General features: G+C 38.3%; 2 protein-coding genes and 1 long non-coding RNA gene across 3 annotated transcripts; 2 read left to right on the plus strand and 1 right to left on the minus strand.

The window, feature by feature from the left end:
* The first annotated feature begins 26112 nt into the window (after positions 1–26112).
* On the plus strand, positions 26113–27820 carry LOC149197665 (UDP-glycosyltransferase 86A2-like). Its single transcript, XM_089403958.1, has 2 exons — positions 26113–26644; positions 26736–27820. The coding sequence occupies exons 1-2, from the start codon at positions 26140–26142 to the stop codon at positions 27359–27361; spliced, it is 1131 nt and encodes a 376-aa protein (XP_089260084.1). The 5' UTR covers positions 26113–26139; the 3' UTR covers positions 27362–27820.
* LOC149197666 (phloretin 4'-O-glucosyltransferase-like) lies at positions 27365–27697 on the plus strand. Its single transcript, XM_089408764.1, has one exon. It carries the CDS (start codon positions 27365–27367, stop codon positions 27695–27697), a length of 333 nt encoding a protein of 110 aa, XP_089264890.1.
* Positions 27821–38271: 10451 nt separating the features above from the next.
* On the minus strand, positions 38272–39410 carry LOC149197667 (uncharacterized). Its single transcript, XR_016254222.1, has 4 exons — positions 39286–39410; positions 38954–39185; positions 38610–38823; positions 38272–38501 (listed from the first exon to the last, which is right to left on the minus strand). It is a non-coding gene; the product is annotated as an uncharacterized LOC149197667 (long non-coding RNA).
* Between the last annotated feature and the right edge of the window lie 32679 nt (positions 39411–72089).

A 72089-nucleotide genomic window follows, 5' to 3' on the forward strand; every position in this document is an offset into this window, starting at 1 on the left:
ACTTAAGGGAGGAGACCTCTACCTTGTACTGTCCAATCTCTTCTACAAGCTTATTCACTCTCTTGTGCCTTTGTTCAAGTTGACTTGTCAAGACATCTTCCTGTTTCTTTGCTTTATTCAGCTGATTTGTCATGGAGATGACTTCTTCATGATGCTTCATCTTGCTTTCATCAAGTTCCTTCTTAAGCTTGGCGAGCTCTTCATCCCTTTCTTTTACTTGAAGTTTGATGAGGTCAACCTTCTCACATTCAGCTTCTATGATGGGTTCAAAATTTTCTTCTTCACTAATGGTCATGGTCAGTGCTCCCTTTGCATGAAGGTCATGAAGTCTGTCCCATATCTCCTTTGCTGATGAATAATTTCCTAGATTCTTCTTTATAGAATCAGGGAGTCCATCCAAGATAGTCTTTGCTGCCTTTGCATTGTATTCCTTGGATTCTTTATCCTTCTTGCTATCATCCATCACTGATTCCCAAATTTCAATCCCTTCACACTTTAAGAAAGTCCTCATTTTTATATCCCATATATCAAAGTTCCCATCGAACCTTGGAGCCCCAAATAGAAAGATTTTAAATAGATTGTTTTCTATTTTAACAGAAGAGGGAGAAACAACCTTAGGTGGATTGGAGGCTTTCTTCCTTGACCTTGCCATTCTTAACTATTTTTAAATACCTTACTGTGTTTTTAAATGACTCACTGTTTCTTCAACAGCAACATAGAAAATTAATCTGAGAAATACGTGAATCCTTTTGCTGAGTCTTCACACTGCTGGAGAAGCTTTTACTGCTGCAACAAGAGTCTTTCCTTCAGCTTATTTGATGCCTTCAAAGAGCCTGAACCTGCTCTGATACCATTGTTGGGGATTTTTCTGGTAAAATCCCCAAAGCAGACAAACTGAACACACAGAGACAATGCTCTGTTTCTCTGCCACAAGATCTTTTGCACAGGGAAGCTTTAAAAAAATGACTGAGAAAAGAGTATTACATCACCATAAAAAAAAAATCTATTCATTAAAATATACGCCTGATACATATTCATCCTCTTTGCTGACAGGGATTTACCAAAAATTACATTCAACAAAACTCTGTCTCCACCTGATAATTTACACTGCTGGGTAAAATTCTCTTTTTCTTTTACTGCTGTAAAACCCATTTTTACATTACTGTTGTAAAACTATTTTTACATATTCAGTAAAATTTTCATTACATTTACAAAAAACTTTACTCACACCATATGATTCTTCATTCGCTCGCTTGCTTCCCCTTTGTTTGGACAACACCAAAAATACATTTCAACCTCTGTTCTTTTGTTTCGCACTGCTGTGCATTTTTACAACATACATAAAAAAAATTACAGAAGCTCTCCCCGTTTTTTTCATATGCACTGCTGTGCATTCATATCTTTTCTTACCACAGGAAACCAACACTTCTTTCACTGTCGCGAGCTTCACCACCAGTCAACAACAACATACCATTACATTTGCGCTCCCTTGTTCTTCTCTTTTATGCACTGCTGTGCAAAATTAATTCTACGTTTTTCGTTGCTCCTTCATTCTTTTTCAATGTTCAACACACATTATTTTTTTTAAACATATTACAACCACCCACGAGCACTTTTCATTTTTGGCTCGTTATATAAAAAAAACTTAAACAAAAAACATATGTCAGAACTAAAATGAACACACTTAATTACATTACGTGCCGTAAAATAAAAAATAAAATGTTTACCAACTTTCTATGACAAGGTTTAACTTCAGTTTAATTCTTTTGCAGACGGAAATCGTGGTCAAACAAATGTTTGAGTTTACTCCACGCAAGGGATTTAATTGCTGGCTTGTATGCAGGTTTGAATGATGGACGGCGGAGGACCAAGAAGCAAATCAGACGACGGTGGAGGATTTCGGAAGGCCTCTTTATGCTGAACTTTACGTCCCGAAATGTCAGACTTCCTGACGTATAGAGAGGACCACATGCCTGAGGATAATTGGATCGGGCTCGATCATACGGAAACTGCTTGCTGGTCGAAGGCGGTCCGATATGCTGGTGGTTTTTGCTGAGTGGTTTTGTGTTGCCGTCGTTGTCCACGTCCGCATGCAGTTGTAATTAATATTCCAACACTCCCCTTTAATTTCAACTGCTGGGCATTCAATCATACCCAAACACTTCCTCACATAGAGAGATTCACCAACACTGCTGTTACAAGAACATCTTCCTCACATAGAGGGATTCACCAATACTGCTGTTACAAGAACATCTTCCTCACATAGAGGGATTCACCAATACTGATTCACATGTAGTTCCACAAACAACCAAAATAGTCTCCCTCTTAACAGAGGGATTTACCTGAGACTGTGCTGAAGAGCACCTTCCTCATCACAGAGGGATTCACCTGTGACTGTGCTGAAGAGCACCTTCCTCATGACAGAGGGTTTCACCAAATGACTGTGCTGAAAAGAACCATCCTCTTTAACAGAGGGATTAACCAAGAACTTCACTTCCTCTCACAGAGGGATTATAACCAGACACTGCTTTAGATGCAGTTCCAAAGCAACCGAAAATATTAATCTGTTTTCTTCCTGAGATTTTACACTGATGTGTGTAGAAATCTCATTTACATTTACTACTGTAAAAACAGAGTATTACATATAATTCTGTAATAAAAAAAATTACTTACATTTACTGCTCTAAATGTAATTCCTTACACACAAAAAAAATCTCCTTCACTGTCGCGTTGTTGCACCTCTCTTGCTCTTCATGATTGCCCTTTTCACTGTTGTGTAAAAACACATTTCTTCATTCTCTCTTAGCTCTGGTTTCATTTTCTTCGCATTGTTGTGCTTCTCCTTCTTGCCGTCACGCTGCTGCCCTTTTCTTATGCACTGTTGTCCATACCCATAACCATAGACTTTGTCTCCCCTGGGGTTTTATTCGCTGCTGCGTTGCCTCTGCAATTTGCACTTTTGTGCGAAAAAATTTCTCACACTGCTGTGTCTGTTACCCTCACTGCACTTCTATGCATCTCATTCTATTTTCTTCATTCGCTGCCCTTTTCGTTTCACTCATTACATTGCGTTACTTGCATATAAAAGGAATCATCCTCACGCTGCTGCGCTTGATTTGCCACAAAAAAAAATTAACACGCGCTGCCCCTGTTCCTTTTTACACCATTGCTTCATACAATCTTCCTCTTCATTTTTTTTTATTTACACAATGCACTGCTGTGTGTAAATATTTCTTACATTCACTGCTGTTGCATATATTGCATTTCAGTTCAATGAACAACACACTCACTGCACCTACATTTACTGCTTTAAAGAAAAATTTCTTTTACATGTGTTGTTGCCCATTACATTTCGTTTTTTCAACAAAAAAAAAATCTTCATGCTGCTGCATTTTTCATATTCAATGCTGCCCCTTTTTCTTCTCCGCACTTCTTGTTGGCATTATGATGCATATGTTGTACTTGATGGCAACACTCTCATAGAAGATCATCTCACTTATATACATTCAGATGAATCTACAGAAGAGATATCAGATGTGACATATTACAGGATAGCTCAAAGGAATCAAATGGCAAGCTCTTTGTAAGCAGAGGTTCAAATATTGTTGAAATTATGAAGGACGCAGGTACACCTTACAGAAAGTGCGTCCCCGCAGGTAATCCATGCAGAACCCGCGTCCAGAGACGCAGGCCAGCCGTTCAGGGGGTGCGTCCACCCAGTGCACACATTTCAAGGCAGAGAAAAGCACGTGGGGGTTTCTTGTGTGGTATCTAGCCGACGGTTTTGTGTTTCTATGGTGTCGGCTCGTGGTATTGTTCCATGTTTTGGGGAGAAGCTTGCCTATATAAAGCAAAGGAGTTCATTTGGATTATGCACCATCTTTGTTGAATATCTTTTGGTGAGATCTAGTCCAGATCTATGAAGGCGAATCTTCTAATGGACTATGATCGCTATGGCACACGATCAGATCTGTAGATCTGACTGTTTGGGTTAGTCTTGAAGTCTTTATATCTTTCATATCTAAAGAGACGCAGGTGCAGTAAGGGTTCAGGTGCGTCCGGGACGCAGGAGCGAACCAGTTTAGGTGCGCCGGACGCAGGCGCAGAAGGGTTCAGGTGCGCCGAGACGCAGGCAGTTCAAAAGACTCAGAGCGAGGGACGCAGGCTAGCAGTGGAGCAGAGTGCGTCCGGGACGCGGGCTAGCAGTTGAACAGGGTGCGTCCAGGGACTCAGGCCAGCAGTTGAGCAGGGTGAGTCCGGGACTCAGGCTAGCAGTTGAGCAGGGTGAGTCCGGACTCAGGCTAGCAGTTGAGCAGGGTGCTTCCTTCTCTTAAAATCTTTGTTTATCATTGTTGCATCCTGGGTTTGGTCCTATTATTGTTGATCTAGTTACTACAGTTGATTGGGTGTTTCAGAAGGTTGTTTGAGCTTCAATGTTGTTGTTGGGTCCAGTATGAAAATTAGATGAAATGTGGCCTTTCAGTTTATGGGTTGTGCTTCAGTGTATCCAGTATGAAAATTGATGAAACGTGGTACTTGAAGGAGAGAAGATTGTAGGCCGGCACCTACGTACTAGTATCTAAGCTAGTACAAGAGCTAAAGGAAATGTTTGGAGCATTGTAGCAGGTAGTAGCCTGCGTACTAGTAAATGGATCGGCTAGTACAAGAGCAAAGGGGGTTGTAGCTCCCGTACTGGTATAAGGTTGCACCAGTACAAATATTGTAAAAGAATTTTCTTATTAAGAAGAAGATTGAGATGACTTGCAGCAGGTGGTTTTCTCCCGCATTGGGTTTCCACCTTACATCATTGTGTTCATGTGTGTGCCTTATGTGTGATGATCTACTTTATGTTACTGCATCTGTTAACTGATAATATGGTTGATAATGTTCTAATGCACTCATTGAAGATCGATTAACTTAATCATAAGAAGTTGTGGAAGTAGCATATATGAATCTGATTATGGAAATGAAAAAGTTTTATTAATATGATAATACTGATTCACCCCCCCCTCTCAGTATTATTTCCAACAATTGGTATCAGAGCAGGTCCTTTGATAGAAGCTTGATCGCTTGAAGGAGATCCGTGGAAGAATGGGAAAGAAGCTTAAGAAGAAAGCTAATAAGAAAAAGAAGTCATCTCAGAAGAACTATGACAGTGGAAGAATCGATTGGGGATTAGGCATAAGAAGCTCTTCAGATTCAGAATCAGATTCAGAGTCATTATCAGGTATGAATGTGTTATCCTCTGATGTTCCAGCTATATTTCCTTGTGAAAGAGATGAAAGTGATAGCGAAACTACTGAATTTGCTCTTATGGGTGAACAAGAAAGATATCAAATAGAGGCAGAATTTAAAAGGCTGACAGACAAAATTAGAGATCAACAAGATCTATTAAACAAAAGGGAATGTGATTTCAAAGAAGAAGCTACCAAACTAAGGGCACAACTAGAAGAAGGAAACAAGGTAAGAAAGCTACTCAAGGACAAGGAAGACCAATGTCAAAAATTGCAGCATGAAGTGACATCATTAAGAAAAGAAGTCAACGAAAGAAGCACAACCATCAAGAAACTCAAAGATAGATCCAGCTACTATGAAAATCTTGAAGCTACAATCCTCTCACTAAAAGGAGATCTTGAAGAATCAAAGAAGCAGAATACAGATCTACTCCAAGCTATTGCAAAACAAGAAAACGAAGTCACCAGCTTAAAATCTCAACTGGAATGTGCCTTCCGAGTTCGTCAAATGCAGCAGGATCTGTATGAAGAACAAGAAAAAGAAATTCTCAAACTAAGGGAACAAATGGAAGAAGGAAGGAAAGCTGAAGAAGTTTTGAAAAAGAAATCTCTTGAAAAGGAAGAACAGCTTCAGGTTGAGGTAAATATCTTGAAAGGTAAACTAGAAGAAAAGGATAAGCTTTTACGATTTCAAGATAGCTCTAAAGTATTGGATGATATTCTTAGTAGTCAAAGGTCCCCTGCTATAAAGACTGGTCTTGGTTTCCATGAATCTGTTGAAGGTGAATCTAGTTCACAAGGTGAGGCAAGAAACTCTAAAAGGAAATCTAAAGTGATCAACGAAGAAGTGAAAGATCAATCTCATCATCAACCAAGGAAAGAGATTCCTCAAAGAAAATCCTTTGCTCCTCCTATGAATAATGTTGAATGTTATGTATGTCATAATCTTGGACATGTTGCAGCTAGATGTAGAAGAAGAAGAGTTCAAGACCATTATGCAGAAAGGTCATCTCAATCAAGGTACTTTTATGGATATTGCTTTGCTTGCAATATGTTTGGTCACAAAGCTACTGATTGTTACAGGAGGAATATGAAACATGTAAGATGTTATGCATGTAACAAGCTTGGACATATAGCCAAGGAATGCAGGAACAAAGGTTGGGCATCATATCAAAAGGAGAAAATGTCATCATCACGCTTGAAGATATGGAGGAAAAAGGAAGTACAGTCAGAAAAGGATGGCACAGTACAATGTACAGACATACTAGAATCAGAGGAAGCTGAAAGTACAGGACGCAGTGCTGTAACAGGAGACCCGCGTGCGGACGCAGGACAGACCAAGTCCAGGTGCGTCCAGGACGCAGTTCAGTAACTGAAAATCTGCGTGGGGACGCAGAGCGACTGAGGATCAGGTGCGTCCCTGCAGCAACAGGACGCAGTGCAGCAGAAGATGAAGTGCGTACCTGTCTCAAAGCATTTATTGGCTGATTCTTCTTGATATGCATGATTAGATTTAACAGATGGCACTGGTTCAGGGGGAGCATATGTCCTAAATGCATTGTTGGCATTATGGTCCTTGGTGACAAGCTTATTATTCATCTTGCTATTATGAGTTGGTCACATGATCAGATGTATGGTTGATTCTCTAATGATACTTGCATGAAGTCTTTATTATCCTTGGCACATATATGGATGAGGTTGGCTGATTTCGTGGATGATTATTCAAAGTCGCATTGTTGAAGACATGATGATGATGAGTTACTCATATGCATTTCATGATGATGTTGACATGAGCAAGATGCATGATTTCTTTCTTGGCACAAATGGATGAGGATTGTTGGTTGGATACAGGGATGATTCATACATATGTTGATTGATGCTGATGCTTTCATTTGATGGCTCTTGATTCATGTAGATCTGGATGGTTATGAGTTTATGTTGACAGATACTATGGAGCAGATTATACAGTGTTGTTGATGATATTTGTCATTTGAAAGGTCATAGCAAAACTCATGTTGTAATGGTCTATTGTAGTCATCTTTTCAGGTCATGTAACGGCCTTTGTCCCCCCCTCTATGCATGGGATGAAGATGTAATGTATTTGGTTTTCATATTTCTGATGTATTCCCACTTGGTTGGATGGATGATCCTTATTGTGATGGGTGATGGATGTATGTATTGAGTCTTTTGGTGATAGGAAGGTCATTTATGATATATAGAGTCATGTTCTTCTTGTAGAACATCTTTTTGCAGACCTTGCTTATAGTCAGGGGGAGTTTGAGCATGAACAAGCACTATACAGCAGAGCAGACATCTCAGCTTGTTCTCAGAAAGACCATTATCAGATTGGAGCACCATGACATATACAAAGGGGGAGCTCATTCAGAGACTTCAGCAGATCTGGTTCATAGTCAAAGGGAGCATGTTCTTAGGGGGAGCATACCCCTTTGCCCTTGATGTCAAAGGGGGAGAGTGATTCGGTGTTGTTGCCATCAAGTCCAAAGGGGAGATTGTTGGCATTATGATGCATATGTTGTACTTGATGGCAACACTCTCATAGAAGATCATCTCACTTATATACATTCAGATGAATCTACAGAAGAGATATCAGATGTGACATATTACAGGATAGCTCAAAGGAATCAAATGGCAAGCTCTTTGTAAGCAGAGGTTCAAATATTGTTGAAATTATGAAGGACGCAGGTACACCTTACAGAAAGTGCGTCCCCGCAGGTAATCCATGCAGAACCCGCGTCCAGAGACGCAGGCCAGCCGTTCAGGGGGTGCGTCCACCTAGTGCACACATTTCAAGGCAGAGAAAAGCACGTGGGGGTTTCTTGTGTGGTATCTAGCCGACGGTTTTGTGTTTCTATGGTGTCAGCTCGTGGTATTGTTCCATGTTTTGGGGAGAAGCTTGCCTATATAAAGCAAAGGAGTTCATTTGGATTATGCACCATCTTTGTTGAATATCTTTTGGTGAGATCTAGTCCAGATCTATGAAGGCGAATCTTCTAATGGACTATGATCGCTATGGCACACGATCCGATCTGTAGATCTGACTGTTTGGGTTAGTCTTGAAGTCTTTATATCTTTCATATCTAAAGAGACGCAGGTGCAGTAAGGGTTCAGGTGCGTCCGGGACGCAGGAGCGAACCGGTTCAGGTGCGCCGGACGCAGGCGCAGAAGGGTTCAGGTGCGCCGAGACGCAGGCAGTTCAAAAGACTCAGAGCGAGGGACGCAGGCTAGCAGTGGAGCAGAGTGCGTCCGGGACGCGGGCTAGCAGTTGAACAGGGTGCGTCCAGGGACTCAGGCCAGCAGTTGAGCAGGGTGAGTCCGGGACTCAGGCTAGCAGTTGAGAAGGGTGAGTCCGGACTCAGGCTAGCAGTTGAGCAGGGTGCTTCCTTCTCTTAAAATCTTTGTTTATCATTGTTTCATCCTGGGTTTGGTCCTATTATTGTTGATCTAGTTACTACAGTTGATTGGGTGTTTCAGAAGGTTGTTTGAGCTTCAATGTTGTTGTTGGGTCCAGTATGAAAATTAGATGAAATGTGGCCTTTCAGTTTATGGGTTGTGCTTCAGTGTATCCAGTATGAAAATTGATGAAACGTGGTACTTGAAGGAGAGAAGATTGTAGGCCGGCGCCTACGTACTAGTATCTAAGCTAGTACAAGAGCTAAAGGAAATGTTTGGAGCATTGTAGCAGGTAGTAGCCTGCGTACTAGTAAATGGATCGGCTAGTACAAGAGCAAAGGGGGTTGTAGCTCCCGTACTGGTATAAGGCTGCACCAGTACAAATATTGTAAAAGAATTTTCTTATTAAGAAGAAGATTGAGATGACTTGCAGCAGGTGGTTTTCTCCCGCATTGGGTTTCCACCTTACATCATTGTGTTCATGTGTGTGCCTTATGTGTGATGATCTACTTTATGTTACTGCATCTGTTAACTGATAATATGGTTGATAATGTTCTAATGCACTCATTGAAGATCGATTAACTTAATCATAAGAAGTTGTGGAAGTAGCATATATGAATCTGATTATGGAAATGAAAAAGTTTTATTAATATGATAATACTGATTCACCCCCCCCTCTCAGTATTATTTCCAACACTTCTGTGCATATTGCATTGCATATGTGATAAAAAAAATTACATTTTTCAATACCGCTGCGTATTACATTTCAGAAGGATTAACAAAATAAATTTCATTTGCGCTCTGCTGCGCTGCAATACATCCTCCACGCAATCTCCATGCCCTGCAGATTTTTCTTCTCTGCTTTTACGGTAGATTTAATTCCATATCTCTCCCCTATAAGAAGATCTTCATCAAAGAATGACTGTTAAAACAGTTCAGCAATAATGATTAATAATTACAGGCTCCCCCTTAATGTATGCATTGTTTTTCTTTAGCAAAGTTTTCTCAAAAGAAACTTAGATCAGCTTGAGAGCTCAAGGGACTTTCAGACTGTATTTCCTTCCTTCTCCATACTTGTGTAACTTTCTTCTTTTGCATGGGTGTAGCTTGGGTAGGAGCCCATGTTAAGTTACAATCACGTGCCATATGCCCAATGTTATGACACTTGAAACATTCTACATTGTTCATGAATAAGAATTCATGATTTCTCCTTGTAAAATTATTTTTTGGAGATTGTCGGAGACTACAACATCTATCTCTATGAAATGCTCTACAGTCTTTTTCCATATGACCAAAGTTTGAGCAAGCATAACAATAACCAAAAAATGAACTTTGGTACCTGGGAGATGGAGGTTTCCTTGATGTACTTCTGAAGCTTTGCTGCCTTGAGATCCTTTGATGATAACCATTGCATATTGCCTCTTTGACATTAGCTACATTTCTTCTTCGAGCTTGTTTTCTACTTGGAGTAGGATTTCTTCTATTGTAGCCTTGATCTTTCTCCTTGCCTTTGCTGGAACTAGGAGCATCACCATTTCTTTCTGGCTTCTTCACATCTCCTTTGCTTAAAGCATATTCATTCTTGTTTGAAGTTTCACCTACATACCCGAGTCCTGATTTATCAGATGGATATCTGTGATAGCTGAACATGTCATCCAAGGCTTGAGAGCTCTTCATGATTTTGTTCATCCCTTCAACCCTTTTTCTGAGGAGGACAATCTCTTCTTCCAATATTTCACACTCATTATTCTTCTTTGCAAGTTGTTCCTCAGTTTCTTCCTTGCTACGAGTAGCTTCAGCTGCTACTATTTTAAGAGAGATAATATCTGACTTCATTTTGGAGATTTCTGCTTGACTGCTCTCCATTTTCTTTTCAGCTTCTTGTTCTTGCTTCCTGGCTTCTTGTAATTCAGACTTAAGGGAGGAGACCTCTACCTTGTACTGTCCAATCTCTTCTACAAGCTTATTCACTCTCTTGTGCCTTTGTTCAAGTTGACTTGTCAAGACATCTTCCTGCTTCTTTGCTTTATTCAGCTGATTTGTCATGGAGATGACTTCTTCATGATGCTTCATCTTGCTTTCATCAAGTTCCTTCTTAAGCTTGGCGAGCTCTTCATCCCTTTCTTTTACTTGAAGTTTGATGAGGTCAACCTTCTCACATTCAGCTTCTATGATGGGTTCAAAATTTTCTTCTTCACTGATGGTCATGGTCAGTGCTCCCTTCGCATGAGGGTCATGAAGTCTGTCCCATATCTCCTTTGCTGATGAATAATTTCCTAGATTCTTCTTTATAGAATCAGGGAGTCCATCCAAGATAGTCTTTGCTGCATTTGCATTGTATTCCTTGGATTCGTTATCCTTCCTGCTATCATCCATCACTGATTCCCAAATTTCAATCGCTTCACACTTTAAGAAAGTCCTCATTTTTATTTCCCATATATCAAAGTTCCCATCGAACCTTGGAGCCCCAAATAGAAAGCTTTTAAATAGATTGTTTTCTATTTTAATAGAAGAGGGAGAAACAACTTTAGGGGGATTGGAGGCTTTCTTCCTTGACCTTGCCATTCTTAACTATTTTTAAATACCTTACTGTGTTTTTAAATGACTCACTGTTTCTTCAACAGCAACACAGAAAATTAATCTGAGAAATACCTGAATCCTTTTGCTGAGTCTTCACACTGCTGGAGAAGCTTTTACCGCGGCAACACGAGTCTTTCCTTCAGCTTATTTGACGCCTTCAAAGAGCCTGAATCTGCTCTGATACCATTGTTGGGGATTTTTCTGGTAAAATCCCCAAAACAGACAAACTGAACACACAGAGACAATGCTCTGTTTCTCTGCCACAAGATCTTTTGCACAGGGAAGCTTTAAAAAAATGACGGAGAAAAGAGTATTACATCACCATAAAAAAAATTCTATTCATTAAAATATATGCCTGATACATATTCATCCTCTTTGCTGAGAGGGATTTACCAAAAATTACATTCAACAAAACTCTGTCTCCACCTGATAATTTACACTGCTGGGTAAAATTCTCTTTTTCTTTTACTGTTGTAAAACCCCTTTTTACATTACTGCTGTAAAACTATTTTTACATATTCAGTAAAATTTTCATTACATTTACAAAAAACTTTACTCACACCATATGATTCTTCATTTGCTCGCTTGCTTCCCCTTTGTTTGGACAACACCCAAAATACATTTCAACCTCTGTTCTTTTGTTTCGCACTGCTGTGCATTTTTACAACATACATAAAAAAAATTACAGAAGCTCTCCCCGTTTTTTTTATATGCACTGCTGTGCATTCATATCTTTTCTTACCAAAGGGAACCAACACTTCTTTCACTGCCGCGAGCTTCACCACCAGTCAACAACAGCATACCATTACATTTGCGCTCCCTTGTTCTTCTCTTTTATGCACTGCTGTGCAAAATTAATTCTACGTTTTTCGCTGCTCCTTCATTCTTTTTCAATGGTCAACGCACATTCTTTTTTTTAAACATATTACAACCACCCACGAGCACTTTTCATTTTTGGCTCGTTATATAAAAAAAAATTAAACAAAAAACATATGTCAGAACTAAAATGAACACACTTAATTACATTACGTGCCGTAAAATAAAAAATTAAATGTTTACCAACTTTCTACGACAAGGTTTAACTTCAGTTTAATTCTTTTGCAGACGGAACTAGTGGTCAAACAAATGTTTGAGTTTACTCCACACAAGGGATTTAATTGCTGGCTCGTATGGAGGTTTGAATGATGGACGAAGGAGGACCAAGAAGAAAATCGGACGACGGTGGAGGATTTCGGAAGGCCTCTTTATGCTGAGCTTTACGTCCCGAAATGTCAGACTTGCTGACGTATAGAGAGGACCACGTGCCTGAGGATAATTGGATCAGGCTCGATCATACGGAAACTGCTTGCTGGTCGAAGGCGGTCCGATATGCTGGTGGTTTTTGCTGAGCGGTTTTGTGCTACCGTCGTTGTCCATGTCTGCCTGCAATTGTAATTAATATTCCAACAGTCCCCTTTAATTTCAACTGCTGGGCATTCAATCATACCCAAACACTTCCTCACATAGAGAGATTCACCAACACTGTTGTTACAAGAACATCTTCCTCACATAGATGGATTCACCAATACTGTTGCTACAAGAACATCTTCCTCACATAGAGGGATTCACCAATACTGCTTCACATGTAGTTCCACAAACAAACAAAATAGTCTTCCTCTTAACAGAGGGATTTACCTGAGACAGTGCTGAAGAGCACCTTCCTCATGACAGAGGGATTCACCTGTGACTGTGCTGAAGAGCACATTCCTCATGACAGAGGGTTTCACCAAATGACTGTGCTGAAAAGAACCATCCTCTTTAACAGAGGGATTCACCAAGAACTTCAATTCCTCTCACAGAGGGATTACAACCAGACACTGATTTAGATGCAGTTCCAAAGCAACCGAAAATATTACTATGTTTTCTTCCTGAGATTTTACACTGATGTGTGTAGAAATCTCATTTACATTTACTACTGTAAAAACAGAGTATTACATATACTTCTGTAATAAAAAAAATTACTTACATTTACTACTGTAAATGTAATTCCTTACACACAAAAAAAATCTCCTTCACTGTCGCGCTGCTGCACCTCTCTTACTCTTCATGATTGCCCTTTTCACTGCTGTGTAAAAACACATTTCTTCATTCTCTCTTAGCTCTGGTTTCATTTTCTTCGCACTGTTGTGCTTGTCCTTCTTGCCATCATGCCGCTGCCTTTTTCTTATGCACTGCTATCCATACCCATAACCATAGACTCTGTCTCCCCTGGGTTTTTATTCGCTGCTGCGTTTCCTCTGCAATTTGCACTTTTGTGCAAAAAAATTTCTCACACTGCTGTGTCTATTACCCTCACTGCACTTCTATGCATCTCATTCTATTTTCTTCATTCGCTGCCCTTTTCGTTTCACTCAATACACTGCGTTACTTGCATATAAAAGGAATCATCCTCACGCTGCTGCGCTTCATTTTCCACAAAAAAATTAACACAGGTTGCCCCTGTTCCTTTTTACACCATTGCTTCATACAATCTTCATCTTCATTTTTTTTATTTACACAATGCACTGTTGTGTGTAAATATTTCTTACATTCACTGCTGTTGCATATATTGCATTTCAGTTCAATGAACAACACACTCACTGCACTTACATTTACTGCTGTAAAGAAAAATTTCTTTTACATGTGCTGCTGCCCATTACATTTCGTTTTTTCAACAAAAAAAAATCTTCATGCTGCTGCATTTTTCATATTCAACGCTGCCCCTTTTTCTTCTCCGCACTTCTGTGCATATTGCATTGCATATGTGATAAAAAAATTACATTTTTCAACACCGCTGCGTATTACATTTCAGAAGGATTAACAAAATAAATTTCATTTGCGCTCTGCTGCGTTGCAATACATCCTCCACGCAATCTCCATGCCCAGCAGATTTTTCTTCTCTGCTTTTATGGTAGATTTAATTCCATATCTCTCCCCTATAAGAAGATCTTCATCAAAGAATGACTGTTAAAAAAGTTCAGCAATAATGATTAATAATTACAGGATCCCCCTTAATGTATGCATTGTTTTTCTTCAGCAAAGTTTTCTCAAAAGAAACTTAGATCAGCTTGAGATCTCAAGGGACTTTCAGACTGTATTTCCTTCCTTCTCCATACTTGTGTAACTTTCTTCTTTTGCATGGGTCTAGCTTGTGTAGGAGCCCATGTTAAGTTACAATCACGTGCCATATGCCCAATGTTATGACACTTGAAACATTCTACATTGTTCATGAATAAGAATTCATGATTTCTTCTTGTAAAATTATTTCTTGGAGATTGTCGCAAACTACAACATCTATCTCTATGAAATGCTCTACAGTTTTTTTCCATATGACCAAAGTTTGAGCAAGCATAACAATAGCCAAAATATGAACTTTGGTACCTGGAAGATGGAGGCTTCCTTGATGTACTTCTGAAGCTTTGCTGCCTTGAGATCCTTTGATCATAACCATTGCATATTGCCTCTTTGACATCAGCTACATTTCTTCTTGGAGATGGTTTTCTACTTGGAGTAGGATTTCTTCTATTGTAGCCTTGATCTTTCTCCTTGCCTTTGCTGGAACTAGGAGCATCACCATTTCTTTCTGGCTTCTTCACATCTCCTTTGCTTAAAGCATATTCATTCTTGTTTGAAGGTTCACCTACATACCCGAGTCCTGATTTATCAGATGGAGATCTGTGATAGCTGAGCATGTCATCGAAGGCTTGAGAGCTCTTCATGATTTTGTTCATCCCTTCAACCTTTCTTCTGAGGAGGAAAATCTCTTCTTCCAATCTTTCACACTCATTATTCTTCTTTGCAATTTGTTCCTCAGTTTCTTCCTTGCTACGAGTAGTTTCAGCTGCTACAATTTTAAGAGAGATAATATCTGACTTCATTTTGGAGATTTCTTCTTGACTGCTCTCTATTTTCTTTTCAGCTTCTTGTGCCTGCTTCCTAGCTTCTTGTAATTCAGACTTAAGGGAGGATACCTCTACCTTGTACTGTCCAATCTCTTCTACAAGCTTATTCACTCTCTTGTGCCTTTGTTCAAGTTGACTTGTCAAGACATCTTCCTGCTTCTTTGCTTTATTCAGCTGATTTGTCATGGAGATGACTTCTTCATGATGCTTCATCTTGCTTTCATCAAGTTCCTTCTTAAGCTTGGCAAGCTCTTCATCCCTTTCTTTTACTTGAAGTTTGATGAGGTCAACCTTCTCACATTCAGCTTCTATGATGGGTTCAGAATTTTCTTCTTCACTGATGGTCATGGTCAGTGCTCCCTTTGCATGAAGGTCATGAAGTCTGTCCCATATCTCCTTTGCTGATGAATATTTTCCTAGATTCTTCTTTATAGAATCAGGGAGTCCATCCAAGATAGTCTTTGCTGCCTTTGCATTGTATTCCTTGGATTCTTTATCCTTCTTGCTATCATCCATCACTGATTCCCAAATTTCAATCCCTTTAGACTTTAGGAAAGTCCTCATTTTTATTTCCCATATATCAAAGTTCCCATCGAACCTTGGAGCCTCAAATAGAAAGCTTTTAAATAGATTGTTTTCTATTTCAATAGAAGAGGGAGAAACAACCTTAGGGGGATTGGAGGCTTTCTTCCTTGCCCTTGCCATTCTTTACTATTTTTAAATACCTGACTGTGTTTTTAAATGACTCACTGTTTCCTCAACAGCAACACAGAAAATTAATCTGAGAAATACCTGAATCCTTTTGTTGAGTCTTCACACTGCTGGAGAAGCTTTTACTGTTGCAACAAGAGTCTTTCCTTCATCTCCTTTAATGCCTTCAAAGAGCCTCAACCTGCTCTGATACCACTGTTGGGGATTTTTCTGGTAAAATCCCAAAAATAGACAAACTCAACACACAGAGACAATGCTCTGTTTCTCTGCCACAGGATCTTTTGCACAGGGAAGCTTTAAAAAAATGAATGAGAACAGAGTATTACATCACCATAAAAAGAATTTCTATTCATTAAAAGATATTCCTTATACATATTCATCCTCTTTGTTGAGAGGGATTTACCAAAAATTACATTCAACAAAACTCTGTCTCCACCTGAGAATTTACACTGCTGGGTAAAATTCTCTTTTTCTTTTACTGCTGTAAAACCCCTTTTTACATTACTGCTGTAAAACTATTTTTACATATGCAGTAAAATTTTCATTACATTTACAAAAAACTTTACTCACACCATATGATTCTTCATTCGCTCACTTGCTTCCCTTTTGTTTGGACAACACCCAAAATACATTTCACACCATATGATTCTTCATTCGCTCACTTGCTTCCCCTTTGTTTGGACAACACCCAAAATACATTTCAACCTCTGTTCTTTTGTTTCGCACTGTTGTGCGTTTTTACAACATACATAAAAAAAATTACAGAAGCTCTCCCCGTTTTTTTCATATGCACTACTGTGCATTCATATCTTTTTTTACCACAGAAAACCAACACTTCTTTCACTGCCGCGAGCTTCACCACCAGTCAACAACAACATACCATTACATTTGCGCTCCCTTGTTCTTCTCTTTTATGCACTGCTGGGCAAAATTAATTCTACGTTTTTCCGTGCTCCTTCATTCTTTTTCATTTTTTTAAAACATATTACAACCACCCACGAGCACTTTTCATTTTTGGCTCGTTATATAAAAAAAACTTAAACAAAAAACATATGTTAGAACTAAAATGAACACACTTAATTACATTACGTGTCGTAAAATAAAAAATTAAATGTTTACCAACTTTCTACGACAAGGTTTAACTTCAGTTTAATTCTTTTGCAGACGGAACTGGTGGTCAAACAAATGTTTGAGTTTACTCCACGTAAGGGATTTAATTGCTGGCTCGTATGCAGGTTTGAATGATGGACGGCGGAGGACGAAGAAGCAAATTGGACGGCGGTGGAGGATTTCGGAAGATCTCTTTATGCTGAAATTTACGTCCCGAAATGTCAGACTTGCTTAAGTATAGAGAGGACCACGTGCCTGATGATAATTGGATGAGGCTCGATCATACAGAAACTGCTTGCTGGTTGAAGGCGGTACTATATGCTCGTGGTTTTTGCTGAGCGGTTTTGTGCTGCCCTCGTTGTCCACGTCCGCCTTCAGTTGGAATTGATATTCCAACATATAATTCAATAATACAATAAAATTCCATAATTGTTTTTTCATAAATCCATCATTTCTGAACCATGGGTTTAAAACGACAATTTCAAGCAAATCATTAGGAGACGAGTGATAGTTAGTTCCACTCATCCAATAATGAATTTGAACAGAGTCGTATCACGACGGCTATCTTGGATGTAGCCATATTATTGTCGGGAATTTCTGGTTATTCCAAACAAAATACAGTGGAAAAATCCTCTGTTTCCACTGTTGAGAATTTTCTGATAAATTCCGAAACAACAAAAATATGAACAGAGAGCAATACTCTGTTTTCTGATAATTCAAAAACACAAGAACAGAGCGTAAAATAATACTCTACTTTTCCTCAGGATCAAAAACTGATCAAAATAATACTTTGTCTTTGACACAGAAAAATACTATGTTTTTAACTCAGAAAAACAGAAAAATTCGTTCTCTGGAAACGGTGTTGCAGCAACACAGTTTTTTTTAGTTGTTGTTCATAGTGTTGCAACAACGTTGTTCGTGGTGTTGCAGCAACGTAAATTTTTTTCAGTTGTTTTTCGTGGTGTTGCAACAACGGGGATTTTTGACGTCAAGTATTTTTCGACTTACGAGAATTTTTTTTTTGACAAAATAACTTTTGGTGAAACAGCAACGCACAGAAAGAAATTTCTATTTATGAAAATAAACTAACTGATAAAATAAGTCTTCCTCACGTAGAGGGATCTTCACAAAAGATTATGCTTAAGAGAATCTTCCTCTTGACAGAGGGATTACTATAGGAACGCTTCAGTTCCACAAAACAACTATCTCAGAAAATTTCAGCACTGCTGTGCAATACAAAAAAAACTCTCTTCTTCTACACTGCTGTGTGCTCCCCTTTGCTCTCTGTCTCTCTATTTTCTACTTCTGTTTCTGTTTCTATTTATAGTGCGGGAAAGGGTCATCACCGCTTTAACTTGCTGATAAAGTTTATGCTGTTCATGATTAACAGATTTGATCTTTTGTTGTATTTCTTGAGTCGGTTGTGCTGAAACCCAAGACTGATAAATGCTGCGTCGGCTCGAGAATGGTTCTTTTTCTGTTTCAGCCGTTCTGCTCATTAATATAGTTGCTGAAAAGTAACGGTGTGGCGCTGGATCTGATCTTCATCCTTCTGGAAACACAAAAATAATTAAAGAGTGAAAAGATGGTAATGGCGGTGACATAAAAGATCGGGAGAAAATGTGGGGCGCCGGATCACGACAAATGAATAAAGTAGTTACTGCTGCTGCACAGCAGTTGGAATTAATATTCCAACACTCCCCTTTTAATTTCAACTGCTGGGTTATCAGTCATACCCAGAAGTTTCCTTAAAAACTCAAAACTTTTCTGATCTAATGGCTTTGTCAGAATATCTGCAACCTGTTCCTGAGTCCTGCAATGTTGTAAAATGATTTCTCCATTGTTCACCAATTCTCTGATGTAGTGAAACTTTGTGTCTATGTGTTTTGTTCTCTTGTGGAATACAGAGTTCTTGGATAATGCAATAGCTGAGCTATTGTCACAAAAAATAACTGTTGTTGTTGCCTGCTCCTGACATAAACTTCTCAACATTCTCCTCATCCAAACCGCTTGACATGCTGCTGCTGTAGCTGCCACATACTCTGCTTCTGCTGTAGACAATGCCACAATTGGTTGTTTCTTGGAAGCCCATGAAATGGCTCCTGAACCTATGTGAAAAATGTAACCAGATGTGCTTTTCCGGTCATCTACACTTCCAGCCCAATCACTATCTGTGTATCCAACTAAATCTGAACATTCTGAAACAGTATAAAATATGCCATACCTTTTTGTACCTTTAACATACCTCAAAATTCTCTTTGTTGCCTGCCAATGTGTTTCTTTTGGCTTCTCCATGAATCTGGAGATTAAACTAACAGCATACATTATGTCTGGCCTAGTTGCAGTCAAATACATGAGGCTGCCAACTATGCTCTTGTACACACTAGGGTCAAAATCTTTGCTGCTGTCCTCTTTGCTGAGTTTTAATCCCATCACTGTGGGAGTGATTGCTGCCTTGCTGTCCTGCATGTTAAATCTGCTCAACACTTCATTTACATATTTTGCCTGTGAAATAAAAATTCCATTTTTATTTTGATCTACTTCTATTTCTAAGAAGTATCTTAGCAAATCCATGTCAGTCATCTCAAATTCTTCTTTCATGACTGATTTGAAATTTTCAATGAGGTAGTCATCATTACCTATAAAGATCACATCATCAACATATAACACAACAATTAAAATTTTACAGTCCTTTTCTTTGATGTAAACAGTGGGTTCTCCCTCACACTTCTCAAATCCGTTTTCCAGTAGATAGGAATCTATCCTACTGTACCACGCTCTTGGTGCTTGCTTCAGCCCATAAAGAGCTTTCTTCAATCTGCAGACTTTGTGCTCTTGGCCTTTCTTCTCATAGCCTAGAGGTTGCTCGATGTAAACCTCTTCCATTAATACTCCATTCAAGAATGCTGACTTCACGTCCATTTGGTAAACTTTCCATTTGTTTTATGCTGCTATGGACAGCACTGCTCTCACGGTTTCCATTCTTGCAACTGGTGCGAAAGTCTCCTCATAATCTCTTCCATACTGCTGCTTGTATCCCTTGACAACAAGTCTTGCCTTATGCCTTTCTATCTTGCCTTCAGCATTACTCTTGGTCTTGTAGACCCATTTAACTCCAATGACTTCTTTACCTTTTGGTAGATCAACTAAATCCCATGTCTTATTTCTTTCTATGGCATTCATCTCCTCATCCATAGCTTATATCCATTTCTTATCTTTAATTGCATCTTCGAAATGAACAGGGTCATCAACATGACAATAGAAAGCAAACAAAGAATTCATTCCTTCATCATAAATATCACCTAAATTTCTGAATTTCTTACCTCTTTCATTCGGTGTGCAAGTGCTTGTAGATGCACTTGAATTTCCTCCTTGTGGTGTGCTTGGAGAAGCACTCTCATTTCTCCTCAAGGGTGTCTTTCGTTGTTCTGTTGTTGGCGCTGCTGTTTGGGGATGTGTTTCAGCCAACTCTTCATCATCATCATCATGAGACAAACAGTTTTTAACATTAACTGTTTTCTCTATGCTTCCATCCCAAGCTTCCTCTTCAATAAATTGAACATCTCTGCTCACAAAAAACTTCTTGGTGGATGGGATATATAACCTGTAAGCTTTGGATTCTTCACTGTATCCAATGAAAATACATTTCTCCCCTTTGCTGTCCAATTTCTTCCTTAGCTGATCTGGAATGTGTGCATAAGCCACAGAACCAAAAACTTTCATGTGGGTGACTCCTTGCTTTCTCCTACTCCATGCTTCTTCTGGCACTTTGTTCATCACTGCTTTTGTAGGACATCTATTCAAAATATATACTGCACAGTGTACAGCTTCAGCCCAATAATCATTTGGCAAATGCTTTGCCTTCAACATGCTCCTCGCCATATCCATGATTGTTCTGTTTTTTCTTTCAGCAACTCCATTTTGCTGCGGGGTGTATCTTGCTGTAAATTGCTTATGAATTCCATTTTCTCTGCAAAAACGTAAAAATTCTTTGGAGATATACTCACCTCCTCTGTCAGTTCTCAAAACCTTGATACGCAGCCCACTTTGATTTTCTACAAGTGCTTTGAAATTTTGAAATTTTTCAAACACTTCACTCTTATTCTTCAGAAAATAAACCCAAGTCTTTCTGGTAAAGTCATCAATAAATGTTAGAAAATATTGGCTGCCTGCAAGTGATGGAGCTTGCATCGGTCCACATAAATCTGAGTGGACAATTTCTAAAGGTGCTTTTGCCCTTATGCTTTTCCCAGTTGGAAAACTTTCTCTGTGTTGTTTTCCCAATATACAACCTTCACAAAGGCTGTCTGGCTTTTCTATCAATGGTAATCCTCTTACCATTCCTTTTCTACTCAACAAATTAAGACCTCCAAAGTTGATATGTCCAAATCTCAAATGCCACAACCAATTTTCATCCTTTGGTACGCTTTGGAGAGCCTCTTGTGTCACTGCTACAATTACTTCTTTATTTTTCAAATCTGCCCTTATTCTGAGAGGGAACATCCTGTTCCTTGTCATCTTCACTTCAGCAATACAACGTTTGCTGGGTAATCTGTTCATGATGGTGCATACATCATTCTCAAAGAAAACATTGTAACCCTTCTGAACAAGTTGTCCAATACTCAAGAGATTAAACTTCATTCCAGGAACATAATAAACATCTGCTATGGTTTTCTTTTCACCTTTCTTTGTAAATATTTTAACTTCTCCTTTTCCCATAACAGAAGTTTTACTATCAGTCCCAAGTGTGACTTGTGACTGCACACTCTGATCTAAAGCAGAAAACAGGGCTATGTTTCCTGTCATATGGTTGCTGCAACCAGAATCTAGAAACCATATATCTTCACTGTTTGTTTCAGCCATATTAAAAACTAACAACACATTATCTTGACTGATATTTTCTCTAGTGATATTTGCACTAGATCTATTACTCATATCATGCTGCTTTTTCTTACATTCATTTGCATAGTGCCCATATTTTTTACAATAATAACATTGGACATTGGATTTTTCATACCTTTGTCTTTGAGCATGATGTTGTCCACTTTGCTGGCTGCTGCCATGGCCTTGGTTCTGATTTGGATTGCTGCCTCTTCCTTGAACGTTTGCTGGACTGTTTCCTCCACCTCTGTATTGGGTTCTTCCTCTTCCTCTCTTGTTTCCTCTGCCTTGACCTCTTCCTCTTCCAAATGACATATGGGTCTTAAAGGCTTGCTCTAGAGATGAGTTTTCATTTCTACTCAACCTCTGCTCATGTGTTATCAGTGATGCATGAAGTTCATCAACTGAAAAATTTGAGAGATCCTTTGTCTCTTCTATGGTGGTGACAATCACATCAAACTTTGAGGGTAGACACCTCAATAGTTTCTCCACAATCCTCCTTTCTTCAAGAGTTTCTCCATGAGACCTTATCTGTGTGACCAAACCAATTGCTTGTGTGAAGAATGAGTCAATATTTTCTTACTCCTTCATACGCAGGTTCTCAAAATCTTTCCTCAGCAACTGTAGTTTTGTTGTCTTCACTTTCTCCATGCCTTGATAGGCTGTCTTGAGAGTTTGCCATGCTTCTCTGGATGTATTGGCTGCTGCTATCCTCGGAAACACACTCTCATGCACTACTTGATATAAGAATACAAGGGCTTTTGAGTCCTTCTTCTTATTGGTCTTCAACAGCTCTTTCTCTGCCTGAGTTAATCCAATAAACGCTTCTTCATTTGCTGGCTCTTCAAATCCATATTCAACAAGTTCCCATAAATCATGTGAGGCAAACACGGCTTTCATGGTTATTGCCCAGTAGTCATAATTTTTCCCATTTAACTGTGGGAGCTGGGTATTAAACATACCCACGCTGGTGCTGGCCATTCTTGTAATACTTGACTGTAAAAAAAATCACTTAATTGTCTTCAGCAGCTACACAAAAAACTAATCTGAAAAATCCCTTGACAGCGTTTTCGCTTTGCTGGATAATTTGCTGCAGCAACAAATCTTCTTTCAACTTCTTTGATGTCTTCAAAGAGCCTAGACAAGCTCTGATACCATGTCGGGAATTTCTGGTTATTCCAAACAAAATACAGTGGAAAAATCCTCTGTTTCCACTGTTGAGAATTTTTTGATAAATTCTGAAACAACAAAAATATGAACAGAGAGCAATACTCTGTTTTCTGATAATTCAAAAACACAAGAACAGAGCGTAAAATAATACTCTACTTTGCCTCAGGATCAAAAACTGATCAAAATAATACTTTGTCTTTGACACAGAAAAATACTCTGTTTTTAACTCAGAAAAACAGAAAAATTCGTTCTCTGGAAACGGTGTTGCAGCAACACAGTTTTTTTTAGTTGCTGTTCGTAGTGTTGCAGCAACGTTGTTCATGGTGTTGCAGCAACGTAAATTTTTTTCAGTTGTTGTTCGTGGTGTTGCAGCAACGAGGATTTTTGACGTCAAGTATTTTTCGACTTACGAGAAATTTTTGACAAAATAACTTTTGGTGAAACAGCAACACACAGAAAGAAATTTCTATTTATGAAAATAAACTAACTGATAAAATAAGTCTTCCTCACGTAGAGGGATCTTCACAAAAGATTATGCTTAAGAGCATCTTCCTCTTGACAGAGGGATTACAACAGGAACGCTTCAGTTCCACAAAACAACTATCTCAGAAAATTTCAGCACTGCTGTGCAATACAAAAAAATCTCTCTTGTTCTACACTGCTGTGTGCTCCCCTTTGCTCTCTATCTCTCTATTTTCTACTTTTGTTTCTGTTTCTATTTATAGTGCGGGAAAGGGTCATCACCGCTTTAACTTGCTGATAAAGTTTATGCTGTTCATGATTTAACAGATTTGATCTTTTGCTGTATTTCTTGAGTCGGTTGTGCTGAAACCCAAGACTGATAAATGCTGCGTCGGCTCGAGAATGGTTCTTTTTCTGTTTCAGCCGTTCTGCTCATTAATATAGTTGCTGAAAAGTAACGGTGTGGTGCTGGATCTGATCTTCATCCTTCTGGAAACACAAAAATAATTAAAGAGTGAAAAGATGGTAATGGCGGTGACATAAAAGATCGGGAGAAAATGTGGGGCGCCGGATCACGACAAATGAATAAAGTAGTTACTGCTGCTGCACAGCAGTTGGAATTAATATTCCAACAATTATAAAACCATAAGTCAATATAACTCTATCGTTACTGTAATGGTCACTTTCAATTAGATGATTTAGTCCATTGTAGGTGCATCCTGAAAATCTGATAAAGACATGCAGTAAAATATATTCATTTTCATTTGCCTCTGTAGTCAATGTGATGGAATTGTAATTTTCTTAGGTTGCTGCACATATATATATTTATATGAAGTTTCGTTGCTTTCCAGCGATTAAACTGTATTAATTTTCACCAATGTAAAACTAAATCAATCCGACAAACTCTTGGAAGAATCTGTATTAAATATTTCACCATTGAAAGTATGTTGAATGGTCTCATGAATTCATGTTCCTAAGTGAATTACAGATTTTCCGTAGGAAAAGGACCTTTGGGAGCGTTTTTAAATAAGGCCCAACAACCTCCATCTCATACTTTTTCTTCATTCTGTTGACCGTCATGTTCATTCACTATCGAAGGGTTAATCACGGAGCTGCACTATAGAAGGTTAATCATGGAGATGCACTGGGTACCAATGCTCTTCGCATATATTATTATTAGGTAATTAATATATACAATGCTATAAGAAATTATTAATTTGCAGTGGTAGTATAAGAAATTATTAATTTGCAGGGGTAGTATAAGTTATTAGTGAAATAACATACTTGTTTAAATTTAACAAATAATATATAGTATAACTCATCAATAAAATAATATACCTACTTAAATTTAACTAATAACATACAGTATAAGCTATCAATAAAATAATATACTTCTTAAATTTAGCTAATAACATATATTAAACAACCCTACACTGAGGCCAATTAATTACCTTATAACATTGTATTGTATATATTGGTTGCTGTGTTACAATACCTATGTCATAAGAGCAAATAAAAGGTGTGCAGAAAAGACGTATCTCATAACAGCGAATAAAAGGTGTGCAGAAAAGACGTGCCAAATGGCCTCTGGTCTTCATTTGTGTATGCAATGACATCATAAACGATAAGTACCCTGCATTACACATGCAGGACGAATTCCTAGATTTCCAGTTGGTTTATTCCTAGACGTACCCTGCATTACACATGCAGGACGAATTCCTAGATTTCCAATTGGTTTATTCCTAGACGAATTCCTAGACTTCCAAGTTCCAGGAATAGAGTTTATTTTCAGATTTTGTCTTTTTCCCACCTACTCTTCGTTCAAGCATGCTATTATAACTTCGTCATAGAGGGTTTACCTTTGTTACATCACACCATAGAGCCTATTTCCCTCTGTTGCATTAGATTACATAACGTTAATAGATAACACCATTTGAATATGTAAACAGAGTCGTTATTGATTCAAAATCATCTAAGTATGACCGCTAGATGATGGTAAAAAAAATTTAAATAGCAACTAGTTATGGTGTACCATTGAAATTAATAGAAATCAATTTCAATTTGAAGAGAGCAGTGAGAGAGACAATAATTGCACACACTACAAATCACATTACATTGATTTATTATTGATCACAACAACTACAATATACAGTATATAACATATTGATTTTAATATATGTAGATCATGATTCCAATTCATAATATAAGAATTAATAGTTTCTAGACTGATATCTCGGGAATCACAATAATAACTATAAATCACCATCATTAATTAAAAAAACACCTATTAAATAAAATAAAAGCATAAAAACAAAAACTAAACAAACAATAAAACACAAATATCATTCCCACAAGTGAACCTACTCTTCAAACTTCTTTTTATATTTTCTCAACGATCTTTCTGCCTACTCTTCAAACTTCAAGCACTTTATTAAGACTAAGTCACCGAGGGGTTCTCAGTGCTAATTTCACAATCAAACAAGAAAATTGTGATCTTCTACTCACTATGGCTCCCCACTCTTCAAACTTCTTTTTATATTTTCTCATCGATCTTTCTGCCTACTCTTCAAACTTCAAGCACTCTATTAAGACTAAGTCACCGAGGGATTCCCAGTGCTAATTTCACAATCAAACAAGAAAATTGTGATCTTCTACTCACTATGGCTCCCCATGTTTTGGTTATACCATACCCAGTTCAGGGCCACATAACTCCACTGATACGACTCTCTGAGATGCTTTCTTCAAAAGGCATTCATGTCACCTTCATCAACATCGAATCCAATCATTCGAAAATGATGAAAGCCCGCAGTTATCACGACGGGATTTCAGTTGGTCCGAATTCAAACATTCGCTTCGCACAGGTTTCATACGGCCTACCGCTGGATTTTGACCGACAGGCCAATTATTCGGAATATTACCCATTTGTAATGTACAAAATGAGAGATTCTGCAGAAGATCTGATACAAAATCACCTCCATACAGAAGCTGTCAAGCCCCTGTTCTCCCTTATAATCGGCAGCTTCTTTCTTTCTTGGACGTCTCTGGTCGCCAAGAAATTTAAAGTTCCTTTCGTTTGTTTCTGGCCGCAGTCTGTGAGTGTTTATGCCATCCATAAACATCTCTCCCTAATTATTTCCAACGGTCACATTCCGCCAAAAAAACAAGGTGCACTCCTCTCCTCCCTTTTGAACTGAAAAAAAAAAAAAAAAAGATTTAGGTCTTTCGATATGTAACGAACACGTATTTATTTTTACAGATTCCAAAGTGATTATTGATTATATTCCGGGTCTTCCTCCATTGAAGCCTCAGGATCGGCCATCAATTATCCAGGCTGGAGACACTTCTAGTGAATTTTATAGAGATGTTGTGCAACAGATCGCTTTGCTAGACGAGGCAGAATGGATTATCGGAAATACAGTGTACGAACTCGAAAGAGAAGCAAGCGATGCAGTTCGAGAACCTGCAGCTCCAATCTACTCACTCGGTCCGTTTCTTCCATCAGTTTATCTCAAAGCCGAGTGCAGGCATAACCAAATTTCTGTGAATTCCACGTCACTAAGTCTGTGGGCCGAAACAGATTGTTCGCAGTGGCTGGATTCGAAGGCGAGATGCTCCGTTCTCTACGTTTCCTTTGGAAGCGTAGCTCGCATGTCCAGAACTCAAGTGGAAGAGATAGCGATGGGTTTATTGGAAAGTGGGCAGAATTTCCTGTGGTTAGTCCGTACAGGTATGTTAGGTTCTGACGATGATGGCAACGTTCTACCAGAGCGCTTTCTCGAGAAAACGAAAAATCAAGGCCTGGTGGTTCTGTGGTGTACTCAATTATCATTTTTATCTCATCCTTCCGTCGAGGGTTTCTTAACCCACGGGGGTTGGAATTAAACAATGGAGAGCCTGAGTTTGGGGGTGCCCATTTTGGTTTTTCCACAGGGGATTGATCAATACACTAATAGAATGCTTGTGGTTAGCCATTGGAATATTGGATTAGGGTTAGAGACACGCAGGGACGATGGAGTGATAGCGCGGGAAGAGATTGTAAGAGCTGTCAAATTTCTGGTGGGAAGCAAAGAAGGGGAAGATATGAGGAGGAAGAGTAAAGAAATTAGAGAAACGATAAGGCAAGCAGTAAGTGAGGGAGGATCCTCTTGGGTTAACCTGCAACGCTTGGCCGATTATATTAAGACAACGTGCACTAAAGGAGTTGGATCAGAAGTATGAGCAGTGTCAAATCTCAAAGAAGTTCACAAACTATCACCGGTACCCAAAATTTGCTAAAAATTAATTTTACTTCTCAGAAAGATATTTCTATGGTCACCGTGAATTCGATGATTATGTAGAAAATAAGAAGCTGAGAATGGAATTTCTAAAATATTTATGGTTAATATGTATCTTTTATTGAGTTGGTAAACTGGTTTATTTTTAAACAGAAATAATCGAATGCCTAAATGATGATGTGAATTCGCACTCCACGGTCAACAATACCATATACCATTTTGAGAAGATCCATTATCACATAAGCACAACTATTTATTTTGAGAAGATGCATCACATCGCATAAACACAACTATTTATTAGTCCCTGCCATCCCGCAATGGCCAGGGACTATAGTAATCGGTTATGCCGATCTTAACATTAGTTCACCTGCCTGTGGAATTAACTATCACAATATAACCAAAGAATTAACTATCACTATATAACCAAAGACTATAGTAATCGGTTATGCCGATCTTAACATTCGGTTATGCCGATCTTAACATTAGTTCACCTGCCAGTGCAATTAACTATCACGATATAACCAAAGTTTCTACACAAAGACAGATTCGCAATCGAAGGTTTTTCAATACAGATATATTTCACTTCTTATTTGGCCTCGGGACTTCCCGAGGCTGAAGAGGATCTTAACATTAGTTCACCTACCTATGGAATTAACTATCACGATATAACCAAAGACTATAGTAATCAGTTATGCCGTAATCGGTTATGTCGATCTTAACATTAGTTCACCTGCCTGTGGAATTAACTATCACGATATAACCAAAGTTTCTACACAAAGACAGATTCGCAATCGAAGTTTTTTCAATACAGATATATTTCCCTTTTTATTTGGCCTCGGGACTTCCCGAGGCTGAAGAGGGAAAACATAGGTTATAAGTAGTATTTGGTTTCGTATTTTCAAACTACAAATACTAGCTAGCTTAATGCTAGCTATTAGCTGAGCAAATTAAATGCTAGTTTTGTTTCACTCGCATACATGGGAAGTTTAGTTTAATATGATTCCCTTTGAAGCTTTCCTTTTCTAAGTGTGGATCTTTTCAACGTGTGTATCTTTCTCACACTGCCATTTGGATCTTTGTAACAATTACGTGGCACTGGGATCTCCAGAGTTGGGTTTAAACTTTATTGCTGATAATCGATATTGCTGATATTTCCTTTTCTAAGTGTGGATCTTTTCAACGTGTGTATCTTTCTCACACTGCCATTTGGATCTTTGTAACAATTACGTGGCGCTGGGATCTCCAGAGTTGGGTTTAAACTTTATTTCTGATAATCGATATTGCTGGTAATCGATTTTTGTAGACTATGTGAGGCCAAACTGGTTGCCTCCTGCCGGACCTGGATCCATGGTTCCTTGTCAATGCCTGTTAAGGTTGTCCGCAGGGACCGAGTAGCTTATGCCTATCAAAGTCGAGCAGCTTATGCCTGTCAAAGTCATCTGTGGGAACCTAGCATCTTCTTCCGTCGTCGCAAGAAACAAAGTAAACTACCTCACTCTTCCCTATTCTTAATCTGTAAGTACCCCTACAGATTCCTTTTCTTAATTTGTAAGTACCCCTTCTTAATCTGTAGGTAAGAAGCAATCACACTTCAGAGCAGTTGCATAATCCATGGTTGTATTCTTCTCTGGCCCGTATTCTTGTATTAGTTTACCAGAAGCATAGCACGCCTAACTCCAACACGCAGTTCTCCACTTTCATTCTTCTTCCGTAGTCGCAAGAAACAAAGTAAACTACCTCACTCTTCCCTATTCTCAATCTGTAAGTACCCCTACAGATTCCTTTTCTTAATCTGTAAGTACCCCTTCTTAAAATGTAGGTAAGAAGCAATCACACGCAATCACACTTCAGACCAGTTGCACTTCAGACCAGTTGCATAATCCATGGTTGTATTCTTCGCTGGCCCGTATTCTTGTATTAGTTTGCCGAAGCATAGCACGCCTAACTCCAACACGCAGTTCTCCACTTTCACCCCTGAAACAGCATATTGTTCATGAGTTGCAAGTATGTGCATCAACAGAAGTTAACAAGTGATAATCAGAGGGCTTGCAAAAGAAAACCTGAAGAATATGAAAGCCTGCTAAATCAATTTTCCCCGAATTATTTAAAAAATCGAATATATCGATCATATGTATATATCCATATGTCCACATGTGGATCTGGATGCGGCTTCTTATTTTGTCCACCTGTTTATTATGTACCCTGATTATATGTGGCTAAACTTTCTGGGTGAATTTATGTGGAATAGTAAGATTGGAATGTCGTATGATCTTCTGGATGGGTAGCGAGAACTCGTTGAGGTATGATATATGTAGCAACTATATTGGTATCTGGAATATCATAATATGTAATATATTCCTATAATGAAAATATATATCGTTTTTTTCTTGCTGGAAAAAAAAATGTTACTAAGGGTTTTGTGTTCTTCATTAATAATATTAAGCACACGGTTTTGAATTTGTTCATTCTGATGAAAGCAAAAATTAATTACTTTAATTATATAAAAACAGATAGTAATTGAAGAAGCAAACCTGAAAACCGATTCCGCACATCGTCTGCTCGAATCAACCTCCGAATGCGTTCATCTTTCGGAAGAACACTCAGAAATGGGGCTCCTTCCAGTCCCCAAACAATAAATATAGTGCAAATCAATGTAATAAGCACGAATACCTGCTTCCCTCGCAACCCCGGCAAAGATACCCCGCTCGTCATTGTTTCTACTCTACTAGAACCTATTTGTGATTACACAAACTGGCGGATTTGAAATACTACAGATCCGTCAAAGCCAAATAAGCAAAAGAAAACCTCAAGAATATGAAAGCATCTCCTGCTACCAGTCTCTTTGAGCTGACAAAAACGCTCCACCCAGGCTGAGGAGGAGCTGTCCCTCCCTTAAACTAAGTTCGGCCCTTTTCTGATGGTGGTTTTTCAGGGTACAGATATGTTGAAATATTATTTTCAACTGCAGGGCTTGTCCTTTGCCATACTCCTGTACTGATGAATCAACAACCATACCTCTACATTAATGAAACTGCCATTAAACAGCCGCAGCTCAAGTCTTTTCCTAAATCAGCCATTACACAGCAATTTATTACGGAATGGTGGTCACTCACGGAATGATGGTAATTTATTGCTGTAGTTGGTAAATGTAGGTAGGATTTTTAATTTTATTTTATTTTAATTCACAGGTATAGTTTTGCTTTTACGGCAAGTAAAAAAAACATGTAGTTCAGTTTTCTGTTGAATCTGAAAAATGTAATGTAGACACAGCAGTGTGTAAGTTTTTTTTGAGGAATAGAGACAGAGCTCTCTTTGTAATGCACAGCAGTGCAGAAGTTTTTTTTGTATGCAGCAGCGTGAATGTATGAATGTAATTTACACACAGCAGTGTAAAATGTTTCAAGGAAGAAACAGTGTTACAGCAGCGTGTTACAGCAGCGTTCTGAGCTGAAACAGAGTGTTACAACAACATTAGTTCTGAACAGAAACAGAATGTTCTGTAAATGCACAGGAGTGCAGTCACAACAATGCAGAGTGCAGACACAGCAGTGAAAAACAGCCTGTTTATTTTTCAGAGGAGACAGCGTATTTTGTTTTCTGTAATGTACAGCAGTGCAGACACAGTAATGTATTTTCTGTTTACAGTTTGAAGTCTTTTTAAGTTTTGAAGTGTCTCTAAAGTAGCCTTGTTGAATCCCTCTGTCAAGAGGAAGGTGTTTTTGTTTTTTTTTTTTTTTAAGAACAATCTTTTATGAAATTCCTGTAACAATTAGTTTACTTTTAATAAACGCAAGTTAATTTTTTCCTGTTGCTGTTATACCGTAACTCAAAAAATACTTGACGTCAAAAATTTACGTTGCTGCAACACCAGTTACAGCTACTGAAAAAAACTGTGTTGCTGAAACACCGTTTCCAGCAAGTGATTTTCTGGGTTTTCTGTGTTAAAACAGAGTATAAAAACAGAGAATTTTTTTTTGTCTGTCTATTATGGAATTTTCATAAATTTCCAACATGGTATCAGAGCTAGTCTAGGCTCTTTGAAGTGTCAAAGAAGCTGAAGGAAGGGTTTATTGTTGTAGCAACTTCACCAGCAAAGTGAAGACAGTCAGTAATTTTTTTTACACAGTCAAGTATTGAAAGAATGGCTAGCACCAGCACTAGTATGGGTATGTTTAACACCCAACTCCCACAATTTAATGGGAAAAACTATGACTATTGGGCCATAACCATGAGAGCCGTGTTTATCTCTCAAGATTTATGGGAATTAGTTGAATCTGGGTTTGCAGAACCAGCAGATGAAAATGAGTTCAATGCATTAACTCAGGGAGAGAAAGATCTGCTGAAGAGCAATAGGAAGAAGGATGCAAAAGCCATTGTATTGTTGTATCAAGCAGTGGAACAGAGTGTATTTCCAAGAATAGCAGCAGCTAAGACATCCAATGAAGCATGGCAAACTCTCAAGACAGCCTATAAAGGCATGGAGAGAGTGAAGACAACAAAACTACAATTGCTGAGGAAGGATTTTGAGAATATGAACATGAAGAAGTCAGACAACATTGACTCATTCTTCACACATGTGATTGGTCTGATCACACAGATGAGGACTCATGGAGAAACCATTGAAGAAAGGAGGATTGTGGAGAAAATATTGAGGGTCTTACCCTCAAAGTTTGATGCAATTGTCACCACCATTGAAGAGACAAAGGATCTCTCAAACTTTTCAGTTGATGAACTACATGCATCACTGATAACACATGAGCAGAGGTTGAGTAGGAATGAAAACTCATCTCTAGAGCAAGCCTTTAAGACCCAGATGTCTTTTGGAAGAGGAAGAGGTCAAGGCAGAGGAAACAAGAGAGGAAGAGGCAGAAGCCAGAACAGAGGTGGAAGGAACAGCCCAGCAAATGCTCAAGGAAGAGGCAGCAATCCAAATCAGAACCAAGGCCAAGGCAACAACCAGCAAAGAGGACAACATCATGCTCAAGGACAAAGGTATGAAAAATCCAATGTCCAATGCTATTATTGTAAAAAAATATGGGCATTATGCTAGTGAATGTAAAAAGAAGCAGCATGATATGAAATATAGATCTAATGCAAACATTACTAGTGAAAATATCCGCCAAAATAATGTGTTGTTAGCTTGTAATATGGCTGAAACAAATAGTGAAGACATATGGTTTTTAGACTCAGGTTGCAGCAACCATATGACAGGAAACATAGCCTTATTTTCTGCCCTAGATAAAAATGTGAAATCAGAAGTCACACTAGGAACTGATAGCAAAATTTCTGTTATGGGAAAAGGAGAAGTTAAAATATTTACAAAGCAAGGAGAAAAGAAAACCATAGCAGATGTCTACTATGTCCCTGGAATGAGGTGTAACCTCTTGAGTATTGGACAGCTTGTCCATAAGGGGTACAATGTTTTCTTTAAGAATGATGTATGCACCATCATGGACAGAGCACCCAGCAAGCGATGCATTGCTGAAGTGAAGATGACAAGGAACAGAATGTTCCCTCTTAGAATAAGAGCAGATTTGAAAAATAAAGAAGAAATTGCAGCAGTGACACAAGAGGCTTTCCAAAGCGTGCCAAAGGATGAAAATTGGTTGTGGCACTTGAGATTTGGACATCTCAATTTTGGAGGTCTAAACTTGTTAAGCAGAAAAGGAATGGTAAGAGGATTGCCATTGATAGAGAAACCGGACAGCCTTTGTGAAGGTTGCATTTTGGGGAAACAACATAGAGAAAGTTTTCCATCAGGTAAAAGCATAAGGGCAAAGGCACCCTTAGAGATCATCCACTCAGATTTATGTGGACCGATGCAAGCTCCATCATTAGCAGGCAGCCAATATTTCCTAACATTTATTGATGACTTCACAAGAAAAACTTGGGTATATTTCCTTAAGAACAAAAGTGAAGTGTTTGAGAAATTTCGAAATTTCAAAGCACTTGTTGAGAACCAAAGCGGGTTGCATATAAAAGTTTTGAGAACTGACAGAGGAGGTGAGTATATCTCCAAGGAATTCCTACGATTTTGTAGAGAAAATGGAATTCACAAACAATTTACAGCTAGGTACACCCCACAGCAAAATGGAGTTGCTGAAAGGAAGAATAGGACCATCATGGATATGGCGAGGAGCATGCTGAAGGCAAAGCATTTGCCAAATGATTATTGGGCTGAAGCTGTAAATTGTGCAGTGTATATTTTGAACAGGTGTCCTACAAAAGCAGTGTTGAACAAAGTGCCGGAAGAAGCATGGAGTGGGAGAAAGCAAGGTGTCACCCACTTGAAAGTTTTTGGATGTGTGGCCTATGCACACATACCAGATCAGCTAAGGAGGAAGTTGGACAGCAAAGGGGAGAAATGTATCTTCATTGGATACAGTGAGGAATCCAAAGCTTACAGGTTGTATATCCCATCTACCAAGAAATTTTTTGTCAGCAGAGATGTTCAATTCATTGAGGAGGAAGCTTGGGATGGAAGCATAGAGAAAACAGTGAATGTTAAAAACTGTTTGTCTCATGATGATGATGATGAGGAAATGGCTGAAACACCCCAAACAGCAGCGCCAACAACAGAACAGCAAGAGACACCCGTGAGAAGAAATGAAAGTGCCTCTTCAAGCACACCACAAGAAGGAAATTCAAGTGCTTCTTCAAGCACTTATACACCAAATGAAAGAGGTAAGAAGTTCAGAAATTTAAATGAAATTTATGAACAAGAAGCAGCAAATGAAGGTATGAATTCTTTATTTGCTTTATACTGTCATGTTGAAGACCCTATTCATTTCGAAGATGCAATTAAAGATAGGAAATGGATAGAAGCTATGGATGAGGAGATGAATGCCATAGAGAGAAATAAAACATGGGATTTGGTTGAGCTACCAAAAGGCAAAGAAGTCATTGGAGTGAAATGGGTTTACAAGACCAAGAGCAATGCTGAAGGTAAAATAGAAAGACACAAGGCAAGGCTGGTTGTCAAAAGGTACAAGCAGCAATATGGGAGAGATTATGCGGAGACTTTCGCACCGGTTGCAAGAATGGAAACCGTGAGAGCAGTGTTGTCCATAGCAGCTCAAAACAAGTGGAAAGTTTACCAAATGGACGTGAAGTCAGCATTCCTAAATGGAGTGTTAAAAGAAGAGGTTTATGTTGAACAACCTCTAGGTTATGAGAAGAAAGGTGAAGAGCATAAAGTGTGCAAATTGAAGAAAGCTCTTTATGGGCTGAAGCAAGCGCCAAGAGCATGGTACAGCAGGATAGGTTCCTATCTATTGGATAATGAATTTGACAAGTGTGAAGGAGAACCCACCATCTACATCAAAGAAAAAGATGGTAAAATTTTAATTGTTGTCTTATATGTTGATGATGTTATTTTCACAGGTAATGATGATCAGCTCATTGAGAATTTTAAATCAGTCATGAAAGAGGAATTTGAAATGACTGACATGGGTTTCTTGAGATACTTCTTAGGCATAGAAGTAGATCAAAATGAAAAAGGAATTTTTATCTCACAAGCTAGATATGTAAATCAAGTGTTGGGCAGATTTAACATGCAAGAATGCAAAGCAGCGATCACTCCCACAGTAATGGGATTAAAACTCAGCAGAGAGGATAGCAGCAAGGATTTTGATCCTAGTTTGTACAAGAGTATTGTTGGCAGCCTTATGTATTTAACAGCTACTAGGCCTGACATTATGTTTGCTGTTAGTTTAATTTCCAGATTCATGGAGAGGCCAAAGGAAGCACATTGGCAGGCAGCAAAAAGAATTCTGAGGTATGTCAAAGGTACCAAAAGGTTTGGAATTTTATATACTACTTCAGAATGTTCAAATTTAGTTGGATACACTGGTAGTGATTGGGCTAGAAGTGTAGATGATTGGAAAAGCACTTCCGGTTATGTTTTTCATATGGGTTCAGGAGCCATTTCATGGGCTTCCAAGAAACAACCAATTGTGGCATTGTCTACAGCAGAAGCAAAGTACGTGGCAGCTACAGCAGCAGCATGTCAAGCAGTTTGGATGAGAAGGATGTTAAGGAGCTTAGGCCAAGAGAAGGTAAAAGGAACTGTGATTTATTGTGACAACAGTTCTGCTATTGCATTATCCAAAAATTATGTGTTTCATAAGAGAACGAAACACATTGACACAAGGTTTCATTATATCAGAGAGTTGGTAAATAATGGAGAAATTGTCTTAGTATATTGCAAAACTCAGGAGTAGGTTGCAGACATTCTAACCAAGCCTTTGGGACAGAAAATTTTGAATTTTTGAGGAAGTGTCTGGGTATGACCGAATGCCCAGTAGTTGAAATTAAATGGGAGTGTTGAAATATTATTTTCAACTGCAGGGCTTGTCCTTTGCCATACTCCTGTACTGATGAATCAACAACCATACCTCTACATTGATGAAACTGCCATTAAACAGCCGCAGCTCTAGTCTTTTCCTGAATCAGCCATTACACAACAATTTATTACGGAATGGTGGTCACTCACGGAATGATGGTAATTTATTGCTGTAGTTGGTAAATGTAGGTAGGATTTTTAATTTAATTTTATTTTAATTCACAGGTATAGTTTTGCTTTTACGGCAAGTAAAAAAAACGTGTAGTTCAGTTTTTTGTTGAATCTGAAAAATGTAATGTAGACACAGCAGTGTGTAAGTTTTTTTTGAGGAACAGAGACAGAGCTCTCTTTGTAATGCACAGCAGTGCAGAAGTTTTTTTTGTATGCAGCAGCGTGAATGTATGAATGTAATTTACACACAGCAGTGTAAAATGTTTCAAGGAAGAAACAGAGTGTTACAGCAGCGTGTTACAGCAGCGTTCTGAGCTGAAACAGAGTGTTACAGCAACATTAGTTCTGAACAGAAACAGAATGTTTTGTAAATGCACAGGAGTGCAGTCACAGCAATGCAGAGTGCAGACACAGCAGTGAAAAACAGCCTGTTGATTTTTCAGAGGAGACAGAGTATTTTGTTTTCTGTAATGTACAGCAGTGCAGACACAGTAATGTATTTTCTGTTTACAGCTTGAAGTCTTTTTAAGTTTTGAAGTGTCTCTAAAGTAGCCCTGTTGAATCCCTCTGTCAAGAGGAAGGTGTTTTTTTTAAGAACAATCTTTTATGAAATTCCTGTAACAGTTAGTTTACTTTTAATAAACGCAAGTTAATTTTTTCCTGTTGCTGTTACACCGTAACTCAAAAAATACTTGACATAAAAAATTTACGTTGTTGCAACACCATGAACAGCGTTGCTGCAACACGAGTTACAGTAACTGAAAAAAACTGTGTTGCTGAAACACCGTTTCCAGCAAGTGATTTTCTGGGTTTTCTGTGTTAAAACAAAGTATAAAAACAGAGCATTTTTTTTTGTCTGTCTATTATGGAATTTTCATAAATTTCCAACAAGATAGATACAACCTATTGGAAAATATAAGATATTTCAGCTCCCTCTGCGTAGAATAAAGACAAAGAATCAACACAATTATGAAGAAATCGTCGTCCTTTCTCTGTGCAAGGAAATTATGGCATAGCACACAGCGGTTAGATCTCTCAACTGAGACATTGGCACCAAAGAAACCCCCAACTTAGCGCTCATAAATTTTAATTTTTTCTTGTGCAATTCAACCTCCTGGACGGGTCACTTCAATGCTTCAGATTCTGTGATCTTATGGAGAAATTTATACCATTGCTCTGTATCTATTATTTTTTCTCTTGTAAAACACCTCATAACCATATGCTTGCGAAGGACAAAGGCGATGGCGTTATTGAATAGCATAAATGTCTGCTAACAGATCGTTCTGAGATGCGATTGAACCAGTGGGAGCTGCGGTTTGTCTGAAGGCAACATGACATTAAGAAAATTGTATAATCAACATTGAAAGTATCTCTTAGAATGTAAGGGAAGGAAAAGCCACAAGTGGCAACCATGCAATGCAACCATTATCGTGGTGTTTGTCTTACTTTTCAGGAAAAAACTTGTCAATCAATGTCATCTTCCCCGAAATTTAAGACACTGTATTAAATTTTGAAAATGTTACTACAGGAGATTAGAACTCGGCACCCTTGTACCCGGAACCCCGGAATTCCATAGCTCCTCTAATCCTAATTCCAAAAAAGCATTATAGGTACATGAGCATCTCGGCTCCACGTCATTCAAATGTGCACACATAAATTTTTCCCACACTCCTTATATACTAGTATTTCTTTAGAAGACAGTAGACAATGAAACTCTTATATTCAACAAAGAAAATGGCGAGTCATCGCTTTACAGCTAGTAACAAAATCTAGGAATTAAAAGAATTCAGAAATATGCATAGTACTCTGAGTGCGGCAATAACGCGAACATGCATAAACAAGGGCTGGGAAAAGTATAAATTTAAGAATATCAATCTAATCAACAGTCGCAAAGGAATCATCGGGTAAAAATATATACAAGGCCGCTAGTCCAAAGTCTCTCAACCCAGGAAGTGACAAGGAGGTTATAATTAATCTGTCAAACCTCGAGGGCTTAAAAAAATTACATGCGTAATAATTCATCAATGATCCCAATTCTTAGAAACCCTAAGAACCTAACAGCCTCAAGGAGCGTATAACCCTAGGGTCCACGGGTTGTCACTCAAAATATCAGCGAATAGTTGTAGAGAGAAATGTAAACATCTCAAGAGAAAAAGAAGTATGTCGTGAGTAACTCGGGTAGCTTGGCGTGCTGGTATCACCGACGAAGTCTTCTTACCACAGGAGCCTCCACCTGCATTCACAGAAAAGCCCAAATAGAACATTTAAATTGTTATTATCTTATTGCGGAGAAACAAAGAAAAAGGAAAACACAAATTGCAGTAAGTTCTGGCTAACTTACTAGGGAAACCCTCCTGATAGAACGCCAAGGCTGGTAATCTATGCCACTGAGCAGAAACGAGAAAGAATGAACTAGGGAGGAACAGAAGGATATAAATAATGATAATCAGAATCACTTCCTCATAAAACGCGACCTAATCACCTGGAAGTGGTCGTACAGTAATAGAAACCCATCAAGATTAGCTAATCGATGTGAACACCCGGTGGTCTTGACGCTGCAAATAAACACTGGAGTTTAGCATAAAAGTAAGATCGACGAACGTAGCTACAAAAAAATATATATGGGTACATTGTTTTAACCATAGGAGTAACGACATCGAGTCACGGAGAAAACATTGGGGTTACATGGTGTTGCAAATTCCTTTCGATCGAACCAGGGTTCGAATGAGTGGGAGAAACTTGAGGGCGTGAGGTGGTTATCCAAAACAACATCTAGTGCTCCGCAGCCTTTCATTCCCGTTAAGAGAATCCATCAACGGAATTGTGGCCAGCTTAACTAAATTCTCAATATAAACAAGATAGGCTGAGCTGACAAAAACGCTCCACCCAGTGGTTAGCAAATGCCTGCGTGGTTGGCCTGCAACATAATACTGACAAGTTTAGATCAAGTATACACTTTTGTCCAATAAATTTCCAACTAGATGACTGACAATGAACTAAAGCGATGTAATATGCACCTCTAAATATATGGCGGAATCGCCATTCCATTCCATGCAAATCTCTGGCTACTAGCTCTTGCGAAGGAGGTTGCTGACTCATGTCCTGCAGACCAACACTGAAAGAAGGTCATTTCCTCCGCACAAACAGTGGCAGATGTTCATTTCCTCCGCACAAACAGTGGCAGATGAGTACAAGGACTCACTTCATTTCTGAACGGAAGCAAAATGTACATTCAGCAATAGTATCTATCTCAACACGAACCAGAGGTGGAAGACATTCATCACCATGCCTTCGTAAATCAGAAAATCCTCCATGAGTGCTAGTATCACAAGCAGTAAGAGTTTTGCAAAATGAATGAACATTGCTCTTACGAGGCTGAGGAGGAGCTGCCCCCGAGTCATGAGATGACTCATTTTGCTGCAATATCGAACCAAAGGTCAGAACATCTACACTTCTCATCAGTAAATCCTGCACATTAGTAGGATAACATTCCAGAAACTGAAATAAGGACGTACATCTCCCTCTGGCAATAAAGTGATCTGCCCAAATACTTCATCTGTCTCAGGTTCTGCCTGCAAAAAGATACAAGGGCAATGTAACTTTCGCCTTCCTGTAGACGGGAAAGTGCAACTATTGCATTTTGTTGGTTTTGCAGTAATCTTTTCACACCGACAATAACGCAAAAGCTGAAATATTGTTATAAAAGGACACAAGCAATGCAAGAACAATTTAGTTACCCGAAATTGCACATTGATCACACGACAACCCCAGAATCAGATCTGATAGTTTTGTTGTTAAAGTTCTGTTTTAACTGCCGGCAGGGACTTGCTGCTTCGCAGCCTATCTTGTTTAAGAATGTAATATATGTACAATACAGTCAGATATTTTTATATTACAATTTATGGAATTTATATTCTATAATATTTTTAATTTAAAATTTATTTAGAATTTTATGAAAAGGTAAAATATTGACAGGTTGTTTTTAGCGAAAAATAATTATATCTTATAATATTTTTAATTAAATTTTATTAAAAAATAAAATATTTACTTGCTTTCTTGGGAAATGGTAGGTTGGTTGTTATCTCTTAGTTTTCAGTATGATGTTTAGAAAAATATACTTATATTACAATTTATGGAATTTATAATTTATAATAATTTTAACTGAAGTTTATTTTAAATTTTATTAAAAAAAATATATTGATTTGCTTTCTTGAAAAATGATAGGTTGTAATAGCATAATTTTAATCATCATATTTAGAAAATAAATTTCTCAATAAAGTGAAGTTAAATCAACTAACATAATGACTTCATAAGTTATACTCAAACAAATAATGAAAACTATAATAAAAAAGCAGCCAATGCCTAAACCAATAAGCTCAAGAACCATGTGCACATCAATAAGAGGGCCTTATTATAACTATTGGTAGCTTTTTCTCATTTACCCATAGGTGGGGTGGATTGACGTCAATAGTTATTAGGTTTAGATTTCATTCACTTGTAGATGGTATTTAAGAGCTTGGGCACTACAAGATAATAAGTACAAAGGTGGAAAAGCATCCCTCATTATGTGAGGGACTAACTAGTATAGTGTGTATATACACTTAACATTCTTAATTGACCAATTTTGGATATGTAGTGTTGCTGACATAAGTGGATTTTGTGGTTAGATCTAAGTGAGTGAGGTGAGAACAAAGGGACATGTAATCCAAGTGAGCGAAATGGGCTAGGAGGGACAATAGGTACTCTACACATTGTATAGGGAAGCCCATGCAAGTATTAAAGAAGTTGTTGGCAATGCTCCATCTCTCGTTGAACCTTATATGTTTGGATAGTAATATGCAATAGAAGGTTAGCACACACTAGTGTAATATAAAACCAAAACAAATGATGTGAAACATCATCATTAAACAATGCAATATTTTTTTTCTTTTAATATCTAAAAAAATATAGCTTTAACGACCTAAAAGTATTTTCAATCTCAATGGCCCATGGTAGAAAAAAATATAGTTTTAAACAACCGAAAAGCACTTTCAAACTCAATGACCCATGGTAGGTTGAGATTGAGCAAGATATCCTATCAATTCAATAATGTAGGTAGAGATTGCGAACTTATCACCTCCACCAAGGCCTAGATACATCAAGAATGTAACATCCCTAGTGAGACCCTCCATGTAATTGAACATATTCTTACTATGTTGGTGAGCTAGGATCTACAGGGTTTAGTTTCTTATGTGTATGGGTATATATGTGTCGGGCTGCTAGAATTCCTGCATGGTTTAGCCTAGAGAGAATATGTGCTAAAATTTCAATGAACCTAGGTATCTAATATGTAATCACACTCATACTAATAAAAATACTGCATAATTGTAAATGTTAAAATGAGGAGTGTGGGGCTAGGACTCCATGAGTGGGAAAGGGGGCTAAGAGCTAAGTGATGGGGACTTAAACAATGCATATAAACTAAATATTAATTAATGCATAAATCCATTATGGATATACCTTTTTCCATTATACTTATTTAGTGTTACCACTATTTTAAATGTGTAGATTAATAATTAATATACACATTCTTCTTGATTCTTTGTGACTGTGTAGTGAATGTTTATTTGATCACCAATTGAGATGCTCCTTTGGGATGATAAAATTAATATATTAAACATTAATATTAACCTTAGTAAACTTTTATTATTATTATTATTATTATTATTATTATTATTATTATTATTATTATTATTATTATCATCATCATCATTATTAATAGATAATATGGTTAACCCTCACCATCTACTATAGGTCTCCATGGTCATCCACCATGGTTCAATATAGTCCATTCTTGTTCACTATAGGTCACGTATAGATAGGCCATGATGCCCATGGTATGTATGGTTCACCATGGTACTCATGTTGAGTATTGTTGAATATGATGCCCATTTAACCATGTCAACAATAGTCAAACACACTTAAATGTATTAATATATAAATTAATTTATAGCTAAAAGAGTATAAATGTGTCAATTAATATATTATAATGTGTCATTAATCTATTAATAATATTATATGTATGTAGTAATATTATATTAATGTTATAATTAAATATTAAATAATTATATATTAATTACAGATGAAAGAAATATTATATTAATAAACTACTTATTAGTAAAACCTAAAACCTAATATTAATTAATTATAAAACCTACTTTCATTATACAATCAAATCGACCATGGATACGATATTTGTAACTTAGTATCCATATCTGTAACTTACCAATTCTATTAGATGTTGTATTCTTAAGTTTGTAAATGTTGTATCTTTAAGGTTATTTCTATTAGCTAGAAGCTTATGTTTATATCCTCCTCTTAAAACACGTGGATAATGCCTCATTTATGTTGTCGTGTTCGTGATTTATTACAACAAAGACCTAGGAAGAGAAACACGACTCGTTGAGCCAAGAGACTCATTCTACAATCTAGTATGAGGGGCATGTGTAAGTATGCCACATCCTCAAAAAAATAATAAAAATAATTTTAGCTCATGTCAGCCAAAAACCATTCTACTTGGTTCTTTGATATTTCACTTTCACTCTTCAAGTAATAAACAAAATATTTCAATGTCTATCTTAAATAATATAATTTTATATAACTTTATAGAGATAAGAAAAAAAAGAAAAGAAAACAAACAAACAAACAAACAAACAAACAAATTCTCTCTCTTATAAATATCTCAATTTAGAACATAAATAAATTGTGTGAATATTAATATTAATTATTATATTTTAGTATGGATTTTCTCTATCTTTACACATAAATTGTGTTTATATATGATGATGATGATGATGATTAACATCCACTAAGACCAATGTGGTCTATTGGACCTTAAGAAAAGAGAGTCTAATTGTCATTCTTCCAAATCTTGTTTCTGTTATCAAAGAGAAATGAAAGAAGTGTTCCAAGATCGCTATAGTTGCGTTGGATTAATAAGTCAACAAGATAAGAGGTGTGACTAATGATATGGAATTGAGAGTGGATGTGGGCAAGACTGGGCGTCTAAAGGGAAGTGATTTTCATCTTCCACCTTCTTAGTATCATAAATATGACAAATTCCATCATCTCAGGGAGCGTTGGGAGTAGACCACCGCTCGGTCTCACTTCAAAGCTCATGAGAGTTACTTTTAATCCTAGGGATGCTCATTTTATTCATAGTGCTAGTCAACATAGAGAGATAATTATGGTTATCGAGGGTGGGGTTGATCACCTCCTTATAGTACCTTAGCTTCTTTTTACCCTACAATTCCGTAGCTTCCCACATCATGTCCTTAAAAATCGAGGTAATAGTATCTTCAATATTGTCCTTGCTTCCCATGATGATGTCCTCCTTAATCCCCCAAAGCTTGAGACAAGACTGAGCATCCTGATGCCACCCATGCTTAAGGCACAAGTGGGGGTGTTGACTAAAGTTAGAAGCAATTTTGGGGGGGGGCTCTTGGATTCCATATTGTGAATCTTCTTCTTATACATCAAATATCTAAACATGGCTACACTTTCAATGGGGTACATTCCAGCTTTGATCAATAGGTTAAGATGGGGATTATTTCCCTTTATCTTGAGGTTATAGGTTATGAATTGCTTCTCGATCATCTCAATCTTTCTCCACGACTCCGTAGATATACTACACCCCCAAACTTCACATCCGTATAATATAACAAGGGTGACGAGAGTATCAAAGAGGAACTTTTTTTACTTCAAATGAAAAGATCAACTGCCTTACAATTGTTTTCTAGCACATAATAAGCTTTGAAACCTCCAATAATTCTTTTCTCGATGCTATAATTTGAGTGGAGCTGATGAGGAAAGTTAATACCCAAATATTATAAGAAGAAACCTACTCAAGAAAATTGTTATCATAGACACAACTACCATGGGTGTTCTTTTTGGATTTAATGATCATAACTTTAGTCTTGTCGGTATTAACTGTCATACCCATCTTGGAGTAGTAGACACGAAGAGTCTTAAGTTGCTTGTCTAGGTCATTATGGCTCCTTGCAAGAAGAACGATATCATGAGCATAAAGGAGAAGAGTAATGATAATACGAGTGAGCTCAGTAACTTTGCAGCCCACATTTTCCAGACACTCCTCTCGCTTATCGATGTAAATACCGAAGGGGTAGGGGAAAGGGGACAACTTTTCTTAACCTCGTTATTACATTTAATATCTTCAGGCCACCCTTCTTTGGTCTTAAGGTTGGCAGTAGAATTATAGTAGAGGGGGATCACAACAATCCTCAGTTCATGAGTAACCATGATCTCTTCAAGCCTCACCTAGAGCTTAACTCAAGGGATATTGTCGAAAGCCTTTCTAAATTCCAAAAAAAAACAAAAGAGATTGGTTTTACTATTGTAAAATTCCTCTGTGATGATCCTAAGGGTGACAAGGTGGTCGATGCTCGAGTGATGCCTCCTAAAACCAGCTTTCCCTTTAGCTCTTTTACCCTGGTTTTCAAGCAAAAGGCTAAGTGCTTTTTCCAGAATGAGCCCATAAAGCGCGTGGTGAGGATTTGGCTAATAATAATGGTCCTATATATAGAGGGAACACTTTTTTCCCCATTTTGGAAGATATGCACGAGAAGGCTTTGCATCCAAAGCTTAGGGAAGCCACGCTTTACAGCCAAATTAAGAAGCTTGTGGATACGAGGAATGAGGATAGATTTTCCCATTTTAAAGATCTCAACTTGGCAACCTTCAATATCTTTGGCTTTCCCATTAGCAATATTATTAATCCTAGACTCAACGTCTTCTAGAAAATAAAAATAAAAAATAATAGTAATAATAATAATAATAATAATAATAAATAAATAGATAAATAAAATAAAATAAAACAATATAAAAATAAAAAATAAAAAGTAAAATAAAAAATTAAAATTAAAAAAAAATATCATCCTTAATAAGAGTGTTTAAGATGGTGCTCATGGTGTCTCGAGATTCATACAACTTCTTAAGATAATTATCCCAATTTTCTAAGAGGATAAAATGATTATCTTTAGTTTTACGAACAAGCACATTCTACCAAAACTTTATGGGCGCAACTCTATAAAGGTGGAGAAGATTCTTTTGTCTCTTATTAATATATGACTTCTTCTTCCTCTTAATGAGAGATTTTTGTATACTTATATTCTGGAGCTTAATGCTTTCATTAGGGGCATCTGTGATTTCTTTCCTGGAAATTTTACAGTCTTTGTCATACCAAGGATTGGAAGTTCTATTATTTTTCTTATACGAAGTCTTATTAGAGAATTTGTTATTGGTGGCGGAAAGGGTGGTATTAAAATGGTAATAGATTTGATCAATGTTGTTATGATAAGTCAAGGAGCCTAAATTCCTTTCAAAATCCCTTAGGAAATGGTCGCCCTTACTTCTATCGAAGTGAATGTGACTTTTTCTTTCACTATTCTCTAGCATGTGGGTGGTATGCATAGCAAGATTGAGGGGTAAAGACAAAGGTCTGTGGTCAGATTCAGGCTGATACCCACTAGGAAGCTCAAAGTTTGTAATATGGTTGAGGACATGGATGTCAAAGATCACATAATCCAAACATTGCTACCCAGCCCATGGGAACATGCCATCTGACCAGAGGAAGGCCATTTATTAATACCATTGGAAATGATTAAGTCTTGGGAGCTACAAAGTTTTAGGATCTCCGTGCCAAATAGGTTCTCGATTATGGCCTCAGATTTTCTCGTGAATCTATTAGCTAAGTGACTATCCTCATCAAGCCACAAGGGGTCATAGCTTGGTTAGTAGCGGTCTAAGCATTAAAGTCCCCAAGAAAAATGGTATTTCCTTCATTCCTTAAGTTGTAGATGTCTTTTTCTAAGGTATTGAAAGGACAATCGTTATCCAGGTTGTTTTATTATATGATGTAGAGTTGATAGGAGTGAAATAGAATATTGCAAGGAAGATCATATTGTTTGTAGAATCAAATATCTCTATCCAAATGTATTGATTGAAGGGGTTAGATTTATAAAGATAGATGTGAGAGGAAACATTGTTCCTAATATCACAGGAAATACCACCAAAACCTCTCCTCGAGGATTTCTTATTCCAGGCACATCAAAGAGTGAGCCTATCAAGGTGAGGGACCCTGGATTCGTCATGCTTCTAGGTTTCAACTAAAAGAATAAGATCAATATTAGTTAGGATCCAACTTAACATATGACCTTTACATCATGGAAAACCACGATAGTTCTAGAAGAGGATCATGAGTGATGTTATTCCCTATTTATCATTTGTGTTTGGGACTTTGTCTCTAATAATAACTTTTCTACTCCTAATGATTACCCATTTCCCTTATTTTTTTGCCTCCTTGACCTTTTGTACTTCTTTCCTAAGTTCATTTTGGTCTTATGGAATGAGGTCTTTATTTATAAATATCCTCATTCCTTTTGGGCTTGTAGATTTCCTAAGTATATGTTATTTTATGTTCATTACAACTAACCTTGATATAGATTAGTCTATTTTTATGCTCATTTATCTTTTCTACCCTTATTTCTTTGGTGCAATAAGTTTTTTGAATTTGAGATTTTGTCTTTAATTGTTATTTAACTAATTCTAACGTGTATTCATTGTTTTTTCTTCTATACCATCAATTATAAGGTGTAAGGCTCTTTTTTGGGGCTCATGGTCGAGTATAATTGGGTTTGATATCTAATTTATTCTTCGTGTTATTTAGGGTTGAATTATTATGTAGTTGTTCTTTTAGATTTTTAATCTCATTTTGCAAAGTGTCATTTTCTTTGACCATTGCATGTTTGCTATGTATGATTTCTTGAATTCTACCTTTCATTCCTTGGAGTTCAATCTCAAGTGAGAGTATTTTATTTTCTAACGATTTGTGGTTATTGTCAATCATTGTAGTTAATTCTAGTTTAAAATGGTTTTCTCTTTCTTCTCTTCATCTTTCTAAAGACTCAATGTACTCATAAAGACTCCGTCAGGTAATTTTACTTGGTCTCCCTTTTGCTAGACGGGGGTCTAGAAAGATGAGGAGAAAGATGATGGAAATAAGAAAAACTTAACTAGAGAAAAAAGGTGGGAACGTATGCACTTGGTAGAGTTGTTTGTAGTTGAACTGATTCGTCTAGATTCACTTGTAGCCAACTTGTAGTTTTCCTCCCTCCGAGAGTGTGTTGTGTAGTAGCTATGGGCCCTTTGATGCCAAGTTTTTTGCTACAATAATTCCACCCTACTTCTAACTTGATTATCCACGTCCAAGCCCTTTATATGGAGCAGTTATTAGATAGTGTAGGTGATGAAAGAAACCAAACTTTTGATGATGATGATGCTAAAGTTGACTTGATTAAATCCTTGATGTTACTGTAACTAATGAAAGTCCTTAAGAACACTCCTCAATCACTCACTTAACAACATTCATTTATGTAAGAGATAAACTTTGTGAACTAGCCACAGATGCACTGTCACCTTCAAACTTAAGATTGCAAAGATTAAGGTTAACACATCTTCATAAATTTAATGCCCTAATGAGGGCCAAAATTTCATGATGTGTAAAGGATGATAAGTCTGCTTCATAATGAAGGTCTTGACTTGTGAGATATATCTTCACTTATTGGAGATAAGTGGTGTCTTTTATTCACAAGAAGGTCGAAATTGTAAGGGAATAACCAATTAAAACCTTCGGTTTAATTAAAATGGATCTAGATCTATATTGGTTCATAATAAAATCAGTCTTTTGTCCCTGGTAGGCTTGCCCTTTGTAAAAAACAATAGTTTTATTAAGAAAAATACACTGAAATTGACGTCATGAACTGAGCGATTAGACTTTGTGGCCCTCCAGTAGCTAGAATCTGTCAAGTGATTCGACCAACCTCGATTATCCAAGCTCCTCTCATTTCTTGGCACAAAGAAAAACAATTATATTTCGCCAAATCTAGCAAGCCCTTAATATCTCCTGAGCATGGCAGCGTCGGTGGATAATGTCTACTGCTTCATCGATAACATCACCTTTAGACTTCGGTACCACATTTATGAGTGTGACTACATCCTTGTGTAAGATTTGTACTGAGAGTCCCTGAGATTGCACACTTGGATTCCCTGAGATTCTACACTGATTGGTCATCTTGAATGTGCCATACAATACCATTCCTCGTGGTGGGTAGTGAATGAAGGACAACTCACCAGATCAAAGAAATACCTGTTTTATGCCATGTTGGGAGTCGTATCAAGTCCATTATCTATAAGGGCTAGATATATTTGAAATTCACTACCTCTGTCCATAGGTTGTGTGAAGTAAGGATGAGACATCCCATCTTAGCTGTTAGTGCATGTGTGAAGGATGGAAGGTATTTTAAACCCCAACCACCCCACTTATTTGGGAGTGCAATGTGGCCCCATCCCATCAAAGAAAAGGGTCTCCCTTTCTTGTGGCCATTCCAAAGGAATCTGTAGCAAATTTTCTGAATCTGTGAGAGAATGCCTTTGTGGATCCATGCCAAAGACATCCAATACACTAGCGTTTCCTTCAGAATGGATTTGACGAGAACTAATTGCCTAGCTCTAGATAGGAACCTATGGTTCTAGTTGAGAAGTCTCTTTTCAACCTTGGCCACCAGCCATGTCCAATCCTCTATTTTGTAACAGTGAGGTTTAATCTAGAACCCAAGGTATTTGAGTCCTTCCTCCAGTTGTAGTCTTTGGAAGGGAAATTTTTGTGTGGCAATCTGCATTTCCTGAGGAGAGAAAGTTGAGAAGGTAATTGTGGATTTCATCCTATTTGATTCCATACCTGTAGCAGTTGAAAAGAGCATCAAAATATCATGGAATACAGAGGAGTCCTAAATACTACCATTGGTAAAAATGAGCACATCAAATAGGAGGTTTGTAATAGTAAAATGTTCAATGATTTTTAGACCTTGAATTTGCCCCCTGATGGATTAGTCTACTAAGTCCTTCCATTACCAGGAGAAATAGGAGAGGGAAAAGAGGGAATCCTTGTCTGAGTCCACGTTTAGCATGAAAGGAATGGGAAGCTCAGTCATTGATTAGAACATTGAATGATGTTGTGGTGATACAACACATGATCCAATTAATAAACGATATGGGGAAGCATAAATGAGTAAGGAGCATTCTAATGTATAGCCAACTGACCTGGTAAATTTCCTTGGATAGATCTATCTTGAGGATGGCACCTTTAATATACTTCATATTAATGGAGTGGAGGGCCTCCTGTGTAGTACCAACAACTTCATGGATTTGACGATTATGCAAGAAATATAATTGCTCTGGCAAGATGTGATGAGAGAGAATGGACTTAAGGTGATTGGCGATAATCTAGGAAATGATCTTGTAGAGGTAGTTGTAGAGGGAGATGGGCCTAAAATCATTGAAAGTGTTGGGAAAGTCCAATTTGGGGATTAGAGATATGAAAGTGGAGTTGATTGCCTCCTACAATCAATCAGTAACTCTGTAATCCTCCATGACAAGGAGGAGATCCAGTCCAATGGGGTCAAAGAAGGAAATATAAAATTAATAGGCTACCCATCCGGACCTGGGCTTTTATAATTTTTGAACCATTTGAGTGTGCTCTCCAGTTCCCCCATGGTGACTGATTTTATAAGATCTTTAGAGTCTTGTTGTTCAATATAGTGAGGGAAAAGCCTAAATATCCAAACAATTTCTACAATAGATGCACCCGGAGGTGCCTTGAACAACTACTAGAAGTGTGTATTTCCGAGGTGGGCCAAATGGTGAAAGGAGGAGGCAAATTGTCCATCCTCATTCTTGAAATTGTGTTGCTGGTCCTTCTCCCCTTTGCAAAATTATGAATTTTTTTCTTTTGTCATTTCTAGTCTTAACCATAGAGCTTGACTCCTAAGTCCTCAAGTTTCCTCACGGTCTTTGATAATATTGGATCTTTCGGTCTCTAGATTAGTGAGATAGGATTTGGCTTCTACAGATGTGAATCTTCTACGTCGCTCATCCAATAGATCGGCCAACTTATCTTCTATGATCCTCATGGATTGATCATCCTAATATCTTTTATTCTTGGCCCATTTAATAGATAAACTCTTGATCTCGAGAAGGTTTTGACAGAAGCCTTCAGATATTGATCTCCCCTATGAAGGTAGATGTCCATGCCAGTAATCAGTGACCATCTTGATGTAATCAGGGTGCATCAGCTAGGTAAAGTTGAATTTAAAAGGGGCACTGGGCTTCGGGAAAGGGCCAGACAATTCTAGATAGATAGGAGAGTGATCAGAGATTCCACCCGATCCCACCCACTGTCGATAATTTTTCAAAGCTTGAACCAGTTGTTCCTTGATGAGAAATCGATCCAAATGCCTAGCCAGGGCAGCATCTTTCGTTTTTCTGTTGTGCCAAGTTGGTTGTAACTTGTTCATGGGAATGTCAATCAATTGGTATTGCTCCAAAATTTGGGCCATGGAGTTTGATAGGGGGTCTAGCTGAGCATTTCTTCCCCCAAGATTCCTTGAAACCAATAGAAAAATTCAAGTCCCCCCCCCCATGATGATGTTGTTTGAATTCACCAGGGATAGATTGAGAAGATGAGTCGAGAAATCTGCTCAGTTGAGACAGGGAGCATATATATTTATGATTCTGAAATCCATACCTAGTTCTGAGGAGTAGATATCGATTCCAATAAACCTTGTTCCCCGCTAGGTAGAGATAATATTGATAGAGAGAGGGTTGATACCCACAACAATGCCACCAGATCTTCCAATGACAACATGAGCATGGAAGATCTAGCCCAGTTTTAGAACTTGTAGAACTGGAATAATCTGATCATCTTTTGTGATGGTTTCTTACAGATATATAACAATACAATTGATATTTTGTTTCCTATATCTATTGAAATACTATATTTGGTAGCTTAAGATACCTCTTAAGTAGATTGAACTCTATTGTATGCTATCATGTGTGCATTGGTTTCTTTTCTATTTTTTCAGGTGTTTGATTAACAAGTAAGGAGCTGATCGCTGGAGAAAAAACACAAGGACATCATCGAAAAAGGATAAGCGATAGAAGAGGTAGGATCTTATCCTTTCCCAATCTAAGGGAACTTATGTTAGATTGTGTTGCTTTTGGCTAGACCCACTCTCTTGGGCTAGAGGGATCATCTTTGTCCGTAGAGAGGATATTGCTATACCACAAATTAAAGACTCCACTAGCGAGAGCTTGTCCCTCTTTGGATTGTTCTTAATCTCGTGGTTTGTGACGACTTCTTTCATACCACCGTTTCTCCTTTGTTTCCTGAATTTTACACCATTTACAGTCTTTGATTTTGAATTTAGAGTGGCTATTCTATCTTTGGTTTGAGAATTTTTTTTATTTTTCTTTGAATCCCTCAATCAATCATATTATTTTGCTGACATTTGTGCCAACCAACACTAATTCTTCTTAAGCAGTCACACCAGAGCCTTTTATGGCACTTTCTTCCTGTTAAACAGTCATGCCGATTCCTATAGGTTGAAATCGGGGTTTCTTTTAAACATTATGCCAGTGTGTCTTGCCCTCCTAGATTCTATTTCTTGACCTATCTACATGTATTCTCCCCGTGAACTAAGATGACTAGGATGCTTTGGTTTGCTAGGTTTGATTGATTGATTAGTTTGAAGTTCGATTGCTTGATTTTTTGAGTTTTTGGATGGTTTCTATGACCCTAGAGCATCTAGGCCAGTTATCATTTATTTATTTGTTTTCTCATTGTGTCAAGTTTCCGATTGGCTTCTTCATTTAATCCATCTTTAAGTCGCAACATATTCATTGCTTCATTTTCAATTAAATGAGTGACCGAGTCTTGTTTGTTCTCTTATTTCGAGTGCCTCTTTTCTCTTTCCAAGCATAGATTACATTGCTTGCTTTGTCAATTGAAGCATTTATGTGTTTGGTTTGTTTAATTTATGGAAGAATTTGCTTCTAGTTTCATTTATCATGCTTTTGATTTGATCAATGCTTGTTTGTTAGGAATTGTGCAAATTTTCATTAAAGTGCTTTATGTGAAAGATTCATTTTTCGTTTGACGAAAAGAACAACATCATTCTAGTTTACTTAAGTGAAAATATTACATTACTAGCATCACCGAGAAACTAGAATTGCATCATCATAAGCATTGGAAATGAAATGAAACTTCTTTTGTTGTGAAGGGAATACTAAGTTCATTTAGGACATGTATTAGTGAAAGATTTCATTCGTTCATTTTTGCATTTATTGTGTGCTCTCTATCCTTCAATTAGTGTTAACTTTCATCGAAGAAAAATTTCTTTTCTCATACAGATGCATATAGGAGTTTTCAGATGAAAATGATAGGGCCTTGGAATTGAAAACTAATTCAAGATCAACCATTAAAATTTATTGAATTAACTTAAGGAACCATTGAAACTTAAAACTCACATTTAGTGGTCTAGGCTAGAGACATGTTCCTACGTCTTTAAACATGGAAATTGTCTTTTTCTTTAGACAACGCTAGTACAAACTTGTGTTCCCCATACCATCGCATATATAAAGGGAGACCCCCATAGGTTGTCATCCTTTATCCATGGGAAGTCGAGTCTGCCACCTTGTAAACGTGATACATCGAACACAACATTCGGGGAGATAGCATGCTCATACTTTTTAGTTTGTCAGGAGGTATTCTGCAGTTCATGATTACCTGGTAATCCTTTTGCCTTGATTATCCTAAATACTCATTTTTATCTTTTCGACTCATTAAATTTGAGAATATCATCAAGCATTTATCTTTTCGAGCTCGTTAAATCTGAAAGCGACTAGTGTCAGCTTTCGCTCTTTTCTAGACTTTTAAAATATGAAAAGGTAAAATTTTGTTTTAGTGTCTTAAAACTAACTACCCATGAAATATTCCTGGTTAAAGTTATCTTCCTTAGTGATTATTTAGGGTTGATTCCAATGGCAGCATTTCCAAATTCTACCAGTCAAGGATTCCCCTGGGATGGGAATCCTGGTCCTTTTCCTTCTTTTGTAAACATTGGTGCTCCTTATATGGCAATGTTGTCACTCCATGGTTTAACCATTGGTTTACCTATCTGGTTATATTCGACCTCGGTGGTCCCGAGTGTCCCAACTCCTATCCAACAATCTCCTTCATTTGAACCACATTACATTGATTCTCAGTTTGACCTCTCACCTTCTTCCCTTATTTCTTCACCTTCCTCTTCTACTTTGGCTCATGAAAGTCTGAAATATAGTAACCAGGAGGCTAAGAAGAAGAAGAAGAAGATGAAGAATAAGAAATCGGAGAAGTGAGAATCGAACCTTCCAATTGTTACTCCAAATGCACCTCGCATAGAAAAACCTTCCGATCCTCCACCGAGGATCAGATTCACTTGCAAGTTGTGTAACGGTGACCATCTCCTTCGACATATCCTGGCATGCCCAGAGTCTTAGAGGTATGGTCTCAAGACCTGAATCGACCATCCCCATCAACCTCTGTAGATCATGTCGATGCTACGCCTTTAGCTAATGATGGTAAGAATAAGGGGAAGATTATATTCCCCTGTAGGTTATGTGAAGGGAAGCATCTTCTTCACCTTTTCCCTCTTATAGATAAAGCTTCCAAAGTTTTGGAAAACCTTACAGCTTCTCAAGCCCAACTCCCTGTTGGTCATCAGAGACTTTCTTATGATCCTCTCCTAGTTGGTAAAGAGATTGACTTGAATTCATCTCTTGAAGGTTTTGACAGAAGCCTTCGGATATTGATCTCCCCTATGAAAGGTAGATGTCCATGCCAATAATTAGCGACCATCTTGATGTAATCAGGGTGCATCAGCTAGGTAAAGTTGAATTTAAAAGGGGCACTGGGCTTTGGGAAAGGGCCAGACAATTCTAGATAGATAGGAGAATGATCAGAGATTCCAGCCAATCCCACCCACTGTCGATAATTTATCAAAGCTCGAACAAGTTGTTCCCTGATGAGAAATTGATCCAAATGCCTAGCCATGGCATCATCTCTCGTTTTTCGGTTGTGCAAAGTTGGTTGTAACTTGTTCATGGGAATGTCAATCAATTGGTAGTGCTCCAGAAGTTGGGCCATGGAGTTTGATAGGGGGTCTAGCTGAGCGTTGCTTCCCCCAGGATTCCTTGAAACCAATAGAAAAATTCAAGTCCCCCCCCATGATGATGTTGTTTGAATTGACCAGGGATAGATTGAGAAGATGAGTCGAGAAATCTGCTCGGTTGAGACAGGGAGAATATATATTTATGATTCTGAAATCCATACCTAGTTCTGAGGAGTAGATATCGATTCCAATAAACCTTGTTCCCCCCTAGGTAGAGATAATATTGATAGAGAGAGAGTTGATACACACAACAATGCCACTAGATCTTCCAATGACAACATGAGCATGGAAGATCTAGCCCAGATTTAGAGCTTGTAGAACTGGAATAATCTGATCATCTTTTGTGATGGTTTCTTACAGATATATAATAATACAATTGATATTTTGTTTCCTATATCAATTGAAATACTATATTTGGTAGCTTAAGATACCTTTTAAGTAGATTGAACTCTATTGTATGCTATCATGTGTGCATTGGTTTCTTTTCTATTTTTTTCAGGTGTTTGATTAACAAGTAAGGAGCTGATCGTTGGAGAAAAAACACAAGGACATCATCGAAAAAGGATAAGCGATGCAAGAGGTAGGATCTTATCCTTTCCCAGTCTAATGGAACTTATGTTAGATTGTCTTGCTTTTGGCTAGACCCACTCTCTTGGGCTAGAGGGATCGTCCTTGTCCATAGAGAGGATATTGCTATACTACAAATTAAAGACTCCACTAGCGAGAACTTGTCCCTCTCTTTGGATTGTTCTTAATCTCGTGGTTTGTGACGACTTTTGTCATACCATCGTTTCTCCTTTGTTTCCTAAATTTTACACCATTTGCAGTCTTTGAATTTGAATTTAGAGTGGCTATTCTGTCTGTGGTTTGAGAATTTTTTTTATTTTTCTTTGAATCCCTCGATCAATCATATTATTTTGCTAACATTTGTGCCAACCAACACTAATTCTTCTTAAACAGTCACACCAGAGCCTTTTATGGCGCTTTCTTCCTGTTAAACAGTCATGCCGATTCCTATAGGTTGAAATCGGGGTTTCTTTTAAACATTATGCCAGTGTGTCTTGCCCTCCTAGATTCTATTTCTTGACCTATCAACATGTATTCTCCCCATGAACTAAGATGACTAGGATGCTTTGGTTTTCTAGGATTGATTGAGCGATTAGTTTGAGGTTCGATTGCTTTATTTTTTGAGTTTTTGGATGGTTTCTATGACCCTAGAGCATCTAGGTCAATTACCATTTATTTATTTGTTTTCTCATTTTGTCAAGTTGGCTTCTTCATTTAATCCATCTTTATGTCGCAACATATTCATTGCTTCATTTTCAATTAAATGAGTGACAAAGTCTCGTTTGTTCTCTTATTTCGAGTGTATCTTTTCTCTTTCCAAGCATAGATTAGATTGCTTGGTTTGTCAATTGAAGCATTTATGTGTTTGGTTTGTTTGATTTATGGAAGAATTTGCTTCTAGTTTCATTTATCATGCTTTTGATTTGATCAATGCTTGTTTGTTCGAAATTGTGTAAATTTTCATTAAAGTGCTTTATGTGAAAGATTCATTTTTCGTTTTATGAAAAGAACAACATCGTTCTAGTTTACTTAAGTGAAAATATTACATTACTAGCATCACTGAGAAACTAGAATTGCATCGTCATAAGCATTGGAAATGAAATGAAACTTATTTTGCTGTTAAGGGAATACTAAGTGCATTTAGAACATGTATTAGTGAAAGATTTCATTCTTTGATTTTTGCATTGATTGTGTGCTCTCTATCCTTCAATTAGTGTTAACTTTCATCGAAGAAAAATTTCTTTTCTCATATAGATGCATATAGGAGTTTTCAGATGACAACGGTAGGGCCTTGGAATTGAAAACTAATTCAAGATCAACCATTAAAATTTATTGAATTAACATAAGGAATCATTGAAACTTAACACTCACATTTAGTGGTCTAGGCTAGAGACATGTTCTCACGTCTTTAAACATGGAAATTGTCGTTTTCTTTAGACAACGCTAGCACAAACTTGTGCTCCCCGTACCATCGCATATATAAAGGGAGACCCCTATAGGTTTCCATCCTCTATCCATGGGAAGTCGAGTCTGCCACCTTGTAAACGTGATACATCGAACACAATATTCGGGGAGATAGCATGCTCATACTTTTTAGTTTGTCAAGAGGTATTCTGCAGTTCATGATTACCTGGTAATCCTTTTGCCTTGAATATCCTAAATAGTCATTTTTATCTTTTTGACTCATTAAATTTGAGAATATCATCAAGCACTTATCCTTTTTAGCTCGTTAAATCTGAAAGCGACTAGTGTCAGCTTTCACTCTTTTCTGGACTTTTAAAATATGAAAAGGTAAAGTTTTGTTTTAGTGTCTTAAAATTAACTACCCACGAAATATTCCTGGTTAAAGTTATCTTCCTTAGTGATTATTTAGGGTTGATTCCAATGGCAACATTTCCAAATTCTACCAGTCAAGGATTCCCCTGAGATGGGAATCCTGGTCCTTTTCCTTCTTTTGGAAACATTGGTGCTCCTTATATGGTAACGTTGTGTTGTGGTCACCAACAACCCCCCCTCTTTGCTTGATATTAGCAATAACGTCGAGCAAAGGGGGGACCCTGAACAAAAAATCCCAAATAGTGTTTTGTTAAATTTTTGTATTTTTCTCCCTAAGGCTTAAGTCGCATCGCAAAGAATGTTGGCATTATGAGATAAGTGTTGTCCTTGATGGCAAACCTCACTGATGACAAATCATAGTACAGAAGGTCAGCAGCAAGGAATTGATGATCAGACTATAAGAAGAAGAGAAAGTTCATACACGCAGGTTCGTTAAGCCCAAGTCGCGTGTACACGCCGGTTGGCTTCCACAAAAGCGCGTGTATGTGGAAAAGTACCTTTGGTCCATGGCGGTTATTCCTTGGAAGTTGTGCCTATGGTTTTGGACCTTGGCGTCTCGGCGGACGTGTTGATCCCTAGTTTTTGAAGTTGATGGTATTGGATTTCTATGGTTTTGGCTCTTGGTATTGAACAAGGCCTAAGGCTATATAAAGGGAAGGAAATCATTAGGCAAGTGAATCTGAAATGTCTTGAATATCTGATGAAGCATTAGATCCAATATACAGGGTTATGGGTTGATGATGCATTGCTTGATCTGAGCTAAGGAGAGATCTCACCGGTTGATGGAGAACTAGATCTAAGGAGAGATCGGGATCAAATGGTTTGAAATGAACTATCTTTATGATGCTTATTCTAGATCTACATACTGACGCATGTATAGTTCTATAAGTGTTATGAGTATGACTGATGTCTGGTATAGCTGCAAGTTATGAGAAATTATTTTTAGATCTGTACGCGGGTTGTCTTTGGTAAAAGCGCGTATACACGCGGGTTTGATTCATCGAAGTAGCGTATACATTGTAAAGCTTGATATTTGAAGTTGCAGATGGATCTGATGGTTATTACAGAGTTCTGTATCTGTTCTGTGTTCTGGTGACTGTTGTTAACAGGGTTTCAGTGATTCAGAGTTTGATGATTGTTTTGAGCTTCAATGATAGTTATGGGTCCAGTATGAAAATTGGATGAAAAGTGGCCTTACAGATTATGTGTTGTGCTTCAGTGTATCCAGTCTGAAAATTGATGAAACGTGGTACCTGGAGGTGAGAAGATTGTAGGCAAGCACCTACGTACTAGTATCTAAGCTAGTACAAAAGCTAAAGGAGATCTTTGGAGCATTGTAGCAGGTAGCAGCCTGCGTACTAGTAAATGGATCGGCTAGTACAAGAGCAAAGGGGGTTGTAGCTCCCGTACTGGTATAAGACTGCACCAGTACAAATATTGTAAAAGGATTTTCTTATTAAGAAGAAGATTGAGATGACTTGCAGCAGGTGGTTTTCACCCACATTGGGTTTCCACCTTATATCTTTGTGTTCATGTGTGTGGCTTTTGTGTGATGATCTGTTCTGTTATACTGCACCTGTTTACTATTAATATGGTTAATAATGTTCTGATATATTTACTGAAGATAAGCTAACTGAATCATAAGATTTCCGGATATACGCTAGTTGCTTTAGACACAGAAGCGTGTACACGCAGGTTCACTTAACTGAAGTAGCGTATATGTTTTTGAGCATTGAAAAAGTTTTAATGATCTGATAATACTGATTCACCCCCCCCCCCTCTCAGTATTATTTCCAACAATTGGTATCAGAGCAGGTCCTTTGGTAGAAGCTTGATCGCTTGAAGGAGATCCGTGGAACAATGGGAAAGAAGCTTAAGAAGAAAGCTCATAAGAAGAAGAATACATCTCAGAAGGACTATGACAGTGGGAGAGTCGATTGGGGATTAGGTATAAGAAGCTCTTCAGATTCAGAATCAGATTCAGAATCATTATCAGGTATGAATGTGTTATCCTCTGATGTTCCTGCTATATTTCCTTGTGAAAGTGATGGAAGTGATAGTGAAACTATTGAACATGCTTTTATGGGTGAGCAAGAAAAGTGTCAAATAGAGGCAGTATTTAGAAGGCTTGCAGACAAAGTTAAAGATCAACAAGATCTATTGAACAAAAGGGAATGTGCTTTCAAAGAAGAAGTTACCAAACTAAAGGCCCAACTAGAAGAAGGAAACAAGGTAAGAAAGCTACTCAAGGACAAGGAAGACCAATGTCAAAAATTGCAGCATGAAGTGACATCATTAAGAAAAGAAGTCAACGAAAGAAGCACAACCATCAAGAAACTCAAAGATAGATCCAGCTACTATGAAAATCTTGAAGCTACGATCCTCTCACTAAAGGAAGATCTTGAAGAATCCAAGAAGCAGAATGAAGATCTACACCAAGCAATTGAAAAACAAGACAACGAAGTCATCAGCTTAAAATCACAGTTGGAATGTGCCTTCAGAGTTCGTCAAATTCAGCAGGATCTGTATGAAAAGCAAGAAAAGGAGATACTCAATCTAAGGCAACAAATGGAAGAAGGAAGAAAATATGGAGAAGACATGAAGAAGAAATGTCTAGAAAAGGAGGAACAACTTCAAGTTGAGGTAAATATCTTGAAAGGTAAATTAGAAGAAAAGGATAAACTTTTGAGATTTCAAGATAGTACTAAAGCCTTGGATGATATTCTTAGTAGTCAAAGGTCTCCTGCAATCAAGACTGGTCTTGGTTTTCATGAATCTGTTGAAGGTGAATCTAGCTCACAAGGTGAGGCAAGGAACTCTAAAGAGAAAACTAAAATGATCAACAAGGAGATGAAAGGTCAACCCCATCAACAATCAAGGAAAGAGACTCCTCAAAGAAAATCTTTTACTCCTCCTATGAATAATGTTGAATGTTATGTATGTCATAATCTTGGACATGTTGCAGCTAGATGTGGAAGAAGAAGGGTTCAAGACCATCATGTAGAAAGATCATCACATTCAAGGTACTTTAATGGATATTGTTTTGCTTGCAATATGTTTGGTCACAAAGCTGCTGATTGCTACAGGAGGAACATGAAACATGTTAGATATTATGCATGTAACAAGCTTGGACATATAGCAAAGGAATGCAGGAACAAAGGATGGACATCACACAAAAAGAAGAAAACCTCATCACACTTGAAGATATTGAGGAAGAAGGAAGTACAGTCAGCACAATGTACTGAGACACAGCACAACACAGACATATCAGACTCAGAGGGAGCTGAAAGTGTAAAACTTCAGTGTCCTGAATCTCATACGCAAGTTCCTTAAAGGGAAGTCGCGTATATACGCGAGTTCGACACTGCAAAGTCGCGTATATGTCAGTCTGAGGAAAAGCAGTGGGGACAGGCTCAGAAAAGGGATCTGATATGATTCAGTCCATTATTTTCTCTATTGGTTAATAGCCACAGTCTGCTGAGGATGTGTGGAAATGTTTTGTTACTTGTATGATGTCTAGAAGTGTTTTGATCCTAACTTGAGGATGATGATGTTTTGATGCTTATGCATGATCAGATCTAACAGATGGCACTGGTTGAGGGGTAACATATGCCTTTAGTAATTCATTGTTGGCATTATGGTTAATAATCCTTGGTGATGATTCTTATATGGCTAAATGATATATCTTGCTATGATGTGGTTGTGAATTGTCTATGATAAAATCTCATATGATTCTTGGGGTTACATAGTTGATGTTCAGATCAGATTTATGGATGATTCTTTGATGATGCATATATGGTGCTTACATGGTGATCTTCATAAGGACAAGAAGAAGTACAAAGCTTGAATATACATCTTCCTCACTTGATGATGAGTCACTTATATACTGCTGTTGTCATATGCATAAAGATCATACAGTTATGATGCAGGCACTCTTGTGGATAAGGATTGTTGCTGATACATGGATGACTACTCAAAGTTGCTTTATTGGAGACATGGTGATGAGTTCTTATCTATATGATGATAGGTTGATCCTTACATATGTTAATTGATGCAGATGTTCCCAAGTAATGATACTTGGATCATGTAGAGCTTGATGAAATGGCTATGGTGGTTTCACACATGATACAATGTGAATGACTCTGAATTCTGTTCAAAGGGATGAATTGATGCAGACATACCTTGTTATAGGTTGATGACCTATTCTCTACAGGACATTTACAGGTTGCTGATATGGAAATTTGTGTACGCGTGTTGTTTAAAGGATATCCGCGTGCATACGCCGTTTTACAAGGGATAGTCGCGTATATGGTATACGCATGTTGCGTAAGGGATATCTGCGTATATACGCCTGTTTATGTGTATACAGACGCGTATATGGAGATTTGAAGGAAATCAGCAGGGACAGATGTTGGTTGCAGAAAGTCTGATATAGGTCTGACAGAGATCATCTGGCACAGGTTCAGGGGGAGCAGATAATCTTCCAATGATGCATTGTTGGCATTATCTTAAAGCTTTTGGTTCTAGTTCACATTTGGTGTTGATTTCAGGAGGAACAAAGGCGAAAGGAGAACAGAAGGATCTCTTGGTTGCTGATCTGAATGGTGATTATCAGATGCTGCTGGTGACTTTCATAAATCTTGGTCTAGTTATTTCGTCTCTATGTCATATATCTCTTTTGTGGTATCTCTTTCATGATGTCAAGGTCATGTAACGGCCTATTTTGGTTTCCCCACTATGCCTGGGATGATTGATGCAATGTGATTGGTTGTCATATGTAAAATTTTGATGTATTCCCATTTGGTTGGGTGGATGAGTCAATTTTGTATATCCTCACTTAGTTGAGAGATGGATGTATGTATGAGTCCTAAGTGATAGGAAGGTCCTTTATGATGTATAGAGTCATGTTCTTCTTGAAGAACATCATTTGTAGACCTTGCTTACAGTCAGGGAGAGCATGATCAACACACTTCAGCAAGAACAAAGATTCAGCATGTACTCAGAGGGAGCATGAACAGATTAGTACACCTTGGCATATACAAAGGGGGAGACTATTCAGAGATTTCAGCAGGTACTCAGGGGGAGTATGGACAATGGAATGATTCAGCAAAAGAAGAGAATATCTTGGTCCACCCTTTGCCCTTGATGTCAAAGGGGGAGAGTGATTTGGTGTTGTTGCCATCAAGTCCAAAGGGGGAGATTGTTGGCATTATGATGCATGTGTTGTACTTGATGGAGATATCAGATGTGACTGATGGAGGACAGCTCAAAGGAATCAGATGATGAATCTTCAGAAGAGATATCAGATGTGACTGATGGAGGACAGCTCAAAGGAATCAGATGATAGTTCTAAGTGTGACAAGTTAGCTTTGCCATCAAGTCCAAAGGGGGAGATTGTTGGCATTATGAGATAAGTGTTGTCCTTGATGGCAAACCTCACTGATGACAAATCATAGTACAGAAGGTCAGCAGCAAGGAATTGATGATCAGACTATAAGAAGAAGAGAAAGTTCATACACGCAGGTTCGTTAAGCCCAAGTCGCGTGTACACGCCGGTTGGCTTCAGCAAAAGCGCGTGTATGTGGAAAAGTACCTTTGGTCCATGGCGGTTATTCCTTGGAAGTTGTGCCTATGGTTTTGGACCTTGGCGTCTCGGCGGACGTGTTGATCCCTAGTTTTTGAAGTTGATGGTATTGGATTTCTATGGTTTTGGCTCTTGGTATTGAACAAGGCCTAAGGCTATATAAAGGGAAGGAAATCATTAGGCAAGTGTATCTGAAATGTCTTGAATATCTGATGAAGCATTAGATCCAATATACAGGGTTATGGGTTGATGATGCATTGCTTGATCTGAGCTAAGGAGAGATCTCACCGGTTGATGGAGAACTAGATCTAAGGAGAGATCGGGATCAAATGGTTTGAAATGAACTATCTTTATGATGCTTATTCTAGATCTACATACTGACGCATGTATAGTTCTATAAGTGTTATGAGTATGACTGATGTCTGGTACAACTGCAAGTTATGAGAAATTATTTTTAGATCTGTACGCGGGTTGTCTTTGGTAAAAGCGCGTATACACGCGGGTTTGATTCATCGAAGTAGCGTATACATTGTAAAGCTTGATATTTGAAGTTGCAGATGGATCTGATGGTTATTACAGATTTCTGTATCTGTTCTGTGTTCTGGTGACTGTTGTTAACAGGGTTTCAGTGATTCAGAGTTTGATGATTGTTTTGAGCTTCAATGATAGTTATGGGTCCAGTATGAAAATTGGATGAAAAGTGGCCTTACAGATTATGTGTTGTGCTTCAGTGTATCCAGTCTGAAAATTGATGAAACGCGGTACCTGGAGGTGAGAAGATTGTAGGCAAGCACCTACGTACTAGTATCTAAGCTAGTACAAAAGCTAAAGGAGATCTTTGGAGCATTGTAGCAGGTAGCAGCCTGCGTACTAGTAAATGGATCGGCTAGTACAAGAGCAAAGGGGGTTGTAGCTCCCGTACTGGTATAAGACTGCACCAGTACAAATATTGTAAAAGGATTTTCTTATTAAGAAGAAGATTGAGATGACTTGCAGCAGGTGGTTTTCACCCACATTGGGTTTCCACCTTATATCTTTGTGTTCATGTGTGTGGCTTTTGTGTGATGATCTGTTCTATTATACTGCACCTGTTTACTGTTAATATGGTTAATAATGTTCTGATATATTTACTGAAGATAAGCTAACTTAATCATAAGATTTCTGGATATACGCTAGTTGCTTTAGACACAGAAGCGTGTACACGCAGGTTCACTTAACTGAAGTAGCGTATATGTTTTTGAGCATTGAAAAAGTTTTAATGATCTGATAATACTGATTCACCCCCCCCCCCTCTCAGTATTATTTCCAACAAAGAAATGTCGAAGAATTGCTTAAAGCGCGAAAAGTAAAACTGCGAGAGAGCGACGCGAAGTTTATCGCGTCGCATGCATCTCAAACGCGCTCTAAAAGGAGGACCTCCAAGAAGCGCCGATCGCCGATATGCGACATCGCACATCGCAAACGTCATGCTATGCAACCATGAACCATTGAATAAAATCCGCGATCTGCGATCTGCGATCACCGCGATCTGCAATATCTGTAAGCTGCGATCTGCGATCTACAATCTGAAAAGACTCATCACACGATAAACCCAAAGACCAAGCACGCGCCTTAAAGGAAATTAATGACCGCATGCTTGAGTATCAAGGAATGATTGCATCGCATTTATCGAAGAGTCAAGTCATGATGCATGTCAGGATTATGCATTCATTAGAGTTTAATGCTTTTATGTCAATCTTTTCATTTCCCTTCTTCTTTGCGTAGACTGCAAGACACGCAACTGATATAAATCTATATGCAGGAAACATCTGAGAGAAAGGGGAAAGCGCCAATCAAATAGCAGAGAGAAGATGCCTCCGCAAATGAACGCTGCATGCAGCAGGATCGCGGATTCCAGACTATCAGACAACCGGCACTGATGAAATTAGACTATCTAGGACTCAGAGTCAAAGGCGCACAAAAGCAGCGTGTTCACAAAAGATCTTAAAGCTCAGACTGGGTAAAGCAAAAAGAGAAACGCAAGAGAAGGAGGACGCTCCAGAAAATCCTGGAACAAAGAGTGGAAACAATTCTCGAAACAGGGGATTGTCCATACAGCGCGACTCCTAACCCACTCAGTCATCCACACGACCAGAAACCAAAACAGCAACAGCAAAATCAGTTCGAGAAGAACCTGGGTTGTGCTAAGTGTACACGCGGCGAATACACCCAGCTAGAGAAAGGTTTTCGAAAATATCTTCTGGTCTGTCAGAAGGAGGTGCTAGCTCTTGTCATTTCCACTTTTATCTCCCGAGTAAAAGAAGAAGGCAGCCAATCTACTCTTCCCAGGAAAGCGTTGCGCAGTTGACAGCACTAAAGAGAATATACAGAAACGGTCAGAAATTAGATTTAAAGTTTTAGAAATAAATTTGCTTTTAGTGAAGGGCGGTCATTTGAAGCCGATTCCCTAGATTCGTGTAATTAATATCAATTAGCTAGTAGTATTTAACCCTTCTCATGGCATTTGGAGAAGGGTCCGGAAATCTGTCAAAAAACTTATCCTCAGAACATGCACTACTGCACCCTCAGAGGAGGTTTTTGATGAATGGATGGATCGAGATTTATTTATGTTTGCATTTTAATGTCTGTTACTGATGTTGCACTTCTGTACTCTTAGCAGATATTAGAAACAAGTAGAGGTAAATCATTATTGCTTGAAGTTTATTAGTGAAATCAGTCATAAATGATACTTTTATCTCTTGACTAAATTCTGCTAGTATCCCCAAAGTGATATACAGTTGAGTTCTTTATATGTTACTGTATGAATGTCTGTATTACCATTTGGCACTTCTGTACGGTGGAGTCATTTATTTATGCTTGACATATAGAAAACTGATTATGCGATATGTTGTTCACAACTACTCTGCCTAACTTCTTATGCAGAATGGTTTATATTTATCGATTTATATTCTGATAACAGTTGAATGATCTTTATTACCAGCTGTTGTTAGAAACCTTTCTAGATCACATAACAAAAGAGAACACCCCGGGTTAGCGTAGATTAGATGTATTGTTTTCTCTTTCATTAGATCACATTAGTATAGAAGTAGTTTAGCTGTTAGAATTAAGACTAGTTCAGAGAAACCTTTTAGATTAATATCATCAAACTCTACACACAGATGCACACCCTTCACATTGGGAAACTGGTCCCATTATCCCCAGTCGGACCCGCTACTCCAAACGGGCAAGGAGCCGCCAACTAGGTTCCGGACCGGGTGGGTATCCCCCTTGTTGTTGACCCGACTTCGGGGCCCTCAACATTTCTGGCGCTAGAAGGAGGGCACGAGCTATGAATGGCGCATAATTCAAAATCCAAATACCATTCTGAGAGCAAATCACCCTCACCAACTTCCCCGACTTCTCCAGTACGACTAAACTCAGAACTAGAAGTCGCTCGGACATCCACCGCTGCTATACACCCAGATACATGAGACCGTCCTATTATCGATCCCCCTGAAGTTCAAACTTTGATCCGTAAACTCCAGGGATTCTCTATCTTCACCCACAAGTCTGATAAATCTAAAGGCAACCTGACTTTGCAATATAACCCTGCTTATCCCCTGACCCGATTGAAGAGTGAAAAGTTTGGCATCCAGCCAACTGAAACCCCTCTCCCTACTAGGAAAAGAGCAAGGAAAGCACTTCCAGAGTCTGACAGAGAGACTCTTTCATCCACTTTGTCCATCTCAACTCCCTCTCCGCGAAGTCTACCACCCACGTCGTCACCTCAAAACACTCATCCATCTCCTACCACCCTTCCTCCGCAATCGTCTAAGGTCGTAACATCTCCATCTTCTCAACATCAAAGATCATCTTCTGCACTTCTGTTAACTAGTCACTCAGCGATGGCCCAATCTCCATGGAACAATCCTGGGGCGGTTTTAATGCCACCACCCCTAAGTCCAATACCTGCCCATCCTGAGAAATGGCTACCGAAATTCAATCCGGAAACAAGAATGCTAGCTGAAGAACATATCAATAATTTCATGCTTTCTGTTAATCTCAACGGAGTTACCAACAAAGATGCTGTGGTCCGACTTTTCCCCTATACAATGCAAGGGACAGCCGGGTCATGGTACTTTTCGCTGCCCTCCGGATCTATCACCAGCTGGGACATTTTTCAAAATCAATTTCTCACCAAATTCGGCGATGATAGATCGACAGCGACACTAATCAACGATTTATCCAATCTCAAAGCTGAGGCTAGAGAACCCATTAAAGATTTTAACTTACGGTTCAACAAGATCCTCAACAAAATCCCCGCTGCTTCTCAACCCAGCGAGGAAGTAAGATGCGAATGGTATATCACGGCCTTACCTTCAAACTTGGTCATCTTCGTAGATAGGGTGAGCAAGACAACCTTAGTGGAAAATTTGGCTGAGGCGTTGGCAGTTGAAAGACACGTAGTAGCCCTAGAAAAGAGATCTACAATTGAAGAGCGTAAATCTAAGAAAATCTCTTTCAAAGAAGACACCAAGAAGAAGCAAACGAAAGATCCTTTCGACATGGAAGGATTACAAAAGGTATTAAAGGCCATGTCCAATGAGATGATTGATATAAGGAAACAAGTAGCAGAATCGTCCCCAAGAAAGCCTTTTAGGAGTTTTAAGAGAAATCCTCCTATGGAGACGAAGCCACCCAACATGGTCTCAAACGTGGAATCTGAAGAAGAAGAAGAAGAGAGCACCATCGAAACGCAGACCGACGATGAAGAACTGGTGGAACTGCAAGGAATGTGGGATTTCATCCTCCCACAAGAGGAAGATCAAGAAGCACTTCCGGTCAGCACACGAAACAGAAATCAGCTTGATCCTCCCCAGAATATCCCAAAACAGAAGGGCGCAAGCCCTGCAGCAAAAGAAAGGGTCGCACCAAAGAAAACAACTGCTAAAGCGACCTCTTTTAGCCCAGTCCAATCAGAGCAAATGCCTCCATCAAAGACACTAATAGTGTCGGATGAAATGGAGTATAACATCATCGATGACATGAAAAAGACTAGGGCTAATATCACCCTGTACGAGTTGAGCAAATTGAAACACCAACAGAAAATCATGATGAAAGAGTTACACGCCGTACCTAATACGCCTTTACCTACAGCCGTAGCTTCCCATAATATAGGAAGACCTCCAATCAACACGATCAATAAAATCAATCCAAATGACATCGCTTTGATTGGAGGGAGATCTAGATCTCTTACTCCTCCTTTCCTCCTCACTTATGAAATCTTTAACAGAAACGTGCACAACTGCTTGGTTGATTCTGGTGCTTCAACCAATATTCTACCCAAGTCAATATGTGCCAAACTCAACGTTCAACCGCAAAAATCCACAGTGCGCATAGTTCAACTTGATCGATCACAAGTCGAAGTGATAGGTGAACTGAATCAAGTAACCATAAGACTGTCGTCTAACCCCAAGGTATGCCAAGTTATCGACATCCTAGTGGCTGACATCCCTGAATTTTATGGCCTGATTCTTAGCAGGGCCTGGTCCGAGAAACTCCACGGATACTTTTCAACCGACTGGTCGCACATGTGGTTACCCTTCAACGGGAAACCAAATCAAATAAAGGTTGAACAAGAATTGCACCAAAAATACATAGTGACGGATTTGGAAGGAGAGAATGAAGCCATAGCATACAACAACAGCATCATAGGCAACTACTCGGTAGACTCTTTCCTCGGAAATTTCAATGCTCACATATCACCATATTTAGAAAATTCAGTTTTGTCCCAAGTAGAAAACTTTTCCCAGACTGATGATTCAAAATGTGTTAGTTTCTTAGATAACCCTGTAAATACTTCTTTATTTTGGAAATTATATTTTGATGGCTCTAAATCCAACGAGGGAGCGGGAGCAGGATGCGTTTTGATTAGCCCGGATGGAAATAAGACCATGCTCACATGCAGACTGGAGTTCGATTGCACGAACAACACAGCGGAATACGAAGCCTTGGTGCAAGGTCTATACAAAGCAATCGGCTGCAACGTCAAATATCTTCAAGTCTTTGGAGATTCCGAGATCGTCGTCAAAAAGGTACGTAACACCATACACTGCCTGTCTAGTCATTTAAAGCACTATCAATCTTTAGTACAAGATCTCACTGCACATTTTACAGCATTCAATATTTCGTCAATCCCGAGACTTCACAACGCAAGCGCAGACCTGTTAGCTAACGTAGCCTCCAGACTCATTCCCTCTGAAGACTTTAGTCCAGATAGGTTTTCGATAGAATTGATTTTTAAACCATCTATCCCTGACAACATCACTAACTGGAGAGTATTCAATGACGACCCAGACATCGTAAGTTTCCTCACCTCCGAAGGATCCTACTCAAACCAGATAATCGACGAAGACTGTGATGACCACCAGATACAACAAAATAGCACTGATAATGCTATACCCAAATCGGTGTTTAAACTAGAAGACTTATATGACTTGAAAAGTCAGTTCAAAAGGTCAGCTAATGCCAAACTTTACAGTTCGACTCTGAACTATGAATCAGTGAACCTAGGAACCGATGAGAAGCCGCAAAACGTTAATCTAGGCCAAGGCATGGCTCCTGAAGAAATATCAGCATATATCCGTCTTCTACGACAGTACAAAAACGTCTTCGCCTGGAATTACGATGAGCTGAAGACCTACAACACTTCTATCATTCAACACACTATCCCCATGATTGACAACGAGAAACCTGTCCAGCAAAAGCTCAGGAAAATCCACCCCAACTTGGAAAGTCAGATAAAAACTGAGCTGAATAAATTGTTAAGAGCCAGAATAATATTCCCGGTCAGACATTCCAAATGGGTATCTAATATGGTACCCGTTAGGAAGAAAAACGGAGATATTAGAATCTGCATCGACTTCCGGAACCTCAACAAAGCCTGTCAGAAAGACAATTTTCCCCTCCCACCGATGGAGCAAATATTACAGGCAGTCGCAGGCTCAGAGTTAATGTCTTTCCTGGACGGATTTTCAGGATATAACCAAGTGTTGGTACACCCAGATGATCAGTTAAAAACCACCTTCCGAACTAAATGGGGTACCTACGCGTATCGGAAAATGTCGTTCGGTCTGATCAAAGCCAGCGCTACTTTTCAAAGGGCTATGGACATCGCTTTTAAAGGTTTAGTCAATAAATTGGTAGTGATTTACCTGGATGATATAACTGTGTACTCCAAGAACCGAAACGACCACCTCAAAGATTTGAAGCAAATCTTTCAAAGATGTTTAAGGTATGGGATCTCGCTTAACCCGAAGAAATCTTTTTTCGCGTTGAGTGAAGGAAAATTACTAGGATTCATAGTGTCCAAATCTGGCATTCACATTGAACCTGACAGAATCAAAGAAATTTCCGAGATATCCATGCCCCATAACAAAAAGACCATGCAATCTTTCCTAGCACAGATCAATTTTGTCAAAAGATTTGTCCCAGATTTTTCATGTATTATTTCTCCTTTACAAAAAATGATAAAAAAGAATTCAAACTTTAAATGGGGTCTAGACGAGCACGAAGTGTTTAACTTAATCAAACAAGCCATCATCAACGCTCCATCTCTAGCAACCCCAAACTTTTCAGAGCCTTTCGTCTTATACACCTTTGCCTCAGAGAATTCTTATGCTGCAATCTTTACTCAAGCGAATCAAGAAAAGGTAGAAGCTCTAATTGCATTCTTTAGCTCAAACTTACAAGGTGCTGAGCTGAAATATTCGGACGTAGAGAAACAGGCATATGTCGTTTTTAAAGCGATTAAATATTTCAGACCATTCTTGCTAAAGGCCCACACCAAGGTCATAGTACCGTTCCTAGCGGTAAGAAATCTCCTGATACAGAAGGATGTGGGCAAAAAAAGAGCGAATTGGATCACCGCCTTGCAAGAATACGACCTGGAGATCAAGTCGGCACACATCGTTCGGGGCCAAGGCTTCTGCAAGATGCTAGCTGGAGCATCGCAAATCCCCAAAAAATTGTCTGAAGAGGTACACGCGTATGAGGTAAGCCTAAACGACGCAGAATCATTATATGCTGACATCATTTACTTCCTGAAGAACGGGCATGGTCCATTTCACCTGGATCACATCAAGAAGAGAGCCCTGAGATTAAAAGCCAAACAATACCAACTCGTGAATGATGTCCTGTTTAAAAGAAATTATGATTCTGTGCTTCTTAGATGTCTTGAGAAAACTGAAGCCGAAAAGGTTTTACAGGAACTCCACGATGGACCAGCAGGTGGACACTATGCTGGGGAAGCCACCGCGCACAAAATCTTACGTGCAGGATACTACTGGCCCACGTTGTTCAAAGACTCGTACAATCATGTAAGAAAATGCCAAGTCTGCCAGACTGCTGTAGGAAAACAAAAGAAGTCATACATGCCACTGCAGCCGGTTAACATCGAACAGCGGTTCAGCCAATGGGGCCTGGACATAATAGGTGAGATCGTTCCTCACTCCTCTAAACAGCATAGGTATATCCTCACGGCAACTGACTATTTTACTAAATGGGTAGAGGCAGTTCCTCTCAAGACAGCTAATTCTGAAAATATTATTGAATTCATAGATCAGTTTATCATTACTAGGTTTGGATTTCCAACGCCCTTAATATTCGATAATGCTTCATATTTTTCGGGAAATACCATGACTGAGTTCGTTCTCAAAAGAGGGTTCAAACTGAAGTATTCTGCCAACTACTATCCGCAAGGTAATGGGTTGGCTGAATCAACAAACAAGAACCTAATCAGGATTATCAAAAAGACGGTCGACCAAAGCCAAAAGAATTGGCATAAAGCGCTAGTAAATGCTCTATGGGCAGACAGAATTACAAAGAAAGCCTCTATCGGCACTTCTCCCTTTAATTTAGTTTATGGGAGAGAAGCAGTTCTTCCTACTCACTTAGTCATTCCCTCCTTGTCCTTAGTACAATACATTGATGAACTATCCACTTCTCCCTTACAACTAAGGCAAGCGGAAATAATCAAGCTAGAAGAACAACGAGAACAGGCCAAGAAAACCCATGCTCACCACCAAGCGCTGAAAAAATCCTCTTTTGATTCGAACATAATGACCAGAAAAAACTTTCAGATGGGAGATTTAGTTTTGAAGTGGGATAAAGCACATGAAGAAAAGGGCAAGCATACGAAATTCCAGAAGCTATGGCTTGGTCCTTTTCAGATTGTAGAGGTCATAGGCCCGTCGACTTTTGTGTTGCAGGACTTGACAGGCAGAAGAGATTCTCTGCCTGTAAATGGACAAATCCTCAAAATGTATTTTCCATAGAAGGTTATCCTTCTCATTTTTGTAGGATAATTTTAGTTTTATTTTATTTTTATTTTTCATAAATAAGGTTGGTTGTGAGTGATCATAAATTGTATTTATGAAGAATATGCCATTTCTCTATCAGATTTTGATTTCACTTGTATAAATAGTAAAACTTTTCGAAAAATCTGACTTTTATTATTGACAGATAGAGTTACCTTTAGTCTGAATATGATGTTAGTTTCAACTTCACAAAGAAATCTGGGATGAAAGTAACTTTTGGCAAAAAATTGTTTTATGCCAACGCAATGAAAAGCATCATCAATAGCAAAATAAATATTCTCTGCAAAACTGCTGTTCTTAAACTCTATTATTGTTGTCCAGAGCTTTCTTAAGGAAAAACAACGACTTCCTCCCTGTTAATGAAAAATCACAGCATC

The sequence above is a fragment of the Pinus tabuliformis genome, chromosome 2_2 (assembly GCF_031772625.1).
Source record: "Pinus tabuliformis cultivar Carrire ecotype Pingquan chromosome 2_2, CPIR1, whole genome shotgun sequence".
Classification (NCBI taxonomy): domain Eukaryota; kingdom Viridiplantae; phylum Streptophyta; class Pinopsida; order Pinales; family Pinaceae; genus Pinus; species Pinus tabuliformis.

Coding starts and splice junctions, on each gene's coding strand:
- LOC149197665 (XM_089403958.1), top strand. CDS start 26,140: ATGGCTCCCCATGTTTTGGTTATACCATACCCAGTTCAGGGCCACATA. Junction 26,645..26,735: donor CATTCCGCCAAAAAAACAAG/GTGCACTCCTCT, acceptor TTATTTTTACAG/ATTCCAAAGTGATTATTGAT.
- LOC149197666 (XM_089408764.1), top strand. CDS start 27,365: ATGGAGAGCCTGAGTTTGGGGGTGCCCATTTTGGTTTTTCCACAGGGG.